The 72089-nt window shown below is 46.3% G+C and overlaps 1 protein-coding gene across 1 annotated transcript; it reads right to left on the bottom strand.

Annotated features, from left to right (window-relative positions):
* Positions 1–15814: 15814 nt before the first annotated feature.
* Positions 15815–55789, bottom strand: LOC144120312 (uncharacterized). The gene is made up of 6 exons (XM_077652697.1): positions 55723–55789; positions 55030–55103; positions 27684–27791; positions 24457–24495; positions 17057–17129; positions 15815–15870 (listed from the first exon to the last, which is right to left on the bottom strand). The coding sequence occupies exons 1-6, from the start codon at positions 55787–55789 to the stop codon at positions 15815–15817; spliced, it is 417 nt and encodes a 138-aa protein (XP_077508823.1).
* Between the last annotated feature and the right edge of the window lie 16300 nt (positions 55790–72089).

Consider the following 72089-nt stretch of genomic DNA (forward strand, 5'->3'; position numbering starts at 1 on the left):
AAAATGCTCCAGGAGTGATATGAGGACTACCAGCGATCTCTATGAATGTAAAGTGGGGAAAGACTAATTCCTTATATATGGGAATTAACCCATTAATGCTATAGCGTCATTCCCTTAAGGCGGAGCCTAAGTCGGATTTCGCCTGTCTTTGCGTGAAGCCTGCTTTATTTGAAAAACGCGCTTAGATCTGAAACAAAGTGAAAAATCAAAGTGCTGTGCAACTAATTCAGTCGCCATTTTTTTTTCAGGTTTCTGAAATTTGCGTTTTCTAAAATCAATAACAACTCGCTAACTACTACGGTTTCAGCGAGGTCATTAAGAGGACTATCTGTTATGGCAGGCTTTCAAGCGGCGAATTACTAGTTCCAACAAGTTAGGCCTATTAGCTTCTTGAAAAGAGGAACAAGAAGGTCCTAATGAGAGCATGATTAGTTCTTAACTAGGTGTTTTTTAATAATGAGAATGAAACCTGGCAACCCAGCCTGATAGCGAGTCGGCCATTCGCTAGCAACCTAACCAGCTTCCTGTTTTGTCTTCCTGCATCAGTGACCTAGAAATTGCTGCAGCTGATGCTGGGAATGTCTTTATATCCACTGCACTCGATTTAAATGCAGTCAGAGAGAGCTGTGCGCGGAAGGCTTGCGCCATAGAGGCATCTTGAAAATGCCATGCAAACAGTGTATGTTGCCTCTTTCTAAAGCTTCGTTTGGGTGTAAGATATGGCGGCTCAGAAATGGCGCCTGTATCAAAAGCGGATTTCTACTTTTTATGCTTCGGAATGCGCTGGAGGAGAACCTAATGACAATATAATATGCGGCCTGCTGAATCTACAAAGCCCATGCGCTCTGCACCCGTCAACGTGTTCAAGCTCTGCGGAAGATAGGAAAGACGAGATGGAAGCAAACAGGGATAGAAAAAAAAAGAAGAAAAACTTGTGACAGGGTGGACACGACTTCTGGCTACTGATTGCACATTTTTCTACCCTGTGGACGTTGACTGGTATTGTAAGATTGCATTGTTGATTTCTTGTAAACTTAAGTATTCGTAAACAAATTTTTGTTCCATTTACTTCCTGATTACAGAACATCTAAGATGTATAGAGGAAGGTTATGCTACCATTTACTAAGCATTTTTTCGTCTCCGCTGTGTCATGCACTGAAATTTTTGCGCCAAAATGCTTTTTCAAATTATTTAGCGATGCATTATTCCCAATACTGCGAAAAATATGAGGTTTCTGCTCAGAGGATGTAACAGCGCTGAAGAAGGGACAAAAGGAACGCGACGCGCATTTCCGCTATATTGTTAGCTTTTTCTTTGGTCCCTGCATTACATCCTCTAGTTAGTTGATGATAGAAAATTATTAATATTTGAACGGAAAGTCGCGTCTGCTGGCTGGTATCATTGGAAACTTTGTTTCATATTCCTTGTAATTTGTTCTAAACCGTCCATAAACATCCAACTTTAACCTAATCCCGAATTAGCCTTCGGGATGAAAGCTCCTAATTAAAAAAAACAACATACAATTACATTGTTCAAGCTGCGTCACAAGAAAAAATCGGTGCAATGATGTGTCCGTCACTAACCTTGCTCTTGTAGTTGTGGAGAAAAAAAAAAGATCATTGGCTGAAAATACCATCATAGGCGGTGAAATGCGGAAATCAGCCTTTTGTCTGGAAACAATATTCGTTTCGTGAAAAAAGTGTTTTGAGAAATGTATGAAGTTTCAAAAGTTTATCATGGAAAGACTTACAAACACATTGTCACCGACTTCTTTTTCCGCTGGGGGAAGGTTCAGCTTTTTCTGCGTAGATCAGAGAGAAGGTTGTGTTTCAAAATATTCAATGAATACAGAGTAATTCTGGGACATTGAGGTCGTATATTTAAGGCGCGTTTAAAACATGTGTTAATTATTCCGTACAACAAGGACTCTATATTCTATTTTTTAGCTCTTAGCAGCTACTTAGGATTGCTACACGTACATCACAACTCTAATGGTAAAATTCCCAGAGCAGTTGTTTTCATCGTGCGCATTGACGGTAACGGAGAAACATATTGTGTAAAATCTCACATATTTAAGATCGCCCAAAGACTAGGATTGGCGAGAGGAATGCAGGCATGACACCAACACATATCTGCTGTCGAGCTTTTATACTGCGCAAAAAAAGCATTGTCACCCATTCTTCTGATTCCCAGACGCTGTAGTTAACAACTACAGCATTCCTAAATATTGTAGTGGTAAGAGTTACATGACGGAACGCATGAGTGACTCCTGGCCTCCGTCATGTATGTCTCAACGAGTCCCTCTTTTCCATTCCCTTGTCTGCTCAGCAGTGGTAAGAGAACATCCGGCATAAACAATGATTACTGCAGAACGATTTCTCGAATTTTTCACATCAAGTCCGTCTGCACAGCGCTGCAGCATAATAACCCGCAACCATATCTGAAAGCAGGAGCGACGGTGTCGGTAAGTAAGTGAGTAAAAGCACATGTGGATGGGCCCTTAGTCCATGGCTCCGGAGGCTTCTTCCGACCTTCTGGCGATGAGAAGGAGCGCTGACTGGCCGTCGAGGCGTGCGCTGGTCAGCTTAAACTCCCAAACTCCAGGGCCGCATTACGAGGCTTTAGATAGTGGGGGTGTTGGGACATGTCCATGTGATATGTATTAGAGTTGGGGTGTCGCCGCACTATGGACACTTGTCTTCGTAAAGTGTTCGGTGTAGACGATGTAAATAGTACAGGTTGGGATGTTTGTTTGAAGACGCCGTAGAAGGCAGGAGTCTTCAGAGGAGAAGGAGGGATGAGGGAGAGAGAAGCGTCTATTAAGGTGTTGGCTTTCGAGTCGTGGGGCGAAGTGGGACGATAGGAGGTATAGGGCAGGGGGGTGAGCTTGGTGAGTATATTCTCGAGCTAAAGTGCCCGCCCTGATGTTGCCATCAAGGCGCCCCTAGCCGGGGAGCCAGGTGATAACGTGGTTTTGATGGGGAGTGTGTTCCAGGATGCGTATTGCCTGTCTTGGTACACGGCCGATTGTATACGCTCGACAGGCAGCTTGAGAGTCTGTGAATATGAGAATCCTGTTGGAGTGGACAACACACATTATTATGGCGAGGGCGATCACTTCAGCGGCAATTGGGTCTGGTGTTCAGACAGAGGTTGGCAGAACAGGAGTTTTGGTGCTGTCCAAGGCAACACAGGAGAAAGTCTGTGGGTGGGCACAGGAGGCGATGCCAACGTATACAGCAGTAGAATCGTGCTAGTACTCTCTCCGCAGACGCCGGAGTCGGGCTTGTCTCCTGGCCTTGGGGTGGGTGCGAATGGTGGTGGGTAGTATTCCTGAGAGGGCGAGTGTTTCGGCTGCTTGGGGAACCCCGATTTATTGGAGGATGGCCTGTACTGCGGAGGTAGTGACTAAGCGCTTGCGTTGGCAGGGGAGGACCGCATCCCAGATTTCACCGAAGGTGTGGATTGCCAGAGTCGCAAGTCGAGATGTTTGACTTGGGAAGTCCGAAAGCGGTATTGAAACGTGTGCGGATTAGGACCTCATACTTGTATTGGCTGGTCTTTGTGAGGTGGAGGTAGAAAACGCTATACTGAATGCGGCTGATAGCAAGTGCCTTGACAAGTCAGAGAGTGTCTTTGTCGCTTATGCCTTTTCTGTGCGCTGCTATGCTGCGGATCATGCGGGTGATGTTGAGAAGAGAGGTTTGGAGTGTGTGCTGGCTGCGGGTGGGTTTGGCGACTTGTTGAACCCAGAGGCTGAGACTGAGTTAAGCGGGCATTCCTCAGTGAGACGTTCATGGATTCAGAGGTAGATGGGACCAGGTGACTTGTAGCGGGGTCTGTGTATTTGGATGATATGTTTTTTTTTCGGGGCACATTGCATGCCGCTGGTGGTGAAGAAACCCTCGACGGTTAGGATGGCTTTTTGAAGAGCCTTTATCTTGGCCGCGAAGGAGCCCATAGTTGACCATAAGGTAATATCGTCGGCGTGCATAGTGTAGATACATGGGATCGCGTGGTGTCTATGCTGATTGTGGTGGTGCGGTTGGAGAGAGAGGCGGGGATGTACTGATAGATGCCGCAGTTGATATGATTGACGCTGTTCAGGATGGCTGTTAAGTTAGAAGCCCATTGCGCTGGTGGGTGTCCCCCCCCCCCTTCCCGGGAGTGGTCGTCTCCGTGGGAAGTAGAGGGGGTTTACTGAGCGGCGCGACGCCCGCGCTAATCCTTTCGGCTCTGGCGCCGAGTCTTCGCGGTGGACCGGCCGCTACCACGTGCAGATGGTTTATCACTGCTCCGCTCGGTGCTAGCATCTCACCGTCTCGCCCCGTGCTGTCCAACGAGCCCAATCTGGCCATCAGAGTGAAGAGCATGAAAACTAAAATATGCTGTGTGGGCGGTGTTGCTAAATGCCTCTTTGATATCCAGGGTGCGCATGTCTTCGCCTCAAGATGAGATGCCCGTCAGTACATCGTACTGCGCTGATTGTGTGCCGAGCAAGAACTTGAAATTTAGGTTTAGTGATGCGATTCAGCAGATTGTATTAAATAGCGGTTTCGGATCTTGGCGATGCGTGGAGCGTGGAAGACGCCAACAACACGGTCTGAATGACAGCCATGCAGCTTTCACTGCAAAAAATTTTAATCTCTCAAGTGAAGATGAAGGGTTCTTCTTGCACATCTTGGGATTTATATGAATGACAATTCATTTTAAGACCAAGGCACTACACGCTGCTCAAGTAGACCTTCCCTCCTTTTGGAGCAGGAGAAAGGCAACTTGGGCGGAAAGGAGTGAAGGCCTATTTGAGCCACCAGCGCCTTGCTCCTGAAATGAATAGCCATTCATCTAAATCACACAGCCGCCGCGGTGGCTGAGTGGTTATGACGCTCGCCTGCTGGCCCGAAAGACGCGGGTTCGATCCCGGCCGCGGCAGTCAAATTTCGATGGAGGCGAAGTTCTAGAGGCCCGTGTGCTGTGCGATGTCAGTGCACGTTAAAGAACCAAAGGTGGTCGAAATTTCCGGAGCCCTTCACTACGGCGTCTCCCATAGCCTGAGTCGCTTTGGGACGTTAAACCCCCATAAACCAAACGAATTAGCGGAAAACAGCAACAGTTTTAGAACGTTTGCGCAGAAGCCATCACAATCAATACAAAGCCTATGAGGCAAGTTAAAAGTAGAATACATTTGCATGAAGGAAAGGAGTATAAGGCATAAGATTGAAAGTATACTAGAAAACAAAAGGGTGGAATCTGTGTAGTTCACCTATGAAGCCAGCATTGCATGAACTTTGTTTTTAAAAGTGTTTCGTGTGCGGTTTTCAAGTGCTCAATCTAGAATTCCGCGGCAAGTGTTTAATAAATTTGGTATCTGATTGTTTAACTTCTGAAAATCATAATTTGTACGGGGCTCATAGGCATGGTAATTGCGTAACGGCTTCTCTCTAAGCCTGAGTCGCTTTGGGAAGTTAAACCGCTATAAACCAAACCAATCATCTAAATCAGAATAGTTATCCGAGAAGTTCCCCTCATCCTCACTAGCGAGAGCGAATTTTTTTACAGCGTTGGGATCGCATAGGTACAACGCATAGCCAAGATCCGAAACCGCTATTTAACACAATCTGCAGAATCGCTTCATTATACCGAAATTTCAAGCTGTTCCTCAGCACTCCAATCAGCGTCGTGAACCTCAAAAGCCAACCTCAACTCGCACTCCTGATTCGCACCGCCGCACCCGTTGTTCGCTGCATCCTGCCCGTCCAGCACTGTGATCGGCGCACTAGCACGCCACCAAGTATAAGATTTTATTGACGAGTGACCGTCAGTTTTAAGAGGGGCTGCGCCTACCCTACAACTCTAGTTCTACACCCCACGCCCCTATACAGATAATTAGTAAACACTGTTATAGGCATCAGCATTTAGCGCTTCCGGAGGTGTCACTGAAATTAGCATTATATCTACGCTAATCCGACCACTTTTCTGAGGACTCTGATATAACATTTTGTTTAATTTTTAAATATGATGTAAAATGAAAACATCCAAAATGAAGCCTTGAAAATTTTTAATTCTTAAAATTGTTCAGTGGTGTTGATGTCTCATTGACGCAAGTAGCACCCGTTTTCAGGATGCGGAATGTCTCCTGCGGCTCAGATGCTAATTTCTTCATTCTGCCTAGAATAGGGGCCGTCACAAATCGTGGTTTGCAATCTGAGTAAGCAATGCGGGGAGGGAAGAGGGGTGAAAGGTCGCCCGTGCTCAATTTTTTTATCAATAGCGAATGCTCTCTCGCATGGTGATAAACACAGCGCCCCATCGAGCCTCTGCAAACGCGTGCACACTTAACAGAATTCAGTAGACGACATTTCACACAAGTTTTTGCTTGATTCGTTCCGCATCCATTTTATCGAGTTCCTTCGGCACACTCTTCGGTCTGTTTTCGTGGTGCTGAAAAACCAGCGCGATGCCATGTCTGCTTGCTGTATTTTTTTGTATTATGGGCGACTTTGTGCTTACGAGGGACAACAGTGAGATTGGCATGTCTAAGCGTTCGCTCATTCCTATCGTTGCTTTCCCCGCTTTTCTTCTCTCGGCCAGAGGTTCTCATACACATCTAAGATCCCCGCACAAAAAAAGCCGGCTATACGTTGCCTTCCAACATGGTTGTGAAAACTGGATTACATTGCCTGCCGACACAACTTAGAGCAGGCTCCAGGCACGAGCTGGCTACCTTTGTCTTTGCACGCGCCAAATCATATGGAAGCAACTTGTTCTCTGCTTATGGGCATTCTGGCACCAGATATGAGCGGTCCCTAGATTCATATTAGTATCGAATATTGAACTCTTTGTGAAAACTATGGATTTCCCATGTGGTCTAGCACTGTTATAAAATTATGCACTGAATTTACGTGGGCAAAGGATTTTTATTTAGTTCAGACCATTACAATATAGTGCAAATGCGTAAATGCTTATTGTACCGAGGCAGTGGTCAACAGCTGCTAAAAATTTGTTATATAAGGTCGTGCAACGCAAGATCCCTTATAAATGCCCTGACGTTGCATTCATAATTCAGCATTGAATCAGATAAAGCTAGAATCCGAAGTTCCAGCAACTAAATGAAAGTTCTTGGTGGCACACTAGTTGAGTTTTGAAATCTTAGTTCGCCATTCCTTTCAGTGCATTTACTAATGGCTACATACAGTTCTCCGTGAGGCACTGAATGAAATAAATTAACACATTTAGGCTAAGCCCGTAACTCATGCGAGCGTTGGTTTCCACCGTGGGATGACTTTTTTCACCGGTTGTAGACTGTCGACTGATAGTTTATAGGCAATGGTATATTTAGGTTTAGAATACAGAGGTCTATAGACAAAGGGCTAGAGTATTGCCAGGCCATAAATCTATAGACTGCCTATAGACAGTAACCTACTGGAAGTTTATGGATATATATCTATAGATCTTCTATAGACAGTCAATAGACCTGTCTATTAGACATTCAGTAGAATTTGGTCTGTATACTGTCTATAGACCGAATTATACAGGAAGTGTATAGACATAAGTCAATAGATCGTCTATGAACACTGTATACACCTGCGTCTATTAACCTTTCAGGAGACATTTGTCTACACACAAGTCTAATAAAAGTGTATGGCCATAAATATTGTCACAAATGGCTTACAGAATCAAAAAGACTAGGCTCAGGCCGCAAGAAAACAAGCAGTGTTCCACCTGCAAAGAGCACGCGCGTCTCACTTCTTTTTCTTCAATGTGCCGCCCGGGGACACCTGGCGGCATTATTCCCCCTCCCCACCCAGAAAAAGGAACCAAAAACATGGGCGCACATGGAACGAACAAGGTGCCCGCTACTGCGTAAAGTACGGCTTCATACGCAGTACGCGCACGACCTCAGGATGCGGTCGACGGCGCGAAATGGACAGAGTGCCATCGGGGAGGACTTCATACGTCACATCCGTGATGCGGCGCAGCACTGTGTAGGGTCCAAAGTAGCCGCTCAGGAGCTTTTCCGACAGACCGGGGTGATGTACCGGGGTCCATACCCACACTTTGTCGTCGGGGTGGTACTCGACGTGGCGATGTCGTTGGTTGTAGCGTTCTGCATCAGTTGCCTGCTGCCGGCGGATGTGCATACGGGCCAGTTGGCCGGCTTCCTCTGCGTGCCGGGTAAATTCCTCGGAGTCTGGCCTGAGCGCGTGGTCGTCAGGGGGCCACGGAAGCTTGGCGTCGAGCATCGTTTGGACATCACGCCCGTAGACGAGGCGAAACGGCGTCAATCGAGTCGTTTCCTGGATCGTCGTGTTGTAGGCAAACGTCACATATGGGAGGTTCTCCTTACCAGTCTTGTGCTGTACGTCGACGTACATTGCGAGCATGTACGCTAAGGTTTTGCTGAGGCGCTCCGTGAGCCCGTTTGACTGCGGATGGTATGCAGTAGTCTTGCGGCGGTTCGTGTGACTCAGCTAGAACACCTCGTGCATGAGCTGCGCTGTAAAAGCGGTGCCCCTATCGGTGATGACGGAGGATGGGGCGCCATGCCGTAAAACAATGTGGTGTATGAAGAAGCGCGCGATTTCAGAGGATGTATTGCGCGGCACCGCCGGGGTTTCCGCATAGCGCGTCAAATAATCAGTCGGAACTATAATCCACGTATTGCCAGAAGACAACACAGGGAATGGGCCCAGAATATCAATTCCGACTTGGTCAAAAGGTGTGCGAGGTGGCGCAATTGGTTAAAGCAAACCTGCGGGCTTGAGAGGTGGTGACTTACGACGCTGGCACTCACGGCAACCTCTGACGTAGCGGTGGATGGTCTTTGCAAGTTTAGGCCAACAATAGCCCTGACGCACTCGAGCGAGCGTGCGTGCAAATCCCAAGTGACCAGAGGTGGGCTCATCATGACACGCCGAAAGGATGTCGTCGCGGAGGTCTGATGGCACGACTAGGAGGTAGGGCCGGTCACCGTAGCTGGAGTTTTTCTTGAACAGTACGCCATTGCGAATGAAAAAGAGGACAAGTGGCGGGAAAAGCGTCGAAATACGTTGGAAGCATGGCCTTCCAGGTGATCCATGAGAGGCCGCAGGTCAGCGTCAGCACGCAGTTTTGCCACTAAGTGCGAACTGCTGATCACACCTAGGAAACGATTGTCATCCTCTGCGCTGTCATCAGCTTGCACGACGGGTGCGCGTGAGAGCGTGTCGGCGTCTTCGTGTTTATGTCCGGACTTATAGGCAATTGCGTAATCAAATTCTTGATGGCGAAGGCTCCAACGAGCTAGGCAGCCCGATGGGTCCCGGAGATTGGTAAGCCAGCACAAGGAATTGTGGTCGGTGACCACTTTAAAATGACGACCATATATATAAGGCCGAAATTTCATCGTCGCCCAAACGATCGCGAGGAACTCCTTTTCCGAGGTGGAGTAGTTGATTTCGGTGCGCGAGAGTGTGCGACTCGCATACGCGATCACACGTTCCACGCCTTTTTGATGTTGAACGAGGACGGCACCACGCCCGGTGTTGCTAGCGTTGGTGTGCATCTCGGTAGTATCCTCCTCGTCGAAGTGAGCCAGCACAGGGGTAGTGTGCAGGCGTTGGCATAGCTCTGTGAAAGCAGCCTGTGGCTCAGCAGTACAGGCGAATGGTGTATCGTCAAGTGTTAAACGGGTGAGGGGTTCAGCGATCTTAGAGAAGTCGGCGATAAAACGGTGGTAGTAGGCGCACAAACCCAAGAAGCGCTTGAGCGTTTTTATTGTAGTAGGACGGGGAAACATGACTACGGCGGCAGTTTTCTCCGGCTCGGGTGGTATGCCATCGGCGATCACAATATGGCCGAGATAGTTGAGCTCTTTGTAGCCAAAGTGGCATTTCTCGGGTTTAAGTGTCAAGTCGGCCAACCGCTGGGCTTCCAACAGGGTCCGCAGGCGTTGAAGATTTTGATCGAAGGTTTCTGAAAACACCACCACGTCATCTAGGCAAACTAAACAGGTGTGCCATTTTAGGCCAGCCAGGACAGTATCCATCATGCGCTGAAACGTCGCTGCCGCAGAGCAAAGGCCGAAGGGCAACACCTTAACTTCATATAGGCCGTCGGGTGTGATGAAGGCCGTTTTTTCACGGTCACTCTCATCAACCTCAATCTGCCAATATCCGGTCTTTAGGTCGATCGACAAAAAATACTTGACGCGGAGAAGTCTGTCGAGCGAGTCGTCGATGCGGGACAGCGGGTAGACGTCCTTTTTCGTTATGGCGTTCAGCTTACGGTAATTCACGCAAAAGCGCAGTGTCCCATCCTTCTTAACGAGCACGAAGGGTGACGACCACAGGCTCTTAGAGGGCTGAATAATGTCGTCTGTAAGCATCTCCTTCACCTGCGTTTGAACAGCGTCGCGTTCCTTCGAGGAAATGCGGTACGGCTGCTGTCGTATGGGGCGACGTCATCAGAAGTGATGATCCGATGCTTCGTGATGGTCGTTTGCCGCACTTTCGAGGGGGAGGCGATATAGGTTTTGTACTGGAGGAGAAGGGCGCGGAGGTCGCGGTGTTGAGTCGCTGAGAGCCCGGAGATAATATCGATGCGATACAGGGACGTGTCCGGGTGGTCCATGGCCTCGGACGCAAAGCACTCAGTAACATCGGCCAATTGGTCGGCCCACGCGACGGCAGTAGCTCGAAAAGGTGACGAGGTTCGGTCGTAAAATTAGTAATCAGGAGTTCCGCCCGACGGTTACGGAGGTGGACAACACTTTGGGCAGCAAGGCGGAAATTTGGGCGAGTTGGTAAGTGTTCATTTTCGCTCTCAGCGCAACACGAACGGGACACAAGACGAAGAACTAGCACAAACAGGCGCTTTGGGCCGCGCAAATGTCATGTGTCAGCAGCAAGAAAAGGTTGCCCTCGGCGACTGCAGGTACATCACGTAGTCGATCATCGCATTCGACGCTTGCAAAAACATTGGGTCGCGGTGAGATCAAGACACTTTCAGTGGAAATACGAAGGGCGGAGCTGTATTGCCGAGCGTCGGAGGTGTCTTCGGCTTTCGCTGTCGAAAACGTAACGGTTCTGTGCCGCAGGTCAATAACAGCACCATTCTCACGGAGGAATTCTGCGGCCAAAATCAGGTCACGACAACAGTCGCGGCGTGCCAGGCACCTAACTACGAACGTCGAGTCACTGATCTGTACCCTATCCGTGCACTGTCCAAGCGGAGTAATGATATGGCCCCCCGCCGTCCCGATCTGCATGCCAGATCAAGGAGTTTTAACTTTCGTTAGAAGTGCTGCCAATTTGCCACTGATAATTGAAAACTCCGCTCTTGTGTCCACCAACGCGCTAATGCTGTGACCATCGAGAAGCACGGGTATGTTGAAGGAGAAGCGGTCCTTTAGTTCAGCCGCTGTCGTCGACGTCGTAAAAGCTCTATCATCGGATGTCTGCGTCGTCTGCATCGTCAGGGGGTCTTTACAGCGTCGATATTCAGCGACCACGCCCCCGGAGGTCGCTGTCCTCAGTTTTCTCGGCGAGGGCTGGGCGAGCGGTCCTTCGTCGCTCGCGAGGAGTTCTGCGCATTCAGTGAAAACGATGGACGGCGAGGCGACGGTGATCGAAACTGACGGCGCGCCATGGATCACTGAGGTTGCTGGGTCAGGTACTCTTCAATCTAACGGAGCCGTTCGCCAACCTGGGGCCTTGGCGCATCGGAGGAAAAACCCTGCCGGCCAAGCTGTCGATATGGGCACCGGCGGAACAGGTGACCGGGCTCCCCACAGTAGAGGCACGAACGCCGGCAGTCAGGGCCACGCCAGACGTCCGCTCTGCGCAGGGATTCTCGATCACTCGGGATGCGGTGCTGCCCTGGCTGCACGGAGGGTAGCAGGACGTCGTGATGGTTGGAAAAAACGGCCGCTGGATTTGGGGCAGAGCGTCGCAGCGCGTCAGCGTAGGTCGGGTGGCAGTAGTCTGTCTGGGTAGGCTGTGGTTCGGCGCGTAGTAATGGAGGCTTGAAAGCTTGCTGTACCTCTTCGCGGATAACGCTCATAAGGGAGCTGGCCGCTGGCTGCGACGTATCACAAGTCTTCTCTAGCTCCTCACGGACAACAGCGGATCATGTCGCGGAGAAAGTCGGTATTGCTGTTGAAAACCGGAAGGGACTCCGTAACAGAAGCAGCAAGGACTGGCCGGGCGTACGCGGTGGAACGCTGCCGGAGGACCTGCTCCATCGTGACTGCCTCTGTTAGAAACTCGGCAACAGTGCTGGGGGTGCTGCGCACGAGGCCGGCGAAAAGCTGTTGTCTAACACCGCGCATTAGGTGGCGCAGCTTTTTGGCTTCCGACATGGCTGGGTCAGCCCGTCGGAAAAGCTGCATCATGTTTTCGACGTACATGGTAACCGTTTCTTTGGGCATTTGCATACGGGACTGCAAGGCTCGTTCAGCTCGCTCCCGACGATCAGCGCTGGCATACGCGGCGAGCAGTTGACGTCGGAACTCAGGCCAAGATGAAAGAGTGTCTTCACGGTTTTCGTACCACGTACGAGCACCGTCCTCCAAGCTGAAGAAAATGTTCCTCAGCTAGGCGGCGTCATCCCATTGGTTAAATGCGGCGACACGTTCAAACTGGAGGAGCTAATCTTCCACGTCCTCCAGTTGAGTCCCGTGAAAAGGCTTTGGTAGCAGTGGGTTCTGGAAGGTGTAGTAGGCTGCACCTTGCATGACCGGTTGAGAGGTAGGCGCCGAGGGAGAGTCGAATAACCTGAGCACAGGAGGCAGTCGGCCAGGCGGCGAGGCTGTCTCCAATAGTCTATGCTCAGGGGGCAGTCCAATATTTCGGCTGCTGACCCGGTACACTGGCGTGTCGACAGGGAGATGCCTGCGGTCCTCGGTGTTCGGAGGGGCGTGCGCATATTCAAGAGTGATTTACCCAGCGCACTCCACCACAAAATGTCACAAATGGGTTGCAGAATCAAAAAGGCTAGGCACAGGCCGCAAGGAAACAAGCAGTGTCCCAGCTGCAAAGAGCACGCGCGTCTCACTTCTTTTTCAAGGCGCCGCCCGGGGACACCTGTCGGCAATGTATAGATTGTCTGTAGACTGGTTTATATGATTTGTCTACAGAAAGTCTATAGACAGTCTAAGGACTGTCTAATGAAATTTTCGTAGGGGCGTGCGCTGTCTCGTCTAATGATGCCGCTTATGTCTGCGCTGCTATGCTGACCCTAAGGCGCGGAATAGGCAGTCGATGAGGAACCAGTGATAGTAAGGCGCTCCTCGCGAGCTGTGAGCTGACTTTATCGTGCTGCATGTTAGAGGGGCGGCCAGAAAAATCGCTTAGCCTCTGAATTACGGCCAAAGTGCAACTATGTTTTAGCGCCGTGTGAGCTCGATTTACATGGCATTTCCGGAAACGCACACGTGCATTCTGACCTGGATTGTGTTTAATTTTTAAATCTCTGGGTTATTACCTGTCCGGACCGTGCAGTGCTAATCACTGAGAGATGCGCATCGCTCGTTACGTGTAGACGCTCGCTTGAGTTGCGTGGGGGACAGCGACGTTTGACCAAAAATGTTTTGTCATGCTTTCGAGTGAAGCACAGGACGTTTGTCAAAATTGCAGTCGAGCGGCGCTGGAGGAATGCTTTTCGTGTGATGGCTGAATAAAAGTCGCTGCTGGCGCAAACGGGCGGCCTGTACAAACACACACCGCGAAGAATATACGAGCTGCATCCCGTCTCCCCTTTACTTGCACACTTATGGATACGTCCATCCCTGTTATGCGAGCCGGTAGTCTCCCCCGCTGGCGTGTACGCCGTTCGTTGTGAAAGCTGAGTAAAGGTCGCCCAGACAAGAGACGGTTTGAATTTCTTTTAGAGTGTCTCCTTCAAGAATCTCGCTTACCCATGCACAAATTTCGCCAACATTTGTGCGAGAGTGCGGAGGCAGAGTTTGCTTCTCTGATCTTGCGTTTCATTAAGAACCCGGAAAGTTACTGGGTGCTGATTTGGGCAAACGAATAATCACGTTGTGCTATTTTGGCTGCGCTGTGGTTGAAGACGTCAAATGGTCCATTAAAATGGCTCCTATTTGAGCGCGTTCGTTGGTTTCGTTGATATTTATTTCTAGCTGCTTTAGGTGAGGTTAACTGCTTGGAAAAACGAACTCTTTACTGCGCTGCTCAAGCTATACTTGAATTCCAAACTAAGTGAATTTTAGATGTATTTTATCGTTGCGGTAATGCATACACATGTTGTCCCAAGCTCACGGTTGCGTATGAAAGGACGCAGCTGCAGCCGCAATTTGCTGCTTGAGTTTTTCTGGATAATGCGCGCCGCATGGAAGCGCTCCAATCCGCTTGTTTCTAAGAGCACGCGGTTAGTATGTCAATGCTGTTCCCTCTTGGTGCTTCAAGTTATAGGTGCAAAACTGTGAAGAGGTTCGCAGTCTGCTTGGCAGGTTTTGCACTGTTTGAACCCGTTTTAGTATAGGCATACGTACCAGGTTTTACGCAGCGTATTCTTGAAGGCGATTGTTTAATAGCGGGTGATGACATTAATGCGGATGGCGTTCACAACAGCTCATATTGAGTCAGTGCTGATGCATGACATAATTCCCGAAGTCTTATGTTCCAACATAAAAGGAATGCCATTCAGATTTCAATACGAAGCCAAGGCAACGTGAGAAAATCAAGAGGAAGGGTAGATAATTTAGTAAACTGCCGGCCGTGAGCGTGTCTGTCAAATTCTGGGTGAAATCTACAAAAACGTAATCTGTTTGCTGGTTGGCCATGGAACAATTCAATTAAGTAGTAAATTGAAATAACTGGGTATCACACGCTTAAACTTTGCGAAACTCATGCTGATTTAAAAAGAAAAAGTTATTCCTTCCTAATGGTTGTAAATGTGAGAAGCGATAATATAGTTACATGACATCAATGGTATTCGCTAGGCCGAGGGCCGAAGGCTTGAGACAGCCGGACCGCTCACAAAAAAATAGCGCACCAAGGCGTCGTCTTCTCTAAACACTTCGTCGTCCTCTAAGCGTATTTACCAGCGGCAAAAGCACAGTCCCGGTGCGTACTAGACGGGCAAAGCAGTGTTCGAGTAGTAAGTCTTGAGGCAGGAAACATAGATGATATCATGCGAGTTCGAGTGGGCGGGGACTCTGGGTGCAGCGGTGTGATCTCGTACGTCACCGTGGTCACTGGAAGTCGGACATGGTAAGGGCCCGTATAGCGGGGCTGAAGTTTGTCACACAGGCCCACACAGCGGGACGAGACCCAGAGCAAGACGGGACCCAGAGCCAGAAGGGTAGGTGACGTGACGATGGCGACAGTGATGAAGGCGTTTCTCCGATTGTTCGGACGCGGACAACCTTTGCCGAGCTACAATACGGGCTGCGTCGACGCGGGCGATGGCGTCCCGAAGATAAGAAGTCTTGGAGGCAGTGTCGGGAAGTACACTGTCAAAGGGCAGCAGAGGATCGCGGCCAAGGCGCGGTATCGTGACGTGTAAAATTATATGGGAAGGTCACAAATGGGGGGCTAATATCCCAGTCAGAGTGATGTCGAGAGACGTACATTGGAATCATGTCGGTCAAGGCATACGGCTCAGGCGTTCAGTAAGGCCGTTTGCCGGGGGGGTGGCAGGCCGGGACGAATTTATGATGGACAGAGCACGAGCTGAGCGGTTCGGCGACAACTTGGGGTAGAAAGCAGCGGCTGAGATCTGTGAGCAGGTGACGCGGAGCTCCATGATGGAGGATGAAGTCGTGCAGGAGGACGTCAGTGACAATAGTAGCGCAGCTGGTTGTAATCGCTCAGGTGATACCGTGGTGCGTCGAATACTCCGTCGTGACGGCGATCCACTTGTTCCCTATAGCAGACAACGAAAAATGGCCAAGCAGATCAAGGCCGACACGGGAAAATGGATCTATCGGGTTGGGAATGGGCTAAAGGCGGCTGGGAGGGAAAACCGAAAAATTTTTCAGGCGGTGGCAGCACTCCCAAGCGCCTACATAGCGCCGGACAGACGGTAGTGACCTGGCCAAAAGAAGCGACGGCGCACACTGTCGTACGTGCGGGATACGCCAACATGAACTGCCGTGGAAGCATCATTGAGCTCTTCAAGGAGGCTCGAACCCGGGTGTTCAGGAACCACAAGCAACAGCTCAGCCCCGCCAGGCCGCATGTTGCGCAGGCAGAGGATGTTCCCTTAGAGCGCGAATGCGGCGAGGGAAGGATCAGAGCGGTTGGAAGCGAGGGGGTCGATAAGAGAGCACAGCGAGGAACCTAAGCGCTGTTCTAAGCGATGTTGCTAAAGTCTGATGTGAACAAAACGCAGGCGTCAGTCTGACATTCGTTTGAGGAACGCCGGACGACAGGGTAACGGGACAAGCAATCTGCGTCTTGATGGAAACGGCCAGACTTATGGACAACAGAAAATGTATATACTTTCAGGGGATGAGCCCAGCGCCCAAGCCGGCCAACAGGGTCTGTGAGTGAAGATAGCCAGCACAAGGCGTGATCATCCGTTATAGCAGAGAAAGGGGTGGCGGAACAAGCAAGGGCGGAGTTTGGTAATCGCCCAAAGGAGGGTGAGACATTCCCGGCAGGTTATAGAAGTTACGCTCTGAATGGGAAAGAAGGCGGCTAGCGTACGCAGTCATGCGGATCTGGTCGTGTTGCCGCTGAGAAAGTATGGCACCAATGCCACGGCCACTCGCGTCGGTCGAAGTTTCGTGTGAGCTGAGGAATCGAAATTAGCCAAGACGGGTGGAACGGTGAGGGCACAAACAAGTGTTATGAAGGTGGCTATTTGGTTGGGCCCCCAAGTGAACGTGACGTCCTTAGTGAGGAGAGTGGTAAGAGGGCGATAAATTTCTGCAAAGTTCGCGATGAACCGGCGGAAATATGAGCAGAGCCCCAAGAAGCTCCGCACATCGCTAGAGAACGCGGAGTTTGGAAAGAACTCACGGCGCGAACTTTATCGCTGTCGGGTTAAACTCCTGTGGAATCGACCAAGTGACCAAAGACCATTAGCTGACAGCGGCCGAACGTACATCTGTTCGAGTTCAGCTGAAGAGCGGCGCGGCGGAAGACGGCGAGGGTCACTGAAAGGAGGATCAGGTGGCTCTGGAATGCAGACGAAAAAAACGATCACATCATCCAAATAACAAAAACATGTTCTCTTGGTTTGATCATAGAAGGTGGGCAAGAAGCAGGCTGACGACCACGCGGTAGGTGACTATGGGATAGGCTCTAGAAATAGCAGGGGAGAGTTATTAGTCGAATTCGCGGATAGAAATAATTTACGGATCATGAATACCTTCTTCCGCAAACGAGAAAACAGGAGGTGGACCTGGAAGAGCCCCAATGGTGAGATTAAAAATGAAATCGACTTCATACTATGCGCTAAACCTGGCATCATTCAGGATGTGGCCGTCCTCGGAAGGGTGCGTTGCAGCGACCATAGAATGGTAAGGTCTAGAATTAGCTTAGACTTGAAGAGGGAACGGAAGAAGCTAGCGAAGAAGAAGACCATTAACGAGTTAGCCGTAAGAGGGAAAGCACGGGAGTTTAGGATAGCGCTGCAAAACAGATATTCGGCTTTAACTGAGGAAGATGATCTTGATGTTCATTCAATGCACGATAACCTGACATCAATAATTACGGAGTGCGCAGTAGAAGTAGGCGGTAGGTCAGTTCGAAAAGATACCGGGAAGCTATCTCAGGTGACGAAAGATCTGATTAAGAAGCGCCAAAACATGAAGGCATCTAACACTACCGATGGAATAGAGCTAACGGAGCTATCAAAGTTAATAAATAAGCGCAAGGTAGCCGACATAAGGAAGTTTAATATGGAGAGAATCGAGCATGCTATAAAGAACGGAGGTAGCCTAAAAACAGTGAAGAGGAAACTAGGCATAGGTAAAAACCAGATGTATGCATTAAGAGACAAGCAGGGGAATGTCATTAGCAATATGGATAAGATAGTTAACGTAGCCGAAGAGTTCTACACAGACCTGTACAGTAGCCAATGTAATCAGAGCGCTAATGAGAAAGACAGCAGTGCACAGCAATGCGTCATCCCGCCAGTAACGAAAGATGAAGTAAAGAAAGCCTTAAAAGCAATGAAAAGGGGAAAAGCAGCTGGGGAGGATCAGGTAACAGCAGATCTGTTGAAGGATGGAGGGGACATCGTGCTAGAAAAACTAGCCACCCTGTATACGCAATGCCTTATGACCTCGACTGTACCAGAAGCTTGGAAGAATGCAAACATTATCTTAATTCATAAGAAGGGAGACGCCAAGGACTTGAAAAATTACAGGCCGATCAGCTTACTATCCGTTGCCTACAAAGTATTTACTAAGGTAATCGCTAATAGAGTGAGGGCCACGTTAGACTTTAATCAACCAAAAGATCAGGCAGGCTTTCGTAAAGGATATTCCACAATAGATCATATTCACACTATCAATCAGGTGATAGAGAAATGCACAGAATATAACCAACCTCTCTATATAGCTTTCATTGATTACGAGAAAGCATTCGACTCAGTGGAAACCTCAGCAGTCATACAGGCATTGCGTAATCAGGGGGTAGAAGAGCCTTATGTCAAAATACTGGAAGATATATATAGCAACTGCACAGCTACTATAGTCCTCCATAAAGTCAGCAATAAAATTCCAATAAGAAAGGGCGTCAGGCAAGGAGACACGATCTCGCCAATGCTGTTCACCGCATGTTTGCAGGAGGTTTTTCGAGGCCTGAATTGGGAACAGTTGGGAATAAGAATAAATGGAGAATACCTAAATAATCTGCGATTTGCTGATGACATTGCCTTGCTGAGTCACTCAGGAGGTGAACTGCAAATCATGATCAACGAGTTAGACAGGCAGAGCAGATCGATGGGTCTAAAAATTAACATGCAGAAAACCAAGGTAATGTTCAACAGCCTAGCAAGAGAACAACAGTTCACAATTGGCAGCGAGAGCCTAGAAATTGTGACGGAATACGTCTACTTAGGGCAGGTAGTGACAGCTGATCCGGATCATGAGAGGGAGATAACTAGAAGGATAAGAATGGGGTGGAGCGCATATGGCAAATTCTCGCAGATCATGAGTGGCAGTTTACCAATTTCCCTTAAGAGGAAAGTGTACAACAGCATAATCTTACCGGTACTCACCTACGGGGCAGAAACGTGGAGGCTAACGAAAAGAGTTCAGCTTAAGTTAAGGACAACGCAGCGAGCCATGGAAAGAAAAATGATAGGTGTAACGTTAAGAGATCGGAAGCGGGCAGAGTGGGTGAGGGAACAAACACGGGTTAATGACATCCTGGTCGAAATCAAGAGAAAGAAATGGGCTTGGGCAGGGCATGTAATGGCGAAGGCAAGATAACCGCTGGTCTTTAAGGGTAACGGAGTGGGTTCCAAGAGAAAGTAAGCGTAGCAGGGGGCGACAGAAGGTTAGGTGGGCGGATGAGATTAAGAAGTCTGCAGGCAAAGGGTGGATGCAGCTGGCAAAGGATAGGGTTAATTGGAGAGACATGGGGGAGGCCTTTGCCCTGCAGTGGGTGTAGTAAGGCTGATGATGATGATGATGATGATGATGATGATGATGTTCTCTTGAACCTGCACAGGAGGAGTGTATCATGCGCTCGAAGATCGCAGGGGCACTGAAGAGCCCGAATGGCCTTTAAATTGATACACGGGGACACCGCGGTGGCTTAGTGGTAATGCGCTTAGCTGCTGGCCCGAAAGACGCGGGTTAAATTCCAGCCGCGGTGGTCGATTTTCGATGCAGGCGAAATTCTAGAGGCCCGTTTACTGCGTGATATCCGTGCATGTTAGAACCGCAGGTGGTCGAAATTTCCGGAGCCCTTCACTACGGTGTCCCTCATAGCCTGAGTCCCTTCGGGACGTTAAACCTCCATAAACCTTTACATGGATGCAGGCCGTCCGGGGCGACAAACGTGGTTTTCTCACGGTCCCTTTCGTCGACAGCTATCTGCCAGTATCCAGAACGGAGGTTGATGGAGGAAAAGTGGCTGGTGCAATGCAAGCAGTCGAGGGTGTCGTGGTTGCGGGAAAGGGGGTAGACGCCTTTATTTGTGATGTTATTCAGATGACGGTAATCGAAACACAACCTCCAGGTTTGATCTTTGTTTTTGACAAGGACGAAAGGCGACGCCCTTGGACTACTTCGAGGCTTGATAATGTCGCGCTTCAACATTTTGTCCACCTCCGTCAGCATGACACACCGCTTATAGAGAGAAAGAGACCCTATAGAGCCGTCTCTGAATAGGGTGGGCATCTGCAGTGTCAGTCCGGTGGGTGACAAGAGAGGTTTGACCCAAGCGGCGGTCATCAAAGTGGAAAATGTCGCTTTATAAAGAGAAGATGATATGAAATGTCGTAGAGCCTTCAGGGCAATGATCGTCCACAATCATCCTGAAAATAGGACCCGCAGAGGAAGTCCGTGATGCAGAATCCTTGGAAGCGTCAGGGGTTGGGACGGAGCTAGGGCCGAAACAGCGCAATCGGTCAGTGAGGACAGACTAGCAAGACGTTTGGAGGACGACATACGTTTGGATGGCGGCGAAGTGTTCGTAGAACGACGACGACGCCTTGGTGCGCTCTTGTGATATGTATCAGGCCTTCGGCCCTTGACCTTGTGAATACCTGTGCCGTCACGTAATATTTGGTGCGAGGTTCGGAGTATCATCCCCATCCTGGTCCTGGAGCTTCGGCGTCCTGCGTCCGCCATGGTCTTCGGCCGCTAGTTCTTGGCCTGCTTCACACGCCCGAGCCCCAGCCTTTCAGACCTGAACCGACCTCGTCATTGCTCCTCCGCCCCGTCCCCCGCCCTGACCACCCGACACAACGAACTAGAACCGACTCCATGACCGACCCGACTACCTACCTACCAACCCGAGACTCCGCTCACAAGTAAATACATTGTCCCCCTGCCCATGTCATTCGGTGCATCTAAGGGCATTCGGCGTCAGCTCCTGGCAACCTGCGGCCCGGATGTTCTTGGACCGCGACTCATTCGCTCATCTCTTTCATCGTGGCGGTCAGCACTTCACCACTTTGCGGTTACTTTTCTACCATTCTCTCACGCCCATAACTATTTCGCGCCTCTTTGAGACCGATAGAGGCGATCGCTTGGTGTCCACGGGTATTGTGACGAAGAGAACGAAGCTGGCAGGGGCGCGGGACAGAGGCATCACGCTAGACCAGCGGCCATTAAATTATCTCATTGCTGTCAGTCATCTCGTTTCGTTCATCAGCTGGCCGTCATGTACCAATATGTTCAAGTAATTTATAGCATTTACGTGTTAACAAAACAGGCCAGTAATTATCAGGTGTGTTTTTGCTTACCCGTCCTGAAGACCGGAATGACCTTGTCTATTTTCCAGTAGTGGGCAGTTCACCGGATCATTATTTCTGCTTAGATACATGGCACAAAATGTGGGTGGAATTGAAATGGTGTTTTCAAGACTCTTCGAATCTTTGTGGCCTACTCTGAGAGATCAGGATAACCTAATTTTTTTAATTAATGGTGAAATATCCTCACCACTAATAGTGATGAAATCTCTAAATGAGTAGTTAGAATCGGCAACAATTGGCATGCAGGAATGATCTTCCTCAGTAAACACTGACGCAAAATATCTGTTAGACGCGTTTGGGCATTCAGTGTCAGCTAGCGGCAAGCCATCAATATTGTGTAGCTGTATGTGGTCTTGTTTACTTTCAGAAGACACAATATAGTTTGCCAAAACTTCTTTGGACTAATCTGCAATAGCGATGGGATATTCGCGAGTAAAGTGTTTCTTTTGGGCAGCGGTAATTGAACAACAGCATGTTTTCAGACACTGTTTGTACCTAACAGGGTGAGGTGTCCAACGATATATGAGACAGATACTGTGCTATTTCCTTTCCCCAAAAACCAGTTATTATTATTATTACCTAACAGGGTGGAGAGGGAGCAGATTTGGCTTTCCTGCGCAGGCGCTTCTTTTCAAATCGTAATCGATGGAGGCCCATGTTCAACCATAGATTACCTTTGTCATTTGTTATTGTAATGACCTGTAATTGTATTGTGATTGCTAGCGCAACATAACGCACAAAATAAAAATTTGGATTGTTGCATAACTTATTTATTTAATTAGGAAAATAATGAAAGTATTCTCGCTGTTGCCTGCTGCCAGCCATAGAACCCAATATAGCCGCACGGCAAAACCAGGATATATTTAAAAAAAAATCTTGGCTGTCCTGAAAAAGTCACCGAATACAAGGTGGCACTTAAAGGCGATACCAATCAGTTTTGTAATTGCTCTCGCCCCTCCATGTCGTCTCCTGACTGCATCTTTCATATTTGCGCCCTTTGTTGTTAGCGTAATTGTCATGAGCCAGCTCACCAGCGAAAAGTGATAACAGCAAGCTAGTGCCTTTCTCCAAAGTAATTAATACCCGTGCCACATTGCACCCACCCAAGGCCTATACAGGCAGCTCAGTTTTATTCACCAATGAAGAAGACCACGAACGTATCAGTGAGAAAGGTCAGTGTTGCGGGAAGATGAAGCAGTGCAAGTTCTAGCGCCGGTTACGGTGCTTAAGGTGGCTGAAGTGAAAGTTTTAAAACAAAAGCGGACTATTTTAAACATGTGTGGACCTTTGTATTCAATTAGTCCTCTTTCCTCTATGAAAACTCCGCTCAGGGATTCTGGATTCAGTAGCAGCAGGTTTCTTGTTTTGAAAAACGCGCTACACACTAACAAACCGACAACCGGAATGGAGGACACAGGACAAGCGCGCTTATCCTGTGTCCTCCGTTCCGGTTTTCGGTTTGTTAGTGTGTAGCGCGTTTTTCAAACCAAATGTATAACCAACTAGCCCACATTGCTGCCTTGCTTAGGTCTTTTGTATTGCATTGGCTTGAATGGGAACACGATATTGAAACTTTTTAGTACGTTCAGTTGCGAGCATTAATAGAATCTGGCATCGAAGAAGAAAAGCATAAACCCTTTTCTAGGTGCTCAGTTTTTATTCTTTGTTTTGCTTTTCCGAGATGTTTTGAATGGCGCTCCGATCGCAGGTGCTCGGAGGGCGCTGATAAATTTGGGCTCCAAATGTCTCGGACGGGTGCCTACGCGTAGAGCGCCGTTAGTGACAAGGGTGTGACAAGGGCGCAACACTAGGGTTATGTAGCTGCGCACCGTGCACTTTGGAAGCGAGGAACTGATTTACACAGTCCTTTGCGGTGCTCGTATCATAAGGGTACTAAGTTGCTGTACTAGGCGCCAGATTCACAGGAAATTCGGAAGCTTTTTTCTTACTCTGAGGATTATTTAGAAAAGGTCATCGGATTTTTGCCCATGTGGTGATGTGTATGGTTCTGGCGTTTATGCCCCCCCCCCCCCCCCCCCGACTGGCTTTAGGTCCTCGGGCCGGCTATAGCGAATGCTTTCCGCTGAGTGCTGGAATGACCAGATGATGTTGCCATTCACAGAGCATGCACGCTAAGGCAGGGGTGTGCTATAGGCGTGCGTCCCGCGTGCGACCATGCGTCATTCACTCTTACGAACGGCCGGCCACTCATTCGTCAGCATAAGGCGCGCACCCGGCGCTAAGGCAGATCGACGGAAATAGCCGAGGAGTAGAGGAAAAAGGGATGTAGAGAGGGGTGCGGCGGCAACCTGCGCGATCCTAGGACATGATCGTAAAGGAATACGTGACGTCACTTTTTACGTCACTGTGTCTGTTACAATGAGAATGCGGCGTTGCACCTGGGTTCTCTTTCTTCTTTTCTCCTTGCACTCTTTCTTCTTAGACCAACATCGATTTCAAACAGTCCAACAACAGGGCCTTAACAACTGTCGCTGCATCCTCGGTGGAGCTGGCTATATCTTCGCGTCTTTCGGAGGAAGTGTTTCTTTGTAATCATGCTTTGGATGTCTCAGTTGGGTGAATCGTGCGGCAGTCTGAGTAAAAATATGCATGGAGCTCAGACGAGCTGACACCCCCTTAACACGTCCTGCATTTGTTCGGCTGCGTGTTTCAGGTTTAGTTTTTTTTCTGGAATGTAATGTTACTTTATGGCTGGTTTCAGCGTCAAACACGCACGTTGCCAATATCCAGATAAATTTATAGCGATCAGGAAAACTTACTGACCAGAAGAAAACTAAAACCAATGAAGGCAAATGGGCTCGTTCGTCATTTTAATAGCATTTCGCGTCATTCGCTCTTCTGCTTAATTTTGAATATTAAAAAATCGGCTACCATACTGACAGCTACAGCTATGCAGTATACATATTGAGTCTAATATTTCCTGGCTCTTTTCACGCATCGTATGAAGATTTTCTCTAGCTTCATATCTTTTACTACCCACTACCGAGTGGTGGGATTTTTGGGAGAACGCAATGAGGTATTGATTGGTGGTGGTGAAATGCAACTTACGAAAATAGCTTCCTCTTGGTCAAACATGCAGTAGGCCGTCTGCAATCGAAAAAGAATCACTGAGCACTGGAAATGGATAAGCCAAAGATTGTCAGGGCGTACAAATTGCAAAGCATCCAGATGAACAAGAACACTATTAGCTTGAACAACGCTTTATGCCGGCCATATTGGTAACAAGAGAAACTTTTATCTTTTTTCTTGACCACCAGTCACTTACACGATAAGTTTCAAGGAAGAACTGGGCTAGTAATAACTGCGCAAGCCCGGCTTGCGTTCTTTCGTTTGATTAAATGTATGGGTCTCTTGCCATGCCCCATATAAATAGTGTCTAATTTACTTTTTTGGCAAAATATTTTTCTGCATAAAATCTCAAGCTGTCTAACAACACTCATGGCATAGAAGAACGTATTCAGAGTCGCACACACCTTCTTTACAGCAGCACTAAGCTTTTACACAATATTAATTTTGATTTTCAGTAAATTTGTCAAATAGGTTAACCCCAAACTTCTTTCCCCTTAGCCTGGCATACCAAGCAATTCTGGAAAAAGGAATTTTGAAGGGAAAAAACTTTATGTGCGCAATTTTTTCATATATTGTAAGAATTCAATACAATGTTCAAGATATTCACAGATGTCCTTCGCCAGTTCTTTCTCTAGTCAAAAACGTTCCCCATCGGCTTTCTATGGCAGTCATAAATGCTCGATTTGAGCGGTGGCGAAATTTTACAAGAAGGATTTTGCTACGCCTCGGAAGAAAGGACCATTACATTCCATATTTCTATAACAATATCATGCAATATTCTAACATTCCAAATGTTTATCCAAGAATGCTGGACATGGTTGCGTTCAGCTACACGATCATATACATGGCCGCCAATTTTATTTCTACATATTTTTCTTGATTAGACTTTCCACGCCTCCTCTTCCTGATATCTTTCTTCCCGTTAACCTCTCCACAACCCCCCCCCCCCCCCCGGAAAAAACAAACACGCCCTCAAACACTTCAGTGAAATTCCGCGCGGCTGATTGGAAACTGCTGTCACATTCTGGGTTACCATGTAATGAGTTGTGGTTGAAGTGGCCATGAATTCCTAAATATAAAAAAAAATCACGAGGTTTTCTTCCTCTTTGAACCATTACGCCCTGTTTGCGTTCCTCGTAAACCAAAATATGACCTTCCCATCGCATTTTCTGATTTCTGTTGTTCTGGCTTCAATTTGTCAAATGAGAAAGCTTGCGGCTAGTTGAGTTGTCATAAATGAGAAAGCATCCCGTGCGGCACCTGCTCTTATTAATAAAAATACGGAAATTTTTATTCCTATCGAACTTACGTCCGCACTCCTGTCTAGAGTCATCATATGACGCGTAACCGTAAGTGCTGTCGGCTTCTGGATTCGGGAGAGCTGATATGTGCGCGGTTTTTCAGAATGTGAACTTGCTATTTCATTTCCGAGAGTGGTCATTAGTCCTTGTGTGCGCTGTTCACTGCCCGAGTCGCTACATACAGGGAGGGACGCAAACACTGCTTCTTAATTAACGATAAACATTTAAAGCTTGGCGCATTCTCGACAGCAAATCATTCACTGGAGGGCCCGCTCCACAGCCTGTGAGGATACACCACTAGAGCAAGGGCTACCGAGACAATTTCAAGTTAACGCATGTCACGATGTCGGAATGGTTTCAGCAGATAAAAAGGCATACCCACAAAGGCTAACTTGTCCCAAGATTTAGAACATCAGAACTTAAAGAATCGACTAGTGAAGGGTCATAGGTATTCGTCTCGACAAGGCCAGCATATTTTAGTTGTGTGCGATTAACTGATTAATAAAGGTATTCTAACTTTTATCCTGACGGTGCAGGAAATTTTTAAAAACGGTAGGGGACGTAGATTTAACTGGTTTTCTTTAAAGTAATTTCACATCTGTTCTGCTTTCCAATCTTAAAACAGAGCCAGCGAGATTTGAAAATTCCCGCGTGACTGCGTGCCTTCGCTCTGCTTCGTTATCAACCTCACACGCGCCTGATCAAATACGTTCACGCGACGCTATACTGAAGAAACAGGCTACGGGTCATGGGGATGGATCCGACATCAGCCAGGGCACTTTGCGAACACGCTGTCGCCTTTGTACGGTACGACGCAGATAAATGCTTGTACTTTTATGGGGTCCCTCCAAAGCTGCAACAAGACCGTTCCAGCAAAGGGAAGAGCCCTCGCTCATCGCATACCCATTGTTGCGACCGGTCTCCTCCTTAGTTCTTCCGGTTTTGTGAAAGAGATTTGTTTTAATGAAGATGCGTTTGAGGGCGCTAACATGGCGAAGGCGGAGCAAAGTTTCGCGGAAACATTTAAATCTCCAGAGCTTATTTCATGGTCGTAAAAAGGAATTAAGTGCGCTAAAGTTGGTTTGAAGGAAACCAGTTAAATGGCTTATTTCGACTCGCGCTAAATCTTTTATACATCAAATATCCAAAGATAAAACAACCATGAAAAAGTAGCGTAATTCATCTCTTCTACACTAAATCAATCAGTTTAAAAATGATATGAACTCGTCACGACTAATGTCTACATCCCTGCACGTCGCGGTTTTATAAAGCGTCACATTCTTTAGCTGGAGCAGTGTGTATACTTTTCACTGAAAAAATGATGTTCAGGAAAGTTGGACGTATGCTTAAAAAAGTATAACACAAAAGAAATGTCACAAATTTCATATCTTTAGCATCCGAAGCACCATTACCAGTATCCTGATCCCGAGAAGAAGGCATATTGTGGGCTATATTTTGGGAGTGTGCACTGTCATTTATCATCAACTATTATTTTCCTAACATCTGCTTGAAAGCTCTGAGAAGCATGCAGCATGCCCTTGTCATAATACACACGAAATGGTAATCAGCGTACTGCTGGCATAAATCAGAGCCTTCACTCTTGACACCTCTGGAAAGACCATTGTTACAGCTCTTTTACGTTGAACGATCAGACGAAAGCTTACGAGCTCAATTAAATAGCTGCGTCGGAAGGATATTCTTCAAAGCTAAATAAGAAAGCATTGTGCATACAAGCTGCACAGTATTGCCTTCGTGTGTAGGTGCAGCTTTCGGGAGCCGAAATTATTTAGTACTCTTTCTTTCTGCTCGTACCGACTGGTGCACCAGTGTAAAGAAGTGCTTGCTACATTAATCGACATTCATTATTCTCGCCGGGTACATCTGTATGCATTCCCATACACTTACACCGTCGAGGTACTTGGCGTCCGAGCAGGCCACCATGAAGAACACTAAGGGGTTGGATGTCCCCGGCTGCTGCCGCTCAGCACACTGCATCAGGAAGTTCTGAACCGTCTACGTACGCCAAGGGATGAAACAACAAAACAAAATGAGAGACAAGACAAACCAGCGCGCATTATTCAAATTCCGGTCAGTCGAAAAAAACAAGCACTTAAAAACACTTCAGCTCCTTGGGTGTCAGTGATTTCTCTACACAACCCTAGGGAAGCTGTACACACCCCCTTGTTTTACTAAAAGCAGCACTTAATTCGTAAGAAATGGTTTTTATATACGGGACCGGGAATTTTCGACATCGTTATCTTAGTGTCGGAGTCATAAATGTTTAAAGTTCTAGGCAAAGCATTGACTCAAACAAAAAATTAAAAATGACTTCTGCTTCAGCTATACGAGAGTGGACACCTGCACCTTGTGCGCTCAACTATCTAGCCTAGAAATTTTGACCCCCCCCCCCCCCCCCTATCCTCGAATTTCAATTCCTGAAGCCACTCCTGCTGAGTGTAGTTTTCTCCAACCTGGGATGAAAGTTCGTCACAGCCAGAAACAGTCATGTGAGGTTAAAAATATTCACAGCGTTTTCACACCTGAAATCTGTTTTATAGCGTGTTTGCAAAATTGATGAATACATGTAGTGGTAAAATTACCCTTAACATGCTTGCTGTCAAGCAAGAATATTGCAACGGTTAAAGTGAATGACGACGCATGGGCACGAAGTGTCTCTGTGGCGCAGGCTCATTGTGGCTGTCCACTTCTAGAAGCGCCTTGGCTTGACTCGTCCCTTGCCAAGTAATATCTTTTTGTGGAGGTGGTGGGTTGTCACGGTGACAGGTGTAGCGCACTTTCCCGCTTTCAGGCTACAGGCGTCGTATGAATGGCTGTAAACCTTTCATGTTGCATTGCACGTTGCATTATTTCTGCAATTTTTACCTTCTACGCACTAAGAAGCTCGACACAGCTCTTCCTGAAAAATAACTTCCCACACTTTTGTGTATTAAATAATAAGGTTGAACTGAAGCCATGTGAAACGATGTCAGTCTTACGCACGGTGTCAGGAATGACAGCGCCGTCACCGGAGGTAGAGGCACTTTTTTAACTCAGGGAAATAGATAGGTGTGGTGAATTACCTAACCTATGCACAATAATGCGCAAGCGTTTTGTAATCTTGCAAAGAAACATGTTACAAAGCTTTACTTTAAAGATATCTAATGGTCTTATATTGCAGTGCTATGGCACTGCATACATGCTGGGCTATTTGCAATAACCTTCCAGACACGGCTTCTACCTGCTGAGACGCTGGTCTCATACCTAAACTCTAAAGTTGGAATGAAAACATGGTGTTAGAAAATTATGAAATATGTTAGGTAATCCCTTCTATCAGAAGTCAGTCCTTGAAAAACGGCGTCTGCAACTTCCTCAAGCACTAACAGAATTATGCTACCCGAGGTTTTATTATATTCGGATATTCTCATGACTCAAATTCATTCGCTGAAGAGTCACGAATTCGCTGAATAGCTCTACCCAAAGTCACCTGTGTGCACTATGGATTGATACATACCGCGAAGAAAATCTAGAAAAACTCACAGGATTTCACGAATAAAATTGTGAATTGCACTGAGGATTTCCACCACGCTGAAGGGGGCAGACTCAAGCACCTCCGAGTACTTCATAGCTGACTAGATTCCACCGCTTGACAAGTACTCTGCACAGGCACACTACCAATTTCTTTTTTACCCCGCCGCGGTGGCTCAGTGGTTAGGGCGCTCGACTACTGATCCGGAGTTCCCGGGCTCTAACCCGACCGCTGCGGCTGCGTTTTTATGGAGGAAAAACGCTAAGGCGCCCGTGTGCTGTGCGATGTCAGTGCACGTTAAAGGTCCCCATGTGTTCGAAATTATTCCGGAGCCCTCCACTACGGCACCTATTCTTCCTTTCTTCTTTCACTCCCTCCTTTATTCCTTCCCTTACGGCGCGGTTCAGGTGTCCAACGATATATGAGACAGTTACTGCGCCATTTCCTTTCCCCAAAAACCAATTATTATTATTATTATTATTATTATTATTATTAATATTATTAATATTATTACTACCTCTCCATATGCTTGCCGCTTTTGGAATATGCGTCTGTTGTTTGGAGCGGCACTTGCCAGTCGAACTGTGAAAATATCGACAGAGTTCAGATAAAGTTCTTACGCATATTTCAACATCGGTTTTCTTGCAAAACTTCTAGCTCTCATCCCAGACGGAGTAACTCACTGCAGCTTCCTTCTCTTAGCTGCCGTCGCGTGAGGGCAGATATAATTTTCTTGTATAAACTTCTTCACGGTCACATTCTATGCCCTCAGCTCCTAGCGCGTATCCTTTTGCGTGTACCGCGAAAGAGCATAAGGGAATTCAGACCATTTCAAGTCTCTGCGCTCCTGCACTCCCTCTCCCCTCTGGACAGAATGCAAAAGTTGTTTAATTCTCTTTGTCCTCACCTTGATATATTCGAAAATTCTCTCCCTTCCTTTATATTGAATGTCCGTGACGTTCCACTTTGAGCACTCTTTTTCTCATACATAACTTCCCCTTTCATGCATTTTGTCTTTACTACACTTGTGCGTTTGCACCGGTATTATATTGTTTTTTTCTCTCCCTAATTGTACATCACGTGTACTTGTTTTCATTAATATTATTTCTTTAATACTGTGTACTCCCGCCTGATTGTCTGTAACGCGTTCACTAATTACATTTCTTATTGTGTATGATTGTATTTCTTGCTTGTATTTCAGAGATCTCTTATTCGTTCATATTAGTATTGGCTTTATTCTTGTTTGTATTTTGATATATGCTGTACTTGGCTGTTATCGGTCGTTCTTGTGTTCATTCTCTTTGTTTATTGTTTTATTAGTTATTTATATGTCTGTTGCCTGTTCTAGCTGTTTTCATTTACCGCTGTTCTCGCTGTTTCCTTGTTCTCGCTTTTTTGTTTCATGCTTGCTGTCGCGCCTAGTTTATGTGTCTTTTTTTTCTATCGCCTTGACTGCTGCATTACCTCCCCTGAGTGTCTTCCTTTGTAGTGAAATAAATGTACATTTTGTGCGTGTGAATGGTGTACCAGCACCAAGACCTTTGGGTTGTTCCTGGGCACCGAAAAAATAAAGATTGATTATTGATTATTGATGATTATTGATTGATTATTATTATTATTATTATTATTATTATTATTATTTTACCATATTTTCAAACCCTCATAACCTTATCTATCACTTTAGCATTCTTACCTTATAGACAGAGGTGAGTCCAGCAAATATTTGCGAAAATAACACTCCACGCCGCAACTCAGCAGCAACCTACTAAGGAGAAAACCTACCCTTCCGCTCTCGTGAGCCAAGTGGATTGTTTGATAACAATGATGACAGTAATGACAAAGTTAATATTGATGATAATAGCAATGATAGTAACTGATAATAATACGAGCTACATGCATTTTATTTTATTGTCAGGCTTCAAACTGTATTGCGAATTTCTTTTTTCTATTTCCGTATCAATTGGCTCTCTGTTCATTTTACATGAGTTGAAATATTTTTGCTTTTATTACATTTTTTCCATTCAGTTCATCTTATTCTGTTAAAAGTGGCCTGTAAGGTATTTCTAATAAATAAATAATATTTGCATGCATTTTCGTATTATGATAATTACACTAAGAATTTTTTATTTACTAAGCGCTTCCCGCGGAGGACCAAGTACTGAAGGCCAAGAAAAAAAAATATTCACGCATCACTGTGTACTGAAAACAGAGTTTAAGCGAAGATAAAGAATTTTAACAGGGTAAGGGCAGCTTGGCACTTCCATTGCATATGATGCTTTCGTCTGCATAAGGTGGAGTGAAAGATCCATCTTCTATGCATTTCACGTCAGAGAAGACAAGAATCAGGCTAAGGGAGATGTCATATCCACGGAAACCTGCCAGTGCCGGGCGACACAGGAAAATGCCCTTACCTCGACATACGCGCAAAGGGAATGGAAATATCATTTACGTCGGGACAACATTTTAATTATTCTGTTCCCATTCGAGTTCATTACACTCCTCGAGGTTCATCGGCAACGCACAACACGATGGCATCTTTAACTTGCCGCACTGGATTGATAACATTTGAAAAAAATGTGGGTGGAAATGAATCCTCTACTGTACTGATCCTGTTCTCTATACCGTTCCTCCAACTCGCCGCTTACTGAGCCTGGTACAGGCTATGAGGTATCTACTGTCCCCTTTAACCGTTCAACACAAGAAGTCTAGGTTAGCAACACTAAGATAAAAGAAAGCAATTTTTGTCCCCACAGATGATACACTCTACCCCATTCCCCATCTTAAAGCAAAAGGAAAGAGAACGTTGAAACGCGGAAGGTCTTTTTTAATGTTAATTTGGCTTACGTAAACAGCAGTAGCTTGGTTTGGGATAGTTGCTGAAATTTTCTTGAAAACATAGCGCAAAAAGGACACGGACGGCACAGCGCTTGTACCGTCCACATCTGTGTCGCCCACTTCTTTTCCTCGCTATGTTTTTAAAAAACTACTGCGTAAACAGCTTGAAGCGAGTCATGCTGTTTTAAGGAAATAATGCGCTGAAAAATTTACGGCTATCGCTAAAAGCAGACAGACTCAAAGTTCTAGCCTGGAATTCAAGCTACCCTGATAGCTAAAAATTTCTAACTTCATTAAAATTGAAATTACGGATAGTTGATAAGCATTCATTCTGAGTCAACAGCGACAACAGCCCATGTCTACGTTTCCGTCTCGGTTCAGTCTTTGTTTATGCACAGGTCTGAAAAGCAGTGTCAGCAGCTGCTGGCGCTCTTTTACAGCTTTCTGTTTTGAGGCTAATTAATATGGCAAATGTTAATTACCTTCCATTTTATATTGGAATGCACTGTAACAGAATTGAACTATTGCCCTTAAAGTTCACTTGCATTACAGAATATAATAATGCATTAATATTCGTCAAAATTATAGTCGACATTTGCTGCAGCTGCTGCTGCTGACGGCGATGATGATGGATTTTTGTGGCGCAAGGGCATCTGCGGCCAAAATGCGCCATGGCACAAGGTGTTTTCGACTCCTCAAGGCGTGGTCGAAGACCCTTTTGCCGAGCATTTCACCCTAAGTAAGCCGAGCATCAGACCAGGTGAAAGCTTGTACCCATTGTATCACATGTGTGTACAATGCGGCACTGGGGATCGAACCCGGCACCTCCCGCATGCAAGGCGGATGCTGAAGCACTTGGCCACCACTGTGGTGTAGTTCACATCTGCGTTCGTATTACTGAATCAAAAGCGTACAAAGAAACAACGTATATTTTTATTACTTAAGAGCTGTAGAAGAACCTCACTCTTTGACAACAGGAATTTTAGGCAAAATTCCCTGGAAAGCCCAGGCCAAATCTACGCCCTTCCTGCTTGGACCTAAGCAACAAATCTGCAGTATAGTGTTTAAAAAAAATCTTACCACTTAGATGACATTGCGCAGGTATGTGAAGAGGTATAAGTTTGTTGTATACGACCCGTTTCTTTACCTCACCAGTGCATAGTCCTATTCGCGTCTAAATGGATACGTTTTGTTGCATTTTTTCAGCCACTATTTTCCTTACGACGGCCTGCGTGGAAGTTCCTGCACTGTGGTACTAGATTCTTAACACGAAACTGGGGAAATATTTTTTTGACATGGAGCTTAACACACGAATTTAAGTGGGCACATAACCGTGATATGCATGCTGCAGCTGAGTATTTTAGATGTCCCGAAACAATGATATTATAAAAGGCGTATTTTTTCGTATTTCAAAAGGATTAGCGGATATTAAATTCGAAGATATATCCGCTGGAGTGATATAACTGGTTTTTTGTTGTAGCTTTCTAAACTTTCGAAAAATGCATATAGTTAGTAAAACAATTACGAAGTTCCGCACTGCAGTAAATTACATGCAAGGGATGTTTCGCGACCTCGCACACCCTCTGTTCGTTACCGCTGCTCGGCGCAATCTTGATCCCCGTGAATCTAGTCATGAATCTCGCGAATAGAATATCAAAATCGAATCTTCGACCGCTTCTGTCGCTCATCTCTTACCAAATGCAGGCCTTTCCTTGCTAAGTCGCAGAGAGCATGCTTTTACTGCGTCCTCAGCTTCGCTCGAGGTTTCGAGCTGAAGACGACTGTAATCAGCACTAGTAAGTACGTCACGCCGAACTCTCCCACATCCTTTTCGGCTGCCCTGCTGACTCTCCCCCGCAGGGACAGCACGCCAACTCGAGCTGGGAGGACTAAGAGGTCCTGCTCACGTCTGCAGACCCGACATCGCAGCTTGCTTGGGCTGCCGACGTCATGTCCTGACATCACCTACTTGATGCAGTGTGGGACCGCGCAGTGGCCCAGGGACCAAGTAGGGTCTAAAATCACTTGCGAAATAAGGTTTTTCTGTCTGTCGGGAAGTCGGCGTCTGTGCCTTTGTCATATAAATGCACGCACTTAGGCATCGGCTCAAGTGCTGCGCATTACCCAGATGTTTTGTTTTCAAATGGCAGAAAATTTGCCTAGTGGAGTGTACTCAAGAAGAACCGCAGATTCGACGAGTTGGCTTTGCACAATACGTACAAAACACCACTACGAACATAGGTAATAGAAAAAAAACTGTATTTAGCGGTTATCTTGTGTAGCGTGCGCTCATACAATGACCTGGAGCAAGCTGGTTCCGCAAACTTTCCTACGTGACGGCGTGAGCAGCTGCGTGAACAGTAGTACAACCACACTTAATCCTCAGCCAGCTCCGTAATGTCATGCCTTTGACTACATGTGCGATGAACATCGGCGCTTCTCATCGTCGACGTTACAAAGATCGATGCAGTCGATCGCTTTCTTGGCTGTCTAGACTTCTAGCGTAACATTTTAGTGTATGCGGAAGACACGTGTTGAGCAGCTATTGCACCGTTAGCAGTGAATATAACAAGAGGAAAGCCGGCGTGTATTGATCATAATATTGCAAGCGAACACGCAGTTTTTTTTTTCAGTATGCCTTTTCAAGGTATTGTAGTGACTTTCTGTGTTGTCATTAAATGCACGCTTTCTTTAGAATAAATTATGGCCGGTATACACTATCTTTTAAGATTATCTAAATACTCAACAGACAAGATAGCCCAAAAATCACAATACACCTTTTTCCACCTTTACAGAAGGAAGCTCATTTTCGCACATGAAAAGTCTCACGCGTACATATATCTGATTGTGCATATTTTGTTCACAAGGCCTATGTTGTGGTTTGACGAAAAAAGATAAAACAAATGGCTATTATCTACCGTCTTCTGCTTAATATTGACACAGTGCATTCCGCATTTTCGCTTAGCGCTGACCTGAAGCACGCGCCGTCTCGAAGAAGAGGAAGCGGAGGTGTCAGCGATCTTTGATTTGTTTATTCAACTACACCTTGGCCAATCCCCCCGCGTGGGTATGTGCCATATACCTGGGGTGAAGAAGAAGAAGAAGAAGCGATCTTGAGTTGTGGAGGTCAACAACAACAACAACAACAATTGTGGTGCAGACGTTCGTCGGATCCTGCGTTCCTGTGTTCAGTGATCACCGCATTCACGCGTGACATTTTGGTGGAGCTTTGCTGGGTAGTGCACCCCGTGCTCAGGACAACTCCAAGAAGCCGGGACTCCAGCCCGCTTGACACATTGAGAGTCGAAGTTACGCCCACCCATCAAAGTAGCCGCCGGCTGCAAGGACTGCAACCAGAGTTCTGGCCTCTGCAGTCTCGCCCGACCGCCAGGAAACTGACCTCAGCGCGACCATCAGTGCGCACAAACACTCCCATTAGCATGCTGGATGCCATCCCTTTGCCGTCTGTCGTGCTGCAGCAGCCACGCGAACCACCCACATTTCAAGGTTTCCCAGGTAAGGACCCGGAGAACTGGCTCGAGAAGTTCGAGCGCATAGCCCAATACAACAGTTGGGCTGACGATTCGAAGCTGCAGCACGTGTTTTTTTCACTGGAGGGTGCAGCTCGTGTTTGGTTTGAGAACCGAGAAGCCACAATAACAACATGGGGCTCCTTCAAAACTCAGTTTATGCAGGCTTTTACCACCGTCCTCAGGAAAGAACGTTCCGAGCTGCTCCCCCAGACACGCGTCCAACTACCAAACGAGACCATCCTCGTTTACTCAGAGGACATGGCGAAGCTCTACCGCCGGGCTGATCCCAACATGTCCGAAGAGAAGAAGCTGCGTTTTCTTATGAGGAGCATCAAGGAGCAGATCTTCGCTGGGTTAGCTCGAAGCCCGCCCAAAACGGTCGCTGAATTTGTTTCCGAAGCCACTACGATGGAAAAGACGCTCGACATGAGATCCAGACAGTACGAGCGTCTGCCGTCGCTGATGTATACCAGCGGTGTCGATGCTTCTAGCCACGACATCCTTCGGGAAACCATCCGGACCGTCGTACGCGAAGAGCTTCAAAAGCTCTTTCCAGCCCCGGAGTCGCCGCAAGTTTCTTCCATTTCGGACATTATTCGTGAAGAGGTCCAACAGGCGCTCACGCCGCCAGCCCCTCTTCACCCGAACACAACACCCCAGCTGATGACATACGCCGCAGCCGTTCGCCGTCCACCGCCGCCTCCAAGTCACCCGGATACACCTGGCCACATTTACCGGCAACCACACCCACCTCACCCTTCTCAGGTTCTCCCTCGAAAGTGCGACGTCTGGCGTACCGCCGATTACCGCCCTCTGTGCCATCACTGCGGCGGGCCCGGTCACGTCTACCGCAACTGTCGTTACCGACGTATGGGTCTGCAGGGATATCGTGTCGATGCGCCCCGACCGCAGCGTGCTCAATGGCCTCCAGAAATAAGCGATTACCTGGCCGCGACACCCGAAGCACCCCACTGCTATGCCCGGTCGCCGCCTCCACGTCGTTTCTCGTCTCCGCGACGTTTTTGCGCCGACATTTCGCGTGGAAGGTCTCCTAGTCCCCGTCGGGAAAACTAGAAGCGGCAACCTTTGGGGGCAAGGTTGCTCACCTGCGACATGTCCAAGATCCTCCACTGCTGCACAAACATGACCGACCGCTTATACGACGCACCGACGATCACCAGACCGATAACACGCCTCGCCGCATCAATTCTTCGCCGCAACGAAACCGGCTGGTGCCGCACCGCAGCCGTGAGCGGACTCCGCGACGTTCCCGTACACCTACGACTACAACTGCTGATCTGAACATTTCAATCGACGGTACCGACGTCACCGCACTTGTGGACACCGGCGGCGACTACTCGGTAATCAGTGAACCTTTTGCCGCGACTCTGAAAAAGGTGACCACACCTTCGACGGGCCCACAGTTTCGTACTGCCGGGGGTCATTTGATCACCCCAGCTGGCACGTGCACATCACGATTAACCATCGAAGAGGACACGTACCTGGCCACCTTCGTCGTACTCGACCAGTGTTCCCGGGACGTAATCCTCGGAATGGATTTTTTTGACAGAAAATGGCGCGGTCATTGACCTTAAATCGAAGTCAGTGACGTTCTCCACCGAGAACGCAATCCACAGTGCTTTCGAACGTCCCGCGGCTCTTTTCATCCTTGATGAATAATAATAATAATTGGTTTTTGGGGAAAGGAAATGGCGCAGTATCTGTCTCATATATCATTGGACACCTGAACCGCGCCGTAAGGGAAGGGATAAAGGAGGGAGTGAAAGAAGAAAGAAAGAAAGGGGTGCCGTAGTGGAGGGCTCCGGAATAATTTCGACCACCTGGGGATCTTTAACGTGCACTGACATCGCACAGCACACGGGCGCCTTGTCGTTTTTCCTCCATAAAAACGCAGCCGCCGCGGTCGGGTTCGAACCCGGGAACTCCGGATCAGTAGTCGAGCGCCCTAACCACTGAGCCACCGCGGCGGGGCTCATCCTTGATGACGTCACCATTCCACCCCGTTCGACTTGATGACGTCACCATTCCACCCCGTTCGAGTGTTGTGGTCTCTGTCGGCGCGAAGACGCTGCGAAAGTTTGAAGGTGTCGTCGAAAGCAAACCAATTATGCTTGTCGACCGCTGCCTTGCTGTCGCCAAGGGGTCGTTTACCTCGAAAACGGAGAAACCGAAGTCCTGCTTACGAATTTTGGCAGTGAGCACCAACATCTTAGCCTTGGGACTACTGTGGCCCACGTTCATGGTATCGCCGACATTCGATGAGCGCCCAGTCTTGCCATGGTGTCGTCAACAGAAGTTCACACCGGTGTTCCCGACTTCCAGTACGACATTAACCCCGCACTTTCGCCGCAGCAGAGAGGGCAAGTAGAAAATCTCCTCCGGCGCTACGGCGATACCTTCTCGACTTCTTCCTGCGTCGGCAGAACACACTTGGCCAAGCATCGGATAATTACAGATTACGCCGTGCACCCTCTCAGACAGTCACCTTACCGCGTGTCTTCCACGGAACGTGCCGCAATCAGCCGTCAAGTTAAGGAGATGCTTCGAGACGACGTCATTCAGCCCTTTCGTAGTCCCTGGGCGGCACCTGTCGTCCTCGTGAAGAAAAAAGATGGTACACTGCGGATTTGTGTGGACTACCGTCGCCTAAACAAAGTAAGTAAAAAAGATGTTTATCCCTTTCCTCGAATCGACGATGCTCTCGATCGCCTCTGCTATGCAAAATACTTCTCATCCATGGAACTCAAATCAGGATATTGGAAAATCGAGGTAGATGAACGGGACCGAGAAAAAACCGCATTTATTACTCCGGACGGGCTCTATGAGTTTAAGGCAATGCCACTTGGTTTGTGCTCTGCACCCGCGACGTTCCAACGGCTGATGGACACAGTTCTGGCAGACCTGAAGTGGCAGACATGCCTCGTCTACCTTGATGACGTTGTTGTGTTCGCCCCAACGTTCGAGGAGCACCTTCGGCGCCTTGAAGTTGTGCTGCAAGCCATAAACTCTTCTGGGTTAACGTTAAAAAATGAGAAATGCCGCTTTGCTTACACTGAGCTAAAGTTCTTGGGTCCCGTCGTCAGTTGCGAGGGAGTTCGGCCGGACCCGGACAAAACCAAAGCTATTGCCAATTTCCCTCCACCGCAGGACCAAAAGGAAGTCCGCCGCTTTCTAGGATTATGTGCCTACTACCGTCGCTTTGTGAAAGATTTCGCTCAAATCGCCGAGCCCCTGACGCGTTTGACAAGGACAGACACGCCTTTCACGTGGGGTGCCCCTCAAGCACAAGCATTTGAAACTCTTCAACACCACCTGCAAGGACCTCCAGTTCTGGCTCACTTCGACGAAAACGCAGATACGGAGCTTCATACTGACGCAAGCAACGTAGGCCTGGGTGCCGATCTGGTTCAAATCCACAGCAGTAGAGAGCGAGTCATCGCTTATGCCAGCCGCTCTTTGTCTCGCGGTGAAGCTAACTACTCAGCAACTGAGAGTGTCTAGCGATCGTGTGGGCGACGTCGAAATTTCGACCCTACCTTTATGGAGAACATCTTACTGTAGTTACGGACCATCATGCCTTGTGTTGGCTTGCGACCCTCAAAGATCCATCAGCCCGCCTTGTCAGATGGAGTCTGCGCCTCCAAGAATACATGACAGTGGCGTACAAGTCCGGCCGGAAACACTCGGATGCCGATTGCCTCTCGCGTGCCCCCGTCGAATCCCCAACGTAGGACGGAAACTACGACGCCGACATCACCTTAAATGTGATCAGTGCAACGAGCCTTGCTGACAAACAATACGCCGACCCAGAACTTCGGGACCTCATTGAGTTTCTTAACGGGACCCGCCCGACTGTCCCGAAGGCTTTCAAGCACTCGGTAGCGTCTCTGCGTTCGCCATGGTGTCTTCGTAAAGAAAAATTTTGCCGCAAACAATCAGCAATACCTTATTGTTGTACCGACGAGCCTAAGGGACGAAATACTTCAAGCTTCACACGATGAACCGACTTCTGGACATTTGGGTGTAGCCCGCGCGCTTGCAAGAATCAAAGAGAAGTATTACTGGCCCCGCCTTCAGTAGGACGTTGCACACTACGTCAGAACGTGCCGAGGCTGTCAGCGTTGCAAAGTGCCCTCAACAAAACCTTCTGGATTCTTGAAGCCTATAGCACCACCATCGCGGCCTTTCCAGCAGATCGGGATGGACATGCTGGGCCCATTCCCTCTTTCTCATTCAGGAAACAAGTGGGTCATTGTGGCAACTGACGATCTGACCCGATACGCAGAAACATCAGCTCTGCCAAGTGCCACAGCCCTTGACGTAGCAAAATTTTTCATCCATCAGATCGTTTTGCGTCACGGTGCCCCGGAGACCCTAATCACCGACAGGGGTACAGCTTTCATGGCCGACCTCCTACAGCAGATTTTACTCCACAGTCATACAGACCACCGAAGGACGACATCCTACCACCCTCAGACGAACGGTTTAACGGAACGCTGAAACAAAACGCTAGGTGACATGCTCTCCATGTATGTCGACGTTCAGCACAAAACTTGGGACGAAGTGCTCCCATACGTCACCTTTGCATGCAATACGGCCGTTCAGGAAACGACAAACATGCCACCGTTCCGTCTCGTTTACGGCCGCGACGTGACCACGATGCTAGACGCCATGTTACCGCATGTGGACGACATCGACCCGAATGCGGATCTTCACACCTTCCAGCACCTCGCTGAAGAGGCTCGTCAGCTGGCCAGGGTGAGGATTCTCGACCAACAATGCCGAGATGCCCAACACTATAACCTCCGACGCCGTGATGCTCGGTACTCATCAGGAGACCGTGTGTGGGTCTGGTTTCCCATTCGCCGACGCGGACTTAGCAAAAAGCTCCTCTGCCGGTATTTTGGACCTTACAAAGTCATCAGGCCACTTCGGACCTGAACTATGAGGTCGTTCCTGACGGCTTTCAGAAGACTCGGCTCTCCCAGCACCCTGAGGTGGTACACGTTGTCCGCCTCAAGCTTTACTACGAGCGGTAGTGCTAGAGCTGGACTTACGGCGGCACAACACGCGAACTTCCCTTGGTGAACTTTTTTTTTTCAACACACCGGCTACGCATCGGGACGATGCTCTTTTTTTTCCGGGGGCCAGTGACACACTACATTCCGCATTTTTGCTTAGCGCTGACATGAAGCACGCGCCGTCTCGAAGAAGAGGAAGCGGAGGTGTCAGCGACCTTGAGTTGTGGTGCAGACGTTCGTCGGATCCTGCGTTCCTGTGCGCGTGACAATATACATTTCCAGTTTTCTTATTTACCCTATTGTTGCAGGCAACTTAAATACTTGATATAATTTCTTGTTAAATGCTGTAGTCCTTTTGAGAATGTATGTTTATGTATTTTCAGTAGTATGCAATTTATTTCCCAGAAGGTTCTGGTCGACTGGCTGGTCTGAGCGACAGCCAGGCAGCCATTACAAGTCATAACATCGCACATTAAAAGAATATTCATACATATCGGGAAGCGAATATTAGATACATGTGTAAGACTGGCCTTCGGCTTTGGAATCTTCTGAGTCTGGCGCTCAGCGAAGTAGGCGACGAAAAGCGCCGAACGCTCCGTTCCTCGTGCGTGCTCTGTACTGACCACTGCCTCTCATCTGTGCCTGGACTGTACCGCTGGTTGTTCGCGGCGCAGTGCTTTGTGATCATGATTATGGATTTTTATGGCGCCATGGCCTCTATGGCCAAAGAGCGCCATGACGCTAGGTATTTTTCTTTTTCTCAAGGTGGGGTCAAAGACCCATTTCCCAAGCATTTCACCCCCAAATAGGCCGAGCACCAGACCAGGGGAAAGCTTGTACCCATTGTATCAACGGTGGGTGCCCGGCGGCACTGGGGATCGAACCCCGCACCCCCCGCATACGAGGCGGATGCTCAAGCATTTGGCCACAGCTGCGGTTATTACACATTATTCAAAGAGAAAAAAAAAACATGATCACTGTTTCAAGATCGGACACATAGGTGTATTAAGAAGATATCAAAATAGCAACTCAGAAAGCACCACTGACTAGCAGGAAACATGCATATAATCAACTCATAAATGGCTGCAAATCATACATAATCTTTTAACGCTCTAAATAAGAAACTTTCAAACAAACTATGAGGAAAATCAGGAAACATCTGTGCAAGTGAGCTAACGACCATTGCGTTACATCGTTAAAAAACACCGGTGCAGTGTAGCTTTACTGGATGTATTTATGTCTTTGCATTTAATTAAAATTGTGGGAAGATTACATTCTAGTATCTGGAGCCTGAAGCTCGTGCGAAAAAACAGTACTAGCTATACCCCGCCTATATCTGAGCCTACTTTTCTTTTATTCAACGTCCTGATCAGTGATACTGTTGTGCACAGGCCTGCCGCACTAGCGTATTTTTAATGGTTGTGACGCGTGTAGCATGGCGCTGAAGCCCCGTCGGGCGACGCTGAGCCTTTAATCTCAGCCCTCTTTTATCCAAACATCTACGCAAGAACTGAAACAATGAAAAGAAGAAACAAAGAAAGAAAGGAAGGAAGAAAGAATGATAGAAAGGAAAATTAGGAAAGGAAGCAAGGAAGTGAGAATGAAGGAAAGAAGGAAGAAAATGAACAAAGAAACAATAATAATATTAATTGGTTTTGGGGGAAAGGAAATGGCTGCAGACTTTGTCTCATGTATTGTTGAACACCCGAACCGCGCGGTAAGTGATGATGATGATTATGGATTTTTATGGCGCAAGGGCAGCTAAGGCCAAAGAGCGCCATGTCACAAGGTATTTTTTCTTTTTCTCAAGGTGGGGTCAAAGACCCATTTCCCAAGCATTTCACCCTAAATAAGCCGAGCACCAGACCAGGGGAAAGCTTGTACCCATAGTATCATCGGTGGGTACCCGGCGGCACTGGGGATCGAAACCCGCACCTCCCGCATACGAGGCGGATGCTCAACCACTTGGCCACCGCTGCGGTTAGGTAAGTGAAGAGATAAAGGAGGGAGTGAAAGAAGAAAGGAATAAAGGGGTGCCGTGGTGGAGGGCAGCGGAATAATTTCGACCAAGTGGGGATCTTTAACTTGCACTGATATCGCACAGCACACGGGCGCCTTAGCGTTTTGCCTTCATAAAAACGCAGCCACTGCGGTTGGGTTCGAACCCGGGAACTCCGGATCAGTAGCCAAGCGCCCTAACCACTGAGCCACCGAGGCGGGTAAAGAAAGATTTTTTTTTCAAAAAAAAAGAAGAAATGAAATAAAAATAGAAGAAAAGGAGGAAAGGAAGGGAGCAAGAGAGAAAGAAAGGAAAAAGAAAGGAAAAACCAAAGAAAGGAAGGAATAAAGAAAAAAAGGAAAGGAAGGCAGAAAGAAGGAAGAAGGAAAAAAATAGAGAAGGAAATGAAGCAAAGAAAAAGAAGGGAAGAAAGGGTATAATGAGGAAGGAAAGGAAAGAGGAAAGAAAGAAGGAAATAAAGGAAGAATTAAGAGAAGAAAATGTTATGGAGGAAGAAGAAAAGAAACTAAGATGGAAATGGAGCAGGAAGTAAGAAAGGGGCAAAAAGAAGGCAAGAAATTAAGCCTTTAAGGCCCAGTGATTCCCATTGGAATCACGTAATGTTATTGGCCCACCCGCCTTGAATTGAACGAGAAATTCCTGCTGTTTTCGCAGTATAGTTCTGAATTATGCAATTCTTGTACATATTTTATTGGCGTTTCTCATTCCTGATGTATACTAGTAGGTAGGACAGGGATATAGAAACTGCGTACGCTTTGCTGTCGCCATCGCCTGATGCCACGCCCTCCCTTGCACGGTGTAGAAGAAAGAAAATCATTTTTGTTTATCACCAATCATGTTGAAGGGTACAGGTAAGCCTCAAGTTACTCCTTCAAAATGAAGTCATTCGGCTAAACACTAGTACAAACGCTAAAATGTTTCGTAAATAATGATTATGATTCCAAATGGAATCGTTGGTACCTGGAGGGCTTATTGTAGAATAGGCAGCACAGTCGTATTTGAGATGCTTGTGTCATGTAAATGTTGTCTCTTTAGCAGTCTTTAGGCAACAATAAACGTTTTTTCCGAACAAGATGCGTACTTTGAGTACAAGCACTTTTCATTCGGAAAGGACGATATTACAAGAGTAGTGAGCTGAACGTCTTTATGGTGTGGATTCATCCAAAGATAAAGAAATAGCATTGATCGCACTTAGGTCAGCAAAAACTCAAAGGGAAAGCATAAAACAAAAGAACTGAACATGTATAGAATAGTGTCCATGCTAACAAACTTAAAACTTCAGGACTATCCATGTTTGAGTGGTAGTGCAACTACAACGAAGATTGAAAGCCATGCAGCTTTCAAACTCTGAAAATCCGACCAGCTCGCCAAAGAGTTCGCATTGAGCAACAAAAAAGGCACCTCAGAAAACTCCGTATTATGGATGTAGCATGATACTGACGAACAAGGGATAAATCATGAATAGGAATCCCCACTGACCGAAGAATTTTCACCGCACCAATACTTCAAACGCTTCTACATCGAGTAAATCCTTGAAATATTCGCTTTAAAAATTTTTAGTTTGTGCAGTTAGTACTTGCTGTGAGCTCGAGGCTAGAAATCTGGATACTGGCAGCATGATTGCCCTGTCCCATACACAGCATGTATAAAGAAAAACCAGTGCTTGTCTTTAACCAAATCAAGAATTCCGCTTATTTAGGACCGCGCGCCGGCCCACACACATTGAGAAAAGAACGCAGATGTACAAGCTGTGTGTCAAGTATTCTTGCGTGTTCTTGGTAAGAACTGCGGCATCTTCTACTCCAACAGAGCCTAGTGAAGTTTCAAAGAAGTTGATAATTAAAGTTTCAAAGAAATCACAAAACTAAGTACTTCGCACCACCTAAGTCCTAATGATTCCATTTGGAATCACGCAGAAAACTTATAAAGGATGGACGAAACATTGATTTCTCTGATGTTATAGAATTATACTGCTCCTTCATAACCTAATTATTGGATATCGATTTTTTTTACTGAATAATTTCAATTTGGGCCCCGTTCAGCACGGCTTTCGATCTGGTCTTTCGGCAGTGACACAATTAATCGAAACTGTACATGACCTTTGTAAAGTTACAGATGAATGCCATCAGATAAATGTTTTATGTATAGACATTGCGAAGGGATTTGATAAATTTGCGCGTCATAAACTACTTTCCAAATTTAGAAGCCTAGGAATTAGTGACACTATAGTACTGTGGATTCCGGCATATTTAAGAAACCGTTATCAAAGGGCCAGAATCGGGGAAAGTGAATCGGGAAAGTGTGAAGTTGTGTCTGGTGTGCCGCAGGGGTCTGTTTTAGGCACGGTATTGCTTTTATTGCATATTAATGATGTTCCTTCTAATGTAGATCCGCCTGTAAAAATGAAACTATTCGCCGATGATTGTTTAATTTACACGTGTGTAGCCTGCGCAGGAGGTCAGATTAAACTGAATAGATGCCTGCAATCATTAAACTCGTGGTGCGAAATTTGGGCCGTAATAATTAACTACAAAAAATCTGCATACACTCAAGTAAGTAAAATACAGAACGTTGTCAGATTTGAATATAATATACGAGAAAATGCCTTGGTAGAGGTATAGAGTTTCCGATACTTACGGGTGACAGTGACGCCTAATCTATACAGGCGTATTCACATTGAGAATATTTGTTCGAAAGCTTACCAAAAGCTCTGCTTTCTTGAAAGAAAGCTTCCAAATGCGACTAAAGAAATTAAATTGGTCGCCTACAAAACGTTGATACGACCAGTTCTGGAATGTGCGAAAGCTTTGTGGAGCCCCCACCAAAAATGCTTAAAACGAAGGTGGAAACAATAAAGTGGATTTCAGCACGTTTTATATGCTCCGTGTATCGCCGTACTGACTCAGCTACAGAGATGATAAAGCAGTGTGAATTGGAAGCGCCAGAAATTGGAAGAATAAAACATCGACTCAAACTTTTTTTCCAGATAATGCAAGTGGCATTAAAATAAATAAACAACATTATGTTAAAGTGCCTCTAAAACGTGGTTCCCGAAAAAACCACAACCTATTAGCACACGCGCGGATGTATCCCCGTATTTCTTTTTTCGTGATGTCATTGAACTATGGAACAAACTGGCAAGTGATGTGGACACTGCGAACGTGCAAGAAATTGAGCAATGTGTCGATATGTTTTTTGAGAAATGGTGTACAGAGTTTGAATTCTGATTCATGATCGCTCATTGAAGTGCTTATGAAATGTATTTGTTGTTCCTTCTCTGTAACGACCTTCATTTGAGGGTTATAACAGTATGTCCAAATAAATAAATAAATAAATAAATAAATAAATAAATAAATAAATAAATGGCTAAGAAACAAGGAATGAAAGGTTGAAGGAAAGAAAGAGTTGGAAAGGAAAAAAGGAAGAAAGAAAGAAATGAACGAGGAGCTAGAACGAATGAAATAACGGAACAAGGAAAGAGAGAAGGCAAGGAATGAATGAAGAATGAATGACACAAAGGAAAGAAGAAGGAAGGAAAGAACTAAAATAAAGAAGGGAGTAGTACAGGAAGGAAAAGAGAAGGAAACGACGGAAGATAGAAAGGAACAAGAAAAGAAAGAAGGCTAGGAAGGAAGGAAGATAGAAAGGAAGAAACAACTTAAGACAAAAACCTGTACAAAACAGGAAAGAAAAAATAAAGAAGGAAAGGAAGGGAGGCACTATGTAAGGAAGGACAGAAATATGGACCTCCTTCACCCCGCGACGTCACGAAGGTGCGGTGGCGCTGATGTTAGCAGCGACTTTCGCATGGTAGGCAAAACAGGTTCCGTTTGCCCGTGCCTACCGCAGCTGCTGCAGCTACCGGCGGCTGCTTCAAGCCTGTGCACTGCAGAAGCAGCATGTATTGACCAGCTGCGTCACTGCTGGATCCGCGTGCTAGCATAAAAAATATTAAATTAGCCTCGATAGGTTTCTCGCGCATAAATGCCGCATTCAGAAACTGGCTAACAGACATTGGGCCACGGTAGTAAAGCGCGAAGTCTGGGAGTCGATAGGCACTGCCACTCAATGCACTTAATAACTTGCAAGTTACTGCGTTCATTCACCTGAACTTCAAGATAGCAGGCTGATAATTGCTCAAGGAAAAAAAAGACATATGCAGCTGCACACGTACTTATCACCTTGAGCCGGAGTGCACGGGGCGCCGACAGGTTCACTCGCCCCCAAGGAATGCGTTTTTTTGTTAATAGCACACCATGTTTTAATGGCGCGTTTTATGACATTTAATATTTACTTGAAACTGTTTCTTGATATGACGACGTAATTATTTCATTCGAGTAGAAAGAAGTCTGGTAAGTTGTGTCAATCTTGCGCGGTCGCGTTGGTGTGCTTAGAGTAGCGTACCTTAAATGTGCTAATAATAATAATAATTGCTTTTTTGGGGAAAGGAAATGGCGCAGTATCTGTCTCATATATCTTTGGACACCTGAACCGCGCCGTAAGGGAAGGGATAAAGGAGGGAGTGAAAGAAGAAAGGAAGAATAGGTGCCGTAATGGAGGGCTCCGGCATAATTTCGACCACCTGGGGATCTTTAACGTGCACTGACATCGCACAGCACACATTTGCTTTTTCATTGCATCATGCATGTGTCATGCTTCAGGAGGTTGTACATGATCGCGAAGCTTGTTTGGAAAGAAGCAGCCGCAGGCGTGCTACTAACAGACACGTGGCGAGTTTGAGAGGGGACGCGGCAATGAAAAGTGTTTTCGTTATTCATGCTTGCGGTATGTAACTAAACTTGGTGCAAATATGATATTCCTACGTTAGTTTCAGTAATTCCTTTTATTTATAGCTATACCTGGTGCAGTTCTGGGTAATTATAATTAACACCGTCGTCAAGTCCCCCCAAGGTCTCAAATAATTGAGTAGATTGCGCGCAGTTTTTTATATGCTAGCATGTACATAAAGCCCTGTTCTGTACGATGACGCGATTAGTTCTTTTTCTATATTATCAGTACTTATGCATGCATAGTTACATGAAAACGTTTCTTACAAGAAATAACTAACACAGTACTGCACGTGTAGGGAAAAAAATCGAGAGATTTATTACGCTCCTCAACGTCTCAGGAATAGTTTGCGACAAATGGAATCATATGATTTTCATGCCAATTCCGAAGGTGAGTGTTCCAGTCGCAGAAAATGTGAGAGGTCACAAAACCAACCTTAAAGTTTATTCCCTCGTTTATGGCATCTTCGCTTTCGCTTTGGTCAAAGAAATGTGGCACTGAAATCAAAGAAATTACCTCACAATTTTTGACGACCACACTTCTAAAAAGCGTAATTTATAAATTTGTACTCAATATTTTGCTATAATTTTTCGTCACGAAACTAGACTTCAGGGCTAGGAAATAAAGTAATTCTAGAAATCAAAAATTTTCACCAAATCGACCAGCTTAACAAGAGGACAAGTCGGCCTGGCTGGTGCGTGGTCATGCGGCTAAAAACAGCGCTAAGCGAGACAGGAGATCAGGTACACGACGCTGTCCCCACTTTTCGCACAGCGCGACACGTACGTATGTCAGCAGACGATGAGCGCATGTCTGCTCCAACGAAACAAGGCCAGCACTTCCCCTCACTATTGTCCCGAAGTAAAATCATTCCGGCTAGTGCAGATTGTCAAAACTTATTTTATTCAATGCCTAGCGCATAAATAAACGGCAGGAACGCTTTCTACATGTTTACTACTAACCATATATGCAATACAGTGGCAAACTATTTCTCTTTATAGGCATCACGTGGCCAACGCGTGCTCGTGTACTTCAAGAAATTACTAAGTTGGAAGCATCGACCATTGCTATGATTCGCAGAAACTGGAAACGCGCCTACAAGCCTTGAAAACCCGCGCTCAACACCTATCCGCGACGCCACTCCCCGACCTTTTGCCAACCACGAGCTCGCTAGCGACTGCAGCGCCACCTCGTTTGTTTACAGACATGCAGGAGGTATATAGAAGGAAAGAAGGCAATGAAGGAAGAAAAAGACAAGAAAAAGGAGAAAAAAAAACTCGACAGAAACAAAAGAGGAAAGGAAGGCAGACTGTAAGAAGGAAGGAAAGAAAGGAAGCAAGAGAGAAAGGTAGAAACAAGAAGAAAGACAGAAAGATTGAAAGAAAGGAATAAGGAAGGAAAAGCTAAGAATAAGGAAAGAAAGGAAGGAAGACACAAAGGATGGATGAAGGAAAGAAGTAGAGGCGCAAAGGAAGGAAGGAAGAAAGGAAGAAGGAAACAAAGAAATATGGATAGAAAGGAAGAAAACTAGAAAGAAAGGAAGAAAGCTATGAAGAAATAAGGGAAGGAAGGAAGGAAGATGAAGGAAAGAAATGTGGAAAGAAAGAAGGAAAGAAAAAGGTTATACGGGTTCATGTCAAGACATGATGCTGGCTTGTACCACTTGCCTGGCCCCGAAAGGTGGACAAAAGCTTATTTTTTTTGCGCATTAAGCTGCTCCTGCTTTGCAAACGATAAAGAAATTGGTAATAAAATATAACTAAAAATCTGCACACGCAGAGAACTAAGCAACTAATCGGCGCATGGTTGCCTTTTCGTGAAGTGTATGTTTCTTGAAGTGTATGCTTATTGAAGGAATTGAAAAGTTGTTTATGTGGAAAGACGGCAAAATATTAGCTTATGGGTGTCGACCTCAACCGCATCGGGAAGGAGGGTGTAAGGCCGCTGCTCATTAACGCTTACATTTTGTTGTATTACTTTAGCCTGAGGGCTCTGTGAGCCTCCGGTCTACGCGGAGAGTTCCCAGTAAAGCACCGCGCTCCCCACACCCGCGTCTCTCGCAAACATCCACAAAATTGCGGAGGCCATTGTCCGCATGACAGCACCGCTACAACGGCCGGTGGCTCCTAGGTTTGTTAAAGGGACTGCGAAGCACTGCTTGTACGGATGCCGGTTACACTTCAAATAGATTCTTAATGTCACACAGATGCTGACTCAAAAAGAATTACGGGAATGAATACATAGAAACGGGAGTTATTCAATTAAGAAGTTTCAAAACGCAAGAAAACAAAATACTGCCCTCAAGTCGATTTTCGCGTAGCGCCATTCCCATTTCACTCTCCCAATGACGGTATTTAGTGCGACCAATCAAAACAGCCTATCTGAGCACATGGCAGAAGTTTGTACTCCATGGTTGCCTGTTCTCTGTAAGTCGTTCATGCCAAGGTTGGCAGCGCCGTTTGCATGGTCACAACAACCATGTGAACGCCCAGCTGACCCACCCGATGCTTCATAGTCACGTCGGCGGCGCAGAAGGGAACATGATCAGTGACGTTCCCTTACTTATGAATCCGAACTCGAGCGCGAGATACTGCGACGGTGTGACAGTCTGCGCAAGACATCAGACACACTTAGCATAGCGCGTACCGCTACTGCTTACCGCCTACCATCGCCCGTCGCTCCTAGCGCGCTGGTTGGTCACGGCGAGCAAGGAGCGCGCGCTGTTGACGGGAACGTGGCGCCATCTGGCGCCGCCGCCCGGTGATCCTCCACACGCTGGCGATGCGCGCTGCCTGCTAAATGTGAAACGAACGCATCCTTCCTTGGGACTGAAACGAACGCTTATAGAGTGCAATGGCTCGATCATATCTGTTCCGCAAAGCCACTCTCAGATACATAGAGAGTAGCCATAAGCTTTGAGTGCTAGGTCATAGGATGTTTGCAGAGAGGCGCAAAGTCCTTCGATGCAAAAGGTAGTCAGAGCCTCTGGTGGTGTATTTTTGTTTTCCTCGCTTTAAAGCGCTTTTATCTAAGGCATAAAGTTTGTTTTGTTTATGCAATACAAATCACAAGAACTTGATAAAACGTATCTCTAGTTATTAACACAATTTGCAGTATATTTACCCTTTGTCTGATCATCAAGCTCCCACTAAGTGATGTCACATCGGCTGCTAAAAACCGCCACTGTATGGTTACACCGTCAGCGCCACGAATTCGTTTTTGCGAGCTAAATAAAATAATAAAAACCGCAGTATACGCGGTACGACCGATGCTAATAGCATCACTATAACTCATTCTATGCAATAAACAGGCAAAACAATGCGCTGAAAATGTGTTTCGGGGCCCCTTTAAGCGCGCACATCCGTCAGTTCACCAAGGAAGCACGCGTGGCGCACGCAAAGGGTTGCAGTGGGCACGCGGCGCCGCTCGGTCCGTTGGGGTATTCCAACGGCAGCGGATCCCCATGCCACTTCTGCGGAAATATGAGAACTGCCTCGTGTTCCGCGAAGGGCCCTTTCGTTTGCTGGCAATCTTGATGGGGCGGAAGCTTCGCCGCCCTCCGCCACCACACGTTTCCGCGACGAGCCAGCTTGTTAGTGGTCCTGCGCTGGTTAGCTGGAAAAACTCGCGATGCTTCGAGAGGCGACGTGCAGGTGCGGCGGCCAAGGGGTAAAGGAGAAGAGCAACACGCGATAAGGGTAAGAATTTCCGCTGGGAGAGAGTGTTAGGAATGTTTTTGTTGTGTGTTTTTTTTAGCCAAGCCATGGGCTCGAGGTTCCGCCCAACCTTCCAGGCTTGTTGCTACCTTATGGTAAATTTTATTGGTTATCGAAGTTTAGGGTGGGACTCGAAACATGACCGCCCTAAATCAATTGTTTGTGAAACCTACAAAAATGCAAGCAAATGCATTGAACAGCAGTCTGGGTGAATACTGCACGCTCATCACGTACTCTCTAAAATTACCTAGGTTTAACCCTTGCATCGATAAGTAAGGTCATGTAGAGTGTTTTCTCTGTGTGAGAATTTCTTAAGTTACAGTTCGTTTCATCATCTGTGAGACTAAGCCTGTGTAACTCGCAGTTTTCTTTTGTACATCCACGTAAATATGATCCTCTTTTGCCATTCTGAACCTGCACAATATCCTTCACCACCGCCGAATAACAACGTTTGGAAGGATCTGGGCCCTTCCGGAGAACAAACGGATGAACAAATTACTGAAGGGATGAACGAGGAAGAGGGAAAGCGGAACCGTAGTGTTGGCTCCGCAATAATTTCACCAGCTGGAGTTCTTTGACGCGCACATACATACAAGTGTACACGGGCGAACAATCGAGGTTGATAGCTGAGTGCACTGAGAGCATGTGGCTACAATTTGACGGTAAATTATTGAAAGCTTTTCTTTTCGATCTGGCTACATGGCCGAGGAACACCAGCGTACACCAGCTGAAAACATTTGCCTTATATATAACGTCCTTCACGTACTTTTCTTTACGTCTATATTACAGCGACCATGCGCTTCCGAAGAGTTAATAAATGTCCAAAATGTCCATATGACCTGGTACGGTTTGCATAAAATCAGCTGAGAAACGGAAAACTGTGAACGGGGCCATGCATACACATGAAACCTTGAATTTCCATAGGTCTTGATTTAAACTTTCTCCCGTACGCACCATAGTATCTTTGCGAAATGCGCAGCGCAGTGCAACTAGTGCATGTGTGTTTCGTCTTTATCAGTTCATACGATGCCCAACCCTCTTTACCCAATTTGAAGCGGGCTGCAGCTTCGTTTTCTCGACCGAACCAACTTGGCGGCCGTAGTTCTCGGAGCGAGAAGATATTGTGAAGCGCATTTCGTGCATTATCAGTTGTATCGTCCTCTTTCGCGTATTTTATAAACGAACCGCACAAATGAAGTGCATAAATCATCGACCAACACTGAAGCAGCTTTGATTCCTAGTGCATCATGGACCAGTGTTTGCAGTGAATACAGAAAGCTTTTTTTTTCTGCCTTCGCGGGGTGGACCGTCCACGAAGAAACTAAATGCGGGAAGCTAACTCGGTGTGCGCCCCTGGACCACCCCATGCGTGAGGGTACGAAAGAAGAGGGACAATTAATTGCACAAACTAACTGTCTTCGGCCACGCGCTGTAGGCTGTTTTTAAACATAGAAAGGTTAATAAATGTGCTTCAAGGTGAATAAAGGTGCATGTGTACTCCTGCAATGTTATTGAAGCGAAATTTCTTTAGGCTATTAGCAGGTAATAAGCACGCGTGGTAATAAAAGAAACTTTCATCACAATAGATTGTTTGGATCGGAGGCCTCCCTCTGAGACGAACATGAGCGACGGACTGGATATAATAGCGACGTACGTCATGCCCCATCGTCTGTGCCGACGCACGAGTACTGAATTCCGTTTATCGAAGCATTAGCGTTTACGCTTTCAACGAAGAGATTCTTGGAACCTTTCTTTCAAAGCGACTTTAAGGGCCACTGCGGGTCAGATTTCGTGATACGCATGCCACCTGTGTTTGCGGAAAAAGTACCGTATTTTACGGACTATAGCCCACTCCAGGTGTACTGTCGCAGTGGCAAATTTCGGTGTAAAGAAAAAATTTTCTTAGTCCGCACCCGGTGCACAATCTATTAGAACGAATTTCGGCTGAAAATAAGTATTTTAGATTGTCAGCGAGCAGTATACAATAGGAAAGCAAAAATTTAATTTTCGAGCATTGAAACTCTAGGCCTTTCACGGACCGCATAGAAGTCAGCTCAAATTCCGCCAAAATCACTTTCCCTGGGACTGTCCAAATAAAGCAAGTCGAGGGGGAAGGATTCGACAAAACCTCGTCAGTGTAGTCATAGGTGTCAGATTCCGACACCTCTGTTGCAGCAGATTCTAGCCCGGCTATAGTGAAGCCGTTGGTGAACTTCCCGAAAATCTTTTCTTCAGCGGCCAAGTGCTTGGCGTTGCTTCTCCGCCCCTGGCGTTATTCATTGAGGTTCTGCAGTTGTACTCACAGATACAACTTCTGAACTAAAAGCAGCCAGCGCGAGCAGCATTAGCCTGCCTATTGAAGCTGACTCTATATGGGAGCTGATTTCATTACAGAGTTATAGCATATCGTTACCGTGTTTACGTTACCGTTTACCGGGCCCGGCAAGCGACGTCTGCGCATGCGCCGCCACTTACCGGTCCGCAAACACTTTACGGAAACCCTTTTAGCGTTGCGGAGAGTTAGCGTTCGCTCGTAAACAAACATGGCGGCGCCCTGCACGGCCGCTTCGGACCAAATACAGCACCGCCGCCGCGTTCTTCGGCGCCATTTCTCGGTATACATGAAGGCATTCGCTTTTGATTTGCAAACTCTCACTCGTACGTCGAGGTTTGAGTAACAACTAGACCATGTTTTTTAGATAATTTGACAATTTTTGAGCAGTTAGGTCTAGCTATATGTCGTGTACATAGCCAGATAGCAACGACTACACTGAAACTCTTCAGTTTTGTGCCCTATTTAACATTTTTCTATATTTTCAGGATTTTTTTCATGACAAAAGGCTGAATTTACTTACTATATTAATCAGTAATTGCAGAAAATTAAATGTTTCTCCAGCCCGGAGTTAGCGCGCTTTAACTTACTGTCACTTGATGGCGCCACTGTGTTTACATCCAAACACATAAAAAAGCCACGATGCGGCACGGCAAATAGGTGTCGTAGTTGCGCTTTTTTACAGCGCTTGCAACGCGACGTGCGCTGCGTATGCAAGCTTACTGAGGACTACGTAGTGAAATTGTCTACTGGCCAGGCTAGGCAAAGGTGTGTAGCTTCACGGGCACATTTGAAAAGCCGCTGAGTCGTCTGTTAGCTGAAATGTACTTGGTACGTCTTTATATGCAGATAAAAAAATATTAAAGCGCATGTAGCATCTCACTTCATAGAAATGATTGCAATGCATCCGTATTTTTGTTTGCAATAAAAGCTGGGCATCTTCCATCTTCATCGCTCGTTTTAGCCTTACGGTAACCTGTTACGGGAGAGACGGTACGCTAAAACGTCTTCTGGCGTGTGCCGCGCTAACCGGAAAGTCTAGCGTCCGGTAACACGGTAAAGGGTAACGTAAACACGGTAACGATATGCTATAACTCTCTATTATGTGATTTAGCGGGGTAAAATGTCGCAGGCGCAGTAGGGCCACGTATTGTTTGCTTCGGCTTCTACGCTAGACTTCTTTGGAAACAATCCTAAAAAAGTTAACTTTGTACAGCGTGCACCATCAGATGGTACGCACAACGCGAAATTTCAGCTTTTACATATGTATAGTCCGCGTACTATATATAGCCGGAAAAATACCGTTTTACAGATACATAGACGTACACCCAGAAAAATTGCGTGAACAGGAAGCTTCAAAACATTCTCCAAGCAATCAGATTGCCATTATTTTCCCGTGGCTCTCAACACTTCCTCACCGTGCACGATTTTGCTCTATAGTTGCAAGCGTACGACTCACGTCGAACTCCTCGGGCGTCACAGGCCGGTTCATCTTGGTCATGCAGCCGTGTGCTTCCATGACCGCCTCGGCCACTGCGAACCCAGGCAAAAAGGTTCCCGTCGACAACACCACTTGCATAGGAAGCGTGCCGGGCCACAAAAGTGTAATCTTGTGCAGAATGTAAGACTCACTCTTTCCCTCATCTACACTGGAAAAAGCTTTGCTTCATGACTACAGATTAGGTAGCTCCTTTTACACACTAAGTGTTAGATGAATTCATTCGCATTACTTGCGATGCCGGAGTTCTTACTGTTAAGCTGCGATGATCTGAAAAAAAAAACAACCAAATGTCCCTCTAAATGTAGCAAGACCTCACACCCTCGACCTTTTTTTTAAAAAGAGCAGACACTTAATATGATCGCCTTTTCAGTTGCCGAAATGAGCTCGACATGAAGCGAAGCAGTACGTGAATCAATGTGACATGTAGAAGAAAGAATGCAATGTAAATAACGTAAAGTAAGAAAGAATGTAATGCATTAGTGTATTAAATCTTCGCTTCGGCAAGATGAGAACGCATTATGCAGTGTCATAGACTGCACGGATGTGGTATACGGGATGAAGAGTACATTGGCAAAAGGAACCGTTTGCTCGCAGCGACAACGTGCGCTACAACGTAAGCTGCGGCTGAAAGGTTGGCGTTATCACTCTCACGTGGCATGGGGATTGACGGGCAGTCCATTCCGTTGGCCGGGCTGCCGACAAAGGCGAAGATAAGCATCGTGGCGGTGATCGTCCTTTCGCGGCGACGCATAACTGGTTGGCTTCTTGCACGAGGGAAAGCGGCCGCACAAATGGCGGGATCCGACGAGGCTGAAGAAAAGGAACATTTCTACCCATAATTGACCCAAGGGCAACCTATGCCTCTAACATGAGCCGCGGCTGAGTAAACGACAGCGGTGGGCAGCATGAAGACGGCGACGTAGGTAGGTCAGACGGCGGTAGTTTCTAGCGCTTGTGCGGCTCCCGTAATCAATGATATTCAATAGAAACTGGGCCGCAGCTGACACAAAAAGTTCATAATCATGTGTATGCATTAAATATGAGCGGTCGTTTCGTAACATTCCACCGAGTAGCTGGAGTCATATTTTCTTTGGGGTTGTTAATTTCTGAGAAGTCAATTTGAAATATTCCTATCTAGGTATAAAGTCGCCCACATAGTAAGCAGTATCTTCTCTCTTGTGGAGGAGCGCTATTCTTTTATTACTATGTGCAGGCAAATCTCGCTGTAGCGACATGGTTTATGAAATATTTGATATGAGGAAAGAAATGTCCTTCCTCTTGGAAGCTCCCATCGAAGCCAATGTATTTGATGTGAAGTTTTTACGAAACAAATATTTTCTGTGACATGATATAACCAACCGCGAGTGAACCCCCCTGGCCATTGCTTGAAGAATATGCCGACTTGTAACGGTGCTCCCATTTCTGTGCATCATCGATGCGACCGGTTGATATCATCGCGTATGAGCGGCGCTTTTGAGCACTGCAGAACACTGGAGCAAAATTATGGCGCCTGAAGCGGGACCTGCATGGAATCTTGCCTACACGATTCTGGAGTACGGAAAGCGGGGAGAGTTGGTTACCAACTGCATTATTGAAAAACAGCGCGAAAGACAAAGGCCGTTTGTAGAGCGTCTGGATCGAAATGAAAACTCGTTTCTGGGGAAAGGAACTGGCGCAGTAACTGTCTCACATACCTTGGTGGACACCCGAACCGAGCCGTAAGGGAGGCGATAAAGGAAGGAGCGAAAGAAGAACGGAAGAAAGGCATGCCGTAGTGGAGGTCTCCGGAAAAAATCTCGACTACCTGGGGATTTTTAACGTGCATTGATATCGCGCTGCACACGGCCGGCTTTTGCGTTTCGCCTCCATCGAAACCCGGCCGCCGCGGTCGGCTGCCACCCCGGGTACACCAGATAAGTCTGGATGACTCCTGCAGTATAGAATGGCGGCACTCTAAACACGAGCTATGTTTTCCTCAGTATACATTATGGCAGTTGATCCCATTTGTGCGTCAGTTGTAACCTAAGTCGCACACCGTTGTAACGCACCAGCGGCGATAACGAAAAAATCGCGATGCCACTTGCTATTCTTTAAAGAAATGTTTAATTCTACTGCTTTTTGTAATGTACTAGAGTTACACGGAATCATCGCGTAGTATATATATATATATATATATATATATATATATATATATATATATATATATATATATATATATATATATATATATATATATATATATATATATATAGAAGACAAAGTAAAGGAAATGAGGGACTCGTTTTGACAAACTTAAGAAGGGAGCAAACAGTCACCGAAAGCAAGGTGCACAGGGGAATGTTTTTATAAATTTAGTTTTTAATGTGTAGTGCTAATCAGTGGGATAATAATACTTAGATTAATCTATTGCTTAAAAAAATTACTTATATAGCAGCAGAAAAAACAACCACGCTGCCGGTAGGATCCGAACCCACGACCTCCGAATATCGCGTCCGGTGCTCTTACCAACTGAGCTACGGCGACGGCTGTCCAGTCTGCTATATATATATATATATATATATATATATATATATATATGTGTGTGTGTGTGTGTGTGTGTGTGTGTGTGTGTGTGTGTGTGTGTGTGTGTGTGTGTGTGTGTGTGTGTGTGTGTTTGAAGACATTCTAGCTATCTTGCCTCAAAGCTAGCTTGCTTCTCTGGTTATCTTAATGCAGCAAATATTGAATGAACAAGTGGCCTTACAAAAATTTATTTATATAGTGCAATGCTGTGTGTGTAATTTTGTCGATATAGTATTTACACCACTTATGACAATCTACGGACTTACAGTTTCACACTTCTTGTAGATATTTGTGCGTAGCTGGCCATTTGAGAAAAGTGCATTGCAGGTCTAAAAGTCACCTGTCCAGGACCTCCTACGTTGTTCGGCCATTGACCGCGGCATTGTTCTTGGATATAAAGGGCGCATACGACAATGTAACTCACCAGGTTATTTTGGACGCTCTGGAAGCTGCCTAGCCTGGTGGTCGCGCATTCTGCTGGATACGTAGTTGTTTATTCAAGAGATCTCTTTTTGTGTACACTGAGGATGGCCCAACATCTTCTCATCTCACTTCCCGTGGAGTACCACAGGGTGCTTAGTCCAATGCTGTTCAATCTTACACTTGTCGGGCTTGTCGACATACTACCACTGTCGGCGCAACTCTCAATCTATGCGGATGACATCTAGATCTGGGCAGCTGGAGTTACGCGCCCACAAGTTCGAGCAAGACTTCAAAAGGCGTCAAGTATTTTTGTGGCCTACCTCCATCTGCAAGGCTTACAGATTTCAATCGAAAAGTGCTTGCTTGTTGCATTTACACTCAAGAACATGCCTAATTATACTATGTGCATAAACAGCACAGCAATACCCTACGCAGAGCCATCGATTTCTGGAAGTAATCATCGACCGAAATCTATCATGGATCCCCCGTATTTCATACATGAAAAAGAGACTGACTATGATTTCTCACGTTCTCGTCTTTCTTGGCGGAAGGTCATGGGGAGCGTCAGTGCTGTCGATGATGCAGCTCTACAACGCCTTATTCATAGGATTTCTTCGCTACAGCCTCCCTGCACTTGGAAACATTCGAAAAACAAACATACGAATTCAGGAAAGCGTTCAAGCTTAAGCTCTCTGGATTTTCCCAGGATTGCCGAAATGTGCCTCCACGACCGCATTGTACCCATCGCCCAGGAGCATCCAATCCCTACCTACCTAGCAGTTGACGCACGGAGGGCACATGCATATCCAGGGTTCCCTCTCACCATCTCGCCAGTCTCCCTATTCCCAGGCGGCGCACATCGTTTACAACCACCATTGATGCACTCCGAGCCATTCTGCCGTCCCAGTTTACACCCGCCTCTAGACCGTCCTCCCCACTTTGGAGCCTGAAAAATCCCCGTGTGCTTCTTTCATTGCCTGGAATCAGGAAGAAGGTCGATTTATCGCTGATAGAACTAGAACAAGTCAGTATTGAATATTTTCATGGGCACCATGCAAACCGGGTGCTCGTCTACACCGACGGCTCAGTGAACCCTGCCTGTTCTTCGGGCTCCGTGGTCATCCTCGCAAGGACTACAGAAATTATAGTTAGGATAGCTCACGACACTTCTTAGACGGGTGCAGAACTCACTGCTCTTCGTGTCGCCATTGAGCACATAAATCAGCAGTTCCCTCAGCAGTGGTCTATTTTCACCGCTTCAAAAGCTGCCCTCCATGGCTTACAAGCTTCTCTGCAACGTGGAGTCCGTAAAAATTGGTCGCGGAAATCCGACAAATACATCACTGTGCCAAAAATAAAAGGCAATACATTATCTACCAATGGCTACCGGCGCACAGAGGCATAGCAGTCAATTACCGTGCGGATGAGGTCGCGCAAACCCCCTTTTCGAGATAAGACGCGGCGGGTAGGCTTCGCGCTCTTGCGCGAGACGTCACGCTTGCCGCGTGGAATTCCGGCCAGTTTTCCAATTCACGTTTAAAAGCCTTGGATCCAGATCTAAAGCTCCGGTTTCCATCCGGCCTACCACGACGTGAAGAAACGTTGTTGTGTTGTCTTAGGCTTGGTGTAGCTTTCCCCAACCATTACTCGTTCTTAATCGGTATGGCCGATAGCTTTGCATGTGCCATCTGCGGGTGTGATGAGACTATAGCCCACATTCTATGTGAATTCCTTGCCTACAGCGCCAAAAGGCAGTCGCTCTACCATGCACTGGAGAGTCTAGATCGATGCCCAGTTACAGAAATGAAGATTCTTGGCCACTGGCCGCGGCGATCGTCGGCGGTGAAGGCCTCTAAGGCACTGCTCCGCTTCTTCATGATAGGCCGTGATTTTAACGAACAGTGACTTGTCATAGAACCCGACCGCGGCGGCTGCGTTTTTATGGAGGAAAAACGCTAAGGCGCCCGTGTGCTGTGCGATGTCAGTGCACGTTAAAGACCCCCAGGTGGTCGAAATTATTCCGGAGCCCTCCACTACGGCACCTATTCTTCCTTTCTTCTTTCACTCCCTCCTTTATCCCTTCCCTTACGGCGCGGTTCAGGTGTCCAAAGATATATGAGACAGATACTGCGCCATTTTTCCCCCAAAAAAAACCAATTATTATTATTGTCATAGTGACTCTCCTTTCGCTTTCATTTTTTATCTCCTCACCCCCCCCCCCCCCCTGTAGGGTAGCAAAGCGATTATTCTTCCGATTAACCTCCCTGCCTTCCCTCTCCTTCTTCCTGCTCCTCCTACTCCTGTCCACAGACAGTCTCTTTGACCATGAGATTCAAGTTTTATTTCTCAGTGCACACACCTCATGCATATAAAGAAATACAGGGATCCTTATGCCGGGGCTAGTGATGGATTCCAATTTAAGATACATGTACTTGGTTTGACGATAGACAACTACGAGGAAATATACAGTATAGAAAAGTACCTACAGTAATATCGAAAACTCAGGTTGCGCTACAAAAATAAATAAAAAATATATGCACAATCGAAAAATTTTTTTTTGATTACACATAGCAAAACAAGAAAGTAGATTGCCAGATGCACCGTGATAACACTGTTATACATCACACCTTAAAAAAAAACGATTTTACCACTAAAGCCAAGTAACTAGGATACATTTCTAGAACGGAAAATTTTTTTCCGGCGCTTTAACGTGAAGTGAAAGCAGCATAGAGGGGCGATGTTGTTCCAAATTTTACACTACAAAATCCAGGCGTCGGTGACCGTATTGAGTGTTCTATTTCGCAAGTATTATCCTTGCGAAGGCGAGCGAGAACTGGCTGGGGGCAACGTGAACGAAGCTAAAGGGAAGTTGTTTCGCCTATTTATAATGCGATTGATAAGAACGGCTAAGCGATAGCCTCATGAATACGAATTTGGCATAATTTTAGTCGATACAATTAAAGATTTAAATGGAGTTCTGGGAACTGTAAAAGTCACTGCTCTAATAGTTCTTTTCTGAAGGTTTATTAGGGGATCAATATAAGTGAATATGTTACAGCGCAGCACTCAATACAATATGATAGGTGTGATTAGAAGAGGCTCAAAGTTGTTTCTAACGTGTGTTACAAGATATTTTCTTGCCTTCGTTAGCCCAAAGCAATAGTATGACAGATTTTTACAGAAGGCATCAATGAGCATTTTCCAGTTCGTCATTATCCAGGATGACTCCTACATACGATGTCACGTCGACCTTTTGTAATTCATCCATTCCATTGCAGATTTGGCAGGGCGATGAGTCTATCGGCTTACGGGGCGATTTGAATACATTGTGTTTAGTTTGTTCTACGTTTCACTATTTATTATGCCGCCGAGGTGGCGCAGTGGTAATGGCGCTCGGCTGCTGACCCGAAAGACGCTGGTTCGATCGCGGCCAGGGCGGTCAAATTTTGATGGAGGCGAATTCTAGAGGCCCGTGTACTGTTCGATGTCAGGGCATGTTAAAAAACCCCATTGGTCGAAATTTGCGGAGCTCTTCACTACGGTTCCCCAATAGCCTGAGTCGCTTTGGGACGTTAAACCCTCATAAAATATTTATTATGATTTGAAAGTCCTCAAAAAATTTTGTGTCAACCACCAGAGTCGTGTCATCTGCGGGCACGATAACACGAGATTTTTGAAGATGTACTAACGGGTCATTCACGTAAAGAGAGAAAAGAATAGATTTTAGAACTTAATCTTGTGGAATACCGATTAGTACTGGTTGCTGGTCAGAAGCGTGGCTGTCAGTAACGACTCTTTGGTAGTGATTATAAAAACAACTTTTCAGGAATTGCAATACCATACCTCAGAAACTTTGTCTTTCCTACTACTGCCTACTGCAGATAGCCTACTGGAGATCTACAGCATAATTCTAAAGTGTGTCTAAAGATATCTTGTAGATATATGGCATTATTTTACTAGTCTTCTGTCTGTGGGCAGACTATAAACCTTGGTCATTAAGGTGATAACCGTCAGTATCCACTGAAATATTTATTAGCACAGTGCTGTAAGAAAACATCATGAATAAAGATGCTCGCAAATCTATTTCTTACGTTGATTTTAAGTTGTGCAGACTCATCACGTAAAAAAGCGACATGGTAAGAAATCTACATTCGTTACGCAGTTGAAAATAGAAAAGTTCGAAGTTCTTTTTCCCAAAACTATTTTTCTGCTGTCGACCATCTTGCGCACTTTGAACCTGCATGGCACGCAAAAAAAATTGCAACACAGAAAGTTCAACAAAAGCTCACGCCTTAGATGCACAACGTCTAAATACACATCATTCACTCTAATCCATAATCATCTTGGGCCATTAAATTTCTCACTGAGACAATAGCTATGCGCTTCGGATTCTCCAGGTTGAGGACCATATCAGTCGCCTCCTCCGAACCTCCCAACGCGGAATAAGGAGTTGCCGATGTCAGGGCGTAGTTTCGCTTGAATCCCACTGCCCATTCCTACGTACAGCATGAATTGGCGGGCACGTTGGTCAGACATGATTCGTAATGCAACAGCGCAATGACAGAACCCAATTCTTTGCTTAAATATTCAATACCTCCAGTGTTTCCACTCCTTGTGTTGGTGTACTACGTTGTTTCAGAATATGTAGAAATGTCTGTCATGCCTTTTCGAGATACCTAGCACTGGTTTGTCTGCTATATGTTCGACAACCCATATTCATATACTGGAGAATGTCATAATTTGGCGACGTCATTTCCAGTGGATATCGTAATAAGTGAGGCTTTTTAACGCCTAACTGAAACTGGAAGACATGTGAAGATGGCAGGGAAAGGAGTGGATCGATTTCCTTGCAACCGGAAAGCTCTACTCTTGAATCCAAGCTGGATGACACAAATTAGACATTTTCGATGTTTGTTTCATTTGTGTGAAAGGTTGAGGCCCTTTCTGAACTGACAACAGAGGCAGAGAGAATTCAGACCTCAATCAAACTTGTTTCCGAGAAGGGAACGAAAGGAACATGGAGAGCTTAAGGAATACGGGCCCTGCTTAAAAGGCTCAGTGACCTGGCTCTTTAACTGGAGCTCCAGGAACTAACGGATTCTAATTTGTATTCTATTGACGAAGTCGGAAAATATCAAATAATGAACCTATTATGATTGGCAGGTTTTCAAGTGAGCTGGAAGACGAATAGATGCGAAGTCACTATCAGGCTCAGACAACACCGTCAATCGTATACGGTTCGCAGACAACTTTACTGCTAAGCATTACGCCTTTTTTGGCTGACATGACACAAAAGTGGTGAAAAGTTTACTCTTTTACATGAAAAAAAGGAAGGTTCGAGCGTCATTCGGATTCGCGATGAGTGTGACCTCAGAAAAATTGTATGAACAAAGCTGTAATCGCTTCAGGCGGCCGCCAGTTCAAGATGAAAATGTCTTTATGGGCGGTAATTTATAAGCTGTTCATTTTTCGTTGTCCATTTCCAGTCTGTTGCGTCCTGTGTTGGTCGTCCCTCAGATCTACCTGCGGCACTGAAGCGTCTGTGGGAAGGGACCCGGCCTTTGGGTGGTTGGCGACCTGAACTCACTATAAGCTGCATATCGGAGCCAGTGGTATCCAGTGGTCAGGTCTGGTTGCCTGCTTTGGACAGAGCGCTGTGATGCACCTCAGCATAGGCTGCATATTGCATCCAATTTCAGCCAATGGTAAGGCCCGTCGCCTAATACCCAGTGACCCGGTCGTTTGCCAGAGACGCTTGATTGCTCCGGCTATATCTTAGTGACCACTGACAGACGACCGAACAGACGTGAAATCGACAAGAAAAACTGGGAAGCTTATAAAAATACGACCCCGGGACAACGCTCATATTGTGATGCCATATTATTCAATATTGTAGCTTATTTATATTTCAGTAGAGTTTCGTTTTTAGTTTTTCTACAAGTATCATGTAAACGCGTGTAGGTAAGAAAAAGCATGAATTACACCTACTACAACTGCCTGCGCTAAGCCACGAACTTGAAATCTTGGCCTTCAGCGCGATACGCAGCCTATACTTAGTGGATTTTGACGGTTTTAAATGCGCAGCAGTGTGCACAATAAATAAGAAAGCGAGTGCTGCTGTCCTTTTTTTGCAAGACTAACTTCTTCTATGAGGTCATACTTAAGCACAGATTTGTGAACCCATGCTTTGAGTCTCTTCTCATCTCTTCTCATATTCGGTGTTATTTATCGCCCTCCACACAGCCGGTTTGATTACTTCTTCTGTCTTTCAAAACCTATTTTATATCAGCTCATGATACTAGAGCCTCCTGTTGTTTTCGGCCACTTTAATATTAATTTTTTGCACCTTTCGAATCTCGTTCGAGAATATGCAGATATTTCAGCAATAAGTTGTTTCTCAAACATAATTGAGGTACCTACTAGAGTTACAGAATCTAGTGAAACGTTGACTTACTTGTGGCTAACCACATAAACAAAAGTGCAATTGAAGCTGGGCTTGTTACGAGCGATATTGTAACCAATGATCCCTCTTATGTTATCTTCAAAACTTCTCTTCACGCCGGGCTGGCCCTAAAGACGCGGGTTTGATCCTGGCCGCGGCGGTCGAATTTCGATGTAGTGAAGCGCCAGCACACTCATGTCGGCAAAGTGTTTTTTTTTTAAATGAAAATTGTTTCCTTCTCACAGGAACTCGATGCGCTTTTTCCTGACTTTCCTTCACATCGGTCGTCTCTGATTATAGATTCTTGCAGAAACTTCTTTATAACTAAAATCTTATCTCTGACGCACAATTTTATCCCGCCCAGCTTCATTTGAGCAAAGCGTCGTGGCGATAAGCCTTGGATGAATAGACAGTTGCGATCTATCATTAACATATGTAAATGCCTATTTAATGGATACTGTGATATCCTTACGCTAACTCTGTATTCCGAGATGAAAAACCAAACTAAGAACCTATCCAATCAAAACACAAGGCTAAAAGGGCTTACTTAAACCCTCTGGGCAAAGGCTAAAAGCAAGCCCAAAAGAAGTCTAGAAATATGTTAAAAATAAAAGAAACACCAGTGCTACTCTGCCTGGTATTCTAGATGGCAGTGATTTTGGTAAAGATTCGAGAGGCAAAGCTAACAGTTTCAATATTTATCCCCTCTCGGTTTTTCGTCATCATATTAATACACAGACGGTCTTTCAGCCTCCAAGCATCCTGACCACATTGAATGACATTGAAATTTCTGAACGGGAAATCGTGCTTTTATTATAAAAAATTGAGGCTACATCAGCACCATCCTCTGAAAACATTTCCAATTACGTTTTAAAAACAGTGCTGCTGAAGTTGCCCCTTATCTAGTTGAACTGTTTCAAAAATGTTTAGAAAGTTGTGATTTACCTCTTGACTGCAAAACCGCCAATTCTCTTCCAATAATAGGAGTGCTGATAAAAGTAAAGCATGTAACTATCATCCCATATATGTGACGAGCGTGCCTTGCAAAATACTCGAGCATGTGATATATGCTCACTTAATTAGCCATCTACAAAACAGTAACTTTTTCTCTTCGACACAAATAGATTTAGGTCCGGTTTCTCGTGTGGAACACAGCTCGTAGAATTCGCCCATGACATTTCTGTTTCCTTAAATTCCGCGGGTCAGGTAGCTTGTATTTTTTTAGACGTTCGAAAAGCGTTCGAATTAGTCGCTCACAGGCTATTACTACAGAAGCTTTCAAGCTTTCACATTTAGATATTCCTACTACACTGCTTACCTGGAGAAGGACGTATCTTGTCGCAAGAAAACAATGCGTAGTTTACGACGGAATCAGTTCTACAACTGTGAGCGTGACTTCACGTGTTCCGCAGGGATCGGCTTTAGGTATTCTTCTTTTTATAATATTTGTAAATGATCTCAATGGCAACATTTCAAGTAAAATAAGACTTTATGCAGACTACTGCGGTATCTGCCGCAACATTCTTTCGGAAGCAGATGCAGCTACTTTACAACATGACCTCAACTCCGTGTTCTTTTCGTGAGAAAAATGGAATATGGCGCTAAATCTCTCCAAATGTAATCTCATCCGGTTTACGAAAAAAAAATCCACAGACTATTTTCTTGGCAGCTCAGACATATCTGCTGTTTCAATTTATAAGAACTTGGGAGTCTTGTTCTCGGCTGGCCTCTCATGGAATACATATGTCAATTATATATCGGCAAAATAAAGCCAGCCGCACATTGTAAACTTCCTTCGACGGAAATTTAGGGATGCGCCAGTTCCACTCAAGGAGACGTTATTCATGTCGAACGTACCACCTGCACTTGAATACGTTTGCACCGCTTGGGAACTGCATACAAAACGGAATATTGGGTAAGTGGAGCATGTCCAAAAACGGGCCACTAGGTTTGCCCCTGGCGATTTTAATTTCGAAAAAAGCTATTCTGGTCTGCAGGACAAGTTGCGTTGGGCGTTAAGAAAGGAGGAAATTTTTGAGATTCTCATTCTTTTACAATGTGCTTAATGGCAAAGCTGGTATTCCAAAATTGAAATACAACATTTGTCCGTAAAGTTATAGAGACTGGTTTATTTTCTTGTTTAGAAATGATTCCCCAAAACAAATGTTGGTGCGTATGCGTAGCACCATCGTTCCGGGCTAGCCTGAGGTCTTCACGTTAATTGCTGTGGCAGCTGCTAGATAGAACTAGATGCAGAAAACTACGTTCTCACTAGTCATCTGCGCATTCTACAGTGCCTGAATGTGGAGGGATGGATGTCCACCTTGAACAGCGTGTAAACTGAAAATTCGGTGTGAAGCTTGGCAAGACAGCGACAAAGACGTATGAGCTGCTTTGTGACACTTACGGAAACAAGACATTATCGCGGGCGTGACTTTTCGAGGAGCACAAGAAGCTCATTTCGGGGATAACGTCGGTGGAAGACGACACAAGGCAAGAACACCCTTCAACCTCACGGAATGAAATAACGTTTTTCGGATGAGGAAAATCGTACAGCAAGACCACACCATTACTGTTGGCATGCTATCAGATGCTCTCGACATTAGTAAGACGACATGCCACCAAATTTTGCATGAGAACTTGGGGAAACGAAAGCTGAATTCCAGACTTGTGCCGCAGTCCCTCACACAGGACCAGAAGGGCAGCGAGCATCAGTAAGCGCTGATTTGCTCTCCGAGGCAGAGAAGGGTGCTGCATTCGTCAACAGCATGATTGCTGAAGACTAAACATGGTGTTTTCAATACGATCCTCAAACATACAGGCAGAGCGCCGAATGGCGGTCCACGAGCTCTCCGGCGTCGATAAAGGTGTGGCGACCGGAGACCAAAACATAGACGATGCTGATAGTTTTTTTCGATGCAAGAGGTGTCATACACCATGAGTTCGTCCCTCTAGGGCAGACGGTGAATCTGGAGTTTTATATCCTCGTGCTCCAACACATGCGTGTTGCACTGCGACGCTGTCGCCCTGACTAATGGACATCTGGACAATGGAGCCTTCTCCACGAAACGCAAGGCCGCACAGTGCTCTCAGCGTGATAAACTTTCTCGCCAAGCACAGCATTACTGTACTTACCCATCTGCCATACTGGCCTGACCTCTCTTCATGCGATTTTTTCCTGTTTCTTTGTGTGTAAAGAGCCCTAAAAGGTCGCTGGATGGGGAGCGTGTAGGCCAATCAAGACGCCACGACAAAGGAGCTTACAGTCCTGCCAGAAGAAGCGTTTTCCGACTGTTTCCAAGACCTCAAGTATCGTTTGAAGCTGTGTATAGACTGCCAGGGAGACTGTTTTGATGGGGTGCAGCACAAATGATTTCAATGTTAAAGACATTATTTTTATGGACTGAGTCTCGGAACTTTACGGACAAAGGTTGTACATACATGAACCAAGTTTCCGCCCGCACTGACCACCGACTAAAAGTGCGCGAGTACAATTCCAGAATAAACACATTCAAATATAGTTTTTTTCCCAAGAGCAATACATGATTGGAGCAGTCTGCCTACATAAATTGCTGCTGTCCTTCCCACAACTTTTTGCAATGCTTTGCAACACCACCTGTTAATATGCTTTTGGTTTTGAAATGGCCCAATGAAGGAATCCGTAGCCACGTTCACTTCTCTGCACGAAACAGTAAAAAAACAACAACAACGAAAGCCTCACCGACGAAAACGAATCAATGAAAGAAAAACCGAACAACTGACACAGCGCATGTCTGATCTGGAGCAATGCTCACACCTAAACAACAATGAGGTAAAAGGTGTCCCATTCACACTAGATGAAAGCTGTTGGTCGATTGTTCAAATCATTGGTGACAAAATTGGCTGTCCCGTCAACCCCTCTGACCTCGACACTGTACTTCGCGTTATCAAGCGTTTCCTGTCAAGAGACAAGAAAACTGAGTTCAGTGCTAAAGGAAGGAAGACTAGGCTGTCCACAGTCGATATCGGGTTCCCACAAAGCTCGGAGGGGCCACTGTATGTGAATGACCATCTGACACCTGAGTGAAAGCTACTTTTTGGGCGTGCACGCGGGCTCAAAAAGGAAAGGGGTAGAAGTACCTGTGGCCCGATAACTGCGCAATCAAAGTCAGGAAAGCCGATAAGGGCACGGTCTATCGTATCTTGTGTGTTGCAGACCTTACCATCTTCACCTAGGCGCTTACAGCTGTTCTGTCATCAATCGCATTAACATGAGAATTTATTCTTACCATCAAGCAAAATTTATATTCCAAGACTAACGGCTCTCGCTATCATTACTACACCTTAACAACCGCAGCATACGCAAACATCATGATGGCCATCCAACATTACTTACTGCATTAGACGACTCCTTTTCCTTAATCTGTGTTTCTGAGACATGGTTATCGCAAAATGATGGAAATTTAAATGGGCTGACAAACTATGTCTCAGAATACTGAAATCGTGACAGTTGTAGGGGTGGCTCTGCCATATTTATCAGATGCCATTTCAACTATGCCCGTCCCCACGACATTTAATTTATCGAACCTCAATGCGAATTCATTTACTTGAATTTGATCACTCTATGCTCGCACTGAATAACTGAAATACTATAGTTGCCAGAGTTTATTGTTCACCGTCGTTATCCTTTATCGATTTTTGGTTCACAGTCGCAAATAATCTTTAATACCTTGGTATAGGAAAGCAAGAACATAATAGTGTGTGGTGACATAAATATTAATATTCTCAAGCCTAGCAGCCCATGCTGTTCTGAATATGTAGAATGTATGCTTAACTTTGGCGTTTCTTCTCAGAAGCTCTCTCCTATTCGATCTGGCATAGCTGGCTCGAATACACTAATTGATCATATACTGAGCAATACGGATATTGATTGTACGGAAGGAGTAACTGACTGCTAAATTAATATAATTCCATTGTTGTATGCCTAGGTTTAAAAAACGAAAAGCCCGTGAATAAGTAGAACAAAGCATCATTTCACTACAAACGTTTGTCGAATTTGTTGGCCGGATCGATTGGAATTCTGAGTTGGAGGAGGGATGCCCAAGTAAAGCGTTCGAACAGTTCTCAACTAAAATTGCCACATGCATTGAACAATGCACGACGTATACTCCTTTTGTGCGGTGGTTCTGAATACCGAGAAATCCTTGGATTACTAACTTGTTGATCCGTTCTATCAATACAAAAATAATATTGTTACGTGCTTTGCACGCACGGGGGTTTATTCAAAGAGGGGACCGGTCGAAGCAGGATGGAAGCAGGAAGCCTAGCAGCGTCCTTCAGCTCTCTCTTTTTCTTCCTCTTTCTCCGCGGGTCAGTCCTTCATCTTCTGCTTCTTCCGTCGAGGTTCTGTGGAAGCACGTTACATTTCCCTCCTCGCAGACGATGCCCGTCGGGCGAGTTAAACAGACCGTCTGGGATGGAATCGCTTGAGGCGGGCTACATGCACCACCTGAGATTGGCGTGACCGTCGACCACTAGCAGTTAGTCGTGCTATAACGTAATTAACGTCACTTATGCACTCCAACACAACAAATGGTCCAGTGTAGTGGGATAGCAGTTTCTGACACAGACCACGCTTGCGTAGAGGGGTCCACAACCACACAATGTCACCAGGAACATAAGAAACTTCTTGGTGTTGGACGTCGTAGCGGTTCTTGGAACGCTCTTGCGAAGATAAAATTCGAACGCGGGCAAGCTGGCGAGGTTCTTCAGCTCTGCAGAGTGTGGTCGCAAGAGAAGGTTCATCGTGGATGAAAAATGGTAGCATGGTGTCAAGGCCGCAGCGAGGCGAGCGAGCATAGAGCAGGTAAAAGGGGCTGTAGCCAGTTGTCTCATGTTGCGCGGTGTTGTACGCATGAGTGATGAACGGGAGTACGCCATCCCAGTCCTTATGATCTGCAGCGACGTACATGGCAAGCATGGTGGTGAGCGTACGATTAGTGCGTTCTACCACACCGTTCGTTTGGGGATGATATGGCGTGGAGTGGCGAAAACTGCAGCTGCTGAGGCGGAGAAGTTCTTCAACAACGTCCGCTGTAAATTGACGTCCACGGTCGCTAATGAGAACTGCAGGAGGGCCGTGCCGAAGAATGACGAATCGAAGTAAGAAGTTAGATACTTCAGACGCAGTAGCAACTGGTATCGCGGCTGTCTCACAATAACGGGTTAAGTGGTCTACGCACACAAGAATCCATCGATTTCCTTTAGAGGATCGTGGGAAAGGTCCAAGGAGGTCAATGCCAACTTGCTCAAACGGGGCTGTTGGAGGTGTGATTGGCCGCAATTTGCCCGGTGGACTTGAAGTCGGCAGCTTAAAGCGCTGGCATTGCACACAGCTGGCTACATAGTGCTGGATGGTTGAACGCATGTTAGGCCAGTAAAATCGTTGTTGTGTGCGGTGGAGTGTGCGTGTCACTCCCAAGTGCCCAGACGTGGCGTCGTCGTGCATCATTTCAAGAACTGTGATGCGTAGGCTTTCGGGTACGACAAGAAGCATGCGTGCTCCTCCAGAAGCGAAATTCTTCTTATAAAGCAAACCGTCGCGAATGCAAAAAGTATTCTTTACAGAATCTTGAGCGGCATCAAACAAAGAGGTTAATGTTTGGTCCTTGCGTTGCTCAGTTCGAAAAACTTGAAGATCGGGGAAGGCTTGTGAAAGTGACGACAAGTATTCATCAAAGTTGTCTGCGTCGTCCTCAGTCGTTAGAAGCGGCAAACGGGAAAGACAATCGGCATCTGAGTGTTTACGGCCGCTTTTATGCACAACAGTGAAATTAAATTCTTGTAGGCGCAAAGCCCATCGAGCAAGCCGGCCACAGGGGTCACGAAGACTCACTAGCCAGCAAAGCGAGTGGTGGTCGGTCACGACGGTGAAAGCATTCCCGTACAGATAGGAGCGGAAGCGCTGTACAGCGAAAACAACGGCGAGACATTCTTGCTCAGTAACCGTGTAATTTCTTTCGCTCTTACTCAACGAACGGCTGGCATATGCTACCACGTGCTGATCGTGACCATGGCGTTGTATAAGTACAGCGCCGATACCGATACCACTTGCATCAGTGTGCACTTCAATTGGTGCAGATGGGCAGAAGTGGCGTAGGATGGGGCCCGAGGTCAAAAGAAATTTCAGATGCCGGAAAGCTGCGTCACATTCGCTGGTCCAATTGAACGGTGCATCTTTATGCAGCAAACACGTGAGTGGGTAAGCGATGTCCGCAAACCTAGCTATAAAGCGTCGAAAGTACGAGCAGAGCCCTAAAAAACTCTGCAGCTCTTTCACTGATTGAGGCACCGTAAAACTTTTGACAGCTTCAATTTTCTTTGGATCTGGTCGAACACCTTCTTTATCAACTAAATGACCAAGAACAATTGTTTCACGGTTCCCAAAATGACATTTCTTGGAATTGAGGATAAGGTCAGCTCGTTCCATGCAATCAAGCACAATATCCAGACGGCGGTTGTGCTCACTAAACGTTTTGCCAAAAATTACAACGTCGTCCAGATAACATAAACAAATTTGCCACTTGAGGCCACGCAGGATTGTATCCATGAA

This window comes from Amblyomma americanum, chromosome 2 (genome assembly GCF_052857255.1).
Source record: "Amblyomma americanum isolate KBUSLIRL-KWMA chromosome 2, ASM5285725v1, whole genome shotgun sequence".
Lineage (NCBI taxonomy): Eukaryota > Metazoa > Arthropoda > Arachnida > Ixodida > Ixodidae > Amblyomma > Amblyomma americanum.

Coding starts and splice junctions, on each gene's coding strand:
- LOC144120312 (XM_077652697.1), bottom strand. CDS start 55,789: ATGCTTATCTTCGCCTTTGTCGGCAGCCCGGCCAACGGAATGGACTGC. Junction 27,792..55,029: donor TGACGCCCGAGGAGTTCGAC/GTGAGTCGTACG, acceptor TGGCGTACGTAG/ACGGTTCAGAACTTCCTGAT. Junction 17,130..24,456: donor ACCAAGAGGAAGCTATTTTC/GTAAGTTGCATT, acceptor TCTGCATTCCAG/AGCCACCTGATCCTCCTTTC.